At 47.2% G+C, this 71761-nt stretch overlaps 1 protein-coding gene and 2 long non-coding RNA genes across 5 annotated transcripts in view; all 3 read right to left on the bottom strand.

Annotated features, from left to right (window-relative positions):
* Positions 1-3563: 3563 nt before the first annotated feature.
* On the bottom strand, positions 3564-6557 carry LOC140845857 (uncharacterized). Its single transcript, XR_012124780.1, has 3 exons — positions 6425-6557; positions 5588-5622; positions 3564-4891 (listed from the first exon to the last, which is right to left on the bottom strand). It is a non-coding gene; the product is annotated as an uncharacterized lncRNA (long non-coding RNA).
* A 13157-nt stretch (positions 6558-19714) lies between these two features.
* LOC140845856 (uncharacterized) lies at positions 19715-55322 on the bottom strand. Of its 2 annotated transcripts, XR_012124778.1 has the most exons (5): positions 55038-55322; positions 48182-48274; positions 46967-47025; positions 43453-43551; positions 19715-21330 (listed from the first exon to the last, which is right to left on the bottom strand). It is a non-coding gene; the product is annotated as an uncharacterized lncRNA (long non-coding RNA). The 2 variants fall into 2 exon arrangements; XR_012124779.1 differs by lacking the exon at positions 46967-47025.
* Positions 55323-66921: 11599 nt separating this feature from the next.
* RHOU (ras homolog family member U) overlaps positions 66922-71761 on the bottom strand; it is a 9980-nt gene continuing 5140 nt past the window's right edge. For both annotated transcript variants that reach the window (XM_073219961.1, XM_073219960.1), the window contains exon 3: positions 66922-70399. In XM_073219961.1, coding sequence (XP_073076062.1) covers positions 69944-70399 — 456 coding nt within the window. In that variant the 3' untranslated portion in view covers positions 66922-69943. The remainder of the gene's footprint in view (positions 70400-71761) is intronic.

Here is a 71761-nt window from a genome sequence, read left to right as displayed (position 1 = left end):
GCTGCCAGACTGGGCAGGGCCTGCACCTCCACACACGCCCCAAGATACTGTGGGTTGGCACAACAGCTGCTGTGTGCAAAAGGGCACCAGGGATGAGTGAGCACATGACCCACGGACCCATCCCAGGGAGGCGGGAGGGGCAGAGCCCTGCAGGGCCTGAGGCTCCGAGCTCCGGTGTGCCCTCCATGTCCCATTGCGCTTGGCTTGCAAAGCATAAATTCAAAGATAAAATTATTATGAATTTCAAGGCAACTCCTATGGAGCATTACACTCAAGTGCAGAGCCCTCCTGGGCACAGAGCTCTCTTGCCCACCCAGGAGGCTGGCCCGCCTGACTCTCAAGCTCAGAAATGGAGATCCTCAGGCGAGAGGACAGACGCTCCATGGACTGCTCAGCAGAGAAGAAAGGCTCCCAGTGGGAACTGAACATGCCTGTCACTAGCTGCTCAAGGAAGTCATAACCGACGCTGTGGCCTTGGCCACCGAGTCCAGGGGCCTCTGGGGAGCGCTGTTTCCATAGAGGGTCTGGGCAGCAGTTTCCTATCACTGCTGTGACAAGTCACCACAAATTTAATGGCTTAAAACAACACCAGTGCATCATCTGACAGTCTAGAGAGAAGCCCAAACACAGGTCCCGCTGGGCCACAGTCCTATCAAGAGCAGAGCTGCGCTCCATCGGGGGAGCTTGTTTCCTCGCCTTTCCAACTCGTTGAGGCTGGCTGCCTCCTGGGACTGCGGCCCCTTCCTCCAGCCTTGAAGCCAGCAGCTCAGGCTCTGTCCTCCCCACAGCACATCACACTGCCACCCTCTCATCCTCTCTGACTCCCTCTTTGTCTCCAGCTTCCACGTTGAGGAACCCTGAGCCTCCGAGGAGCCCTGCAGGGCATCAGGAGGATCTCCCTGTCTGACAGCAGCTGAAGCGTCTTCATCACATCTGCCACCTCAGTCCCCATGCCCTCTACCCTACACAGGCACAGGTCCAGAGGGTCAGGCTGTGGACATCTTGGGGGCCCACAGCCTGAGAACTGCCAGGTCTGAACAAGAGAGGAAAAGCAGGCAAATGCCCTAAATAAGGAGCAGTGGCTGGGGACACGCAGACAGAAGCAGGGCCCCGGAGCAGCCTGGCAGAGAGGAGGCTTGGGCCACACTCAGGTGTCCATAAAGTAGCCCTGCGAAGGACTGAACAGCCTTGCCTGAGGAGGGCCCGTGTGAGTCTGGCAGAGCTGGTGTGGGGCAGAGAGAACCTGGGGTGGCCAGACAGCGAGCAAGCCCAAGGAAGCGCAGCCAGCCACAACCTGGAGGATGTCCCAGTGAGGTCCAAGGGCCAGAGCCGTCTGTGTCAAGGTGGCTTGTAGCTCTGCTCCAACTTCGTTACGGGGCTCACGGGTAAAAGATGCATGGAAACCTGGGGCCGTGACTTTATCTGCTGACAGAAGAGCTTGGGATCTTGAGATTTATTCTACACTCAGAAATAGTGGTCTCAAATGGAAGAGAGGAGGGCCCTTTTTTCCTGGAGCTGGAAGGAGAGGAGAGGAGCCCATCAGTGCTAAGAGGGCTGCAGCAGCCAGCGCTCTCCAGAGAAACAGGTCCAGTGGGATGTGTTTGGAGAGATGCATCAGGAGGGGTTGGTTCCCAAGGTATGCAAGCCGACAAATCCCAGGTCTTCGTGCGGCACGCTGGAGGTCCGGGAGGGCCACGGTGCAGCTCCAGTCTGCAGGCCAGTGGGCATGAGGCCCAGGAGGAGCCGGTGTTCCAGCTTGAGCCCAAAGGCAGGAGGAAACTCACATCCCAGCTCAGAGCGTCTGTGCAGGAGAAATCCTCCCTTACCTGCCCTACCCAGGGTGGGCCTCCCTGCTCTACCCAGGCCTTCAGTGGATTGGAGGGGGCTCCCCAGCCTCGGGGAGGGCCATCTGCTTTCCTTGATCCGCTGCTTCAAACATTAATCTCGTCTGAAAACACCCAGAGCAATGTGTGATTGATCACATGTCTACGCACCCACAGCCCAAACTGACGTGTAAAATTGACCATTACAGCGGCTTGTATCCCTGGGCCCTGGTCAGCGAGAACCACAGGGACATTGTCATGCATGATCCAGTGTCCTAAAAACCCCATTTCTTCTGCCTTCCCACCCCTGCCAGACACTCATCCACACACCCAGACAAGAGCATGGAAAGCAGCCCCCATCATGTTCCTAACACTGTGTGGCCTCTTTTGTCACAGATCTTAAACTGCACGATCACTGTTTCTTTTCTCTCTCTTCCTAAATTGTGGGCTCCTTGGGAAGGAGAAAGTGGGTGAGTTTAGGTGTCACCATGGCCTCCATATGCTTATAGACTGTTAAATCTACTACTAATACAATAGTAGTAGTAGAAGTATTAGTAATGTTATAGATAATTTTTTAAAGATAAAAGCGTGGCTTTCATGCAAATATAAAATAAACACAGGACAAAGATTCTATTGAACTCATTAAGAAATAAGTAAGATTTTAGACTAGTTCCAAGAGCAGAAATACAGGCCAATAAATGGATTTACGAATTGAATAGATACAAGAGCGTGAAAAGCAATCGTCTTCCACCAGACAGAGTTGAGTTGTACGTCTACACACAAGGACGGTGTGCTTTGGTATAATTTTACCTACAATTTCAGAATTGCAAAATAGCTCAGAGACAATGCAAGGAGCCAGCCCAGTGGGGTGAGATGACTCAAGAGGGTGTGCCTGACATGCTAGTTTTCCACTGAGGACACTTGGGAATCTTTTCGGTCATTTCAAATTCTTTCATTTTTTTCCTGACAGTGTCTCTCCTTTGCAATCCTAATACTCTCAGAGAAAGATTATTCTTAATCACAAAATAAGGCTTTTATCAGGTTTGGCTGTGTTGCTTCCCTGGGTGCAGCGAGGGTGCTGACCACCCCCACGGGCCTCCTTGGGAGCGTTGGAAACAGCTACAGCCAACATACATTTGCCTTCCATCTGGGGTTTGCATATGGGACCAGATTGTATTTTAAGAACTTTTATTACCTGCTATTCTGAGGCTGAGAAACCAAGCCCAAGAAAACCTCTCCATCAGATTTGCCCTGCAATTCAAAAAATGTGGGGGTATTCTTCTTTTCTTGAGGTCTTCCAGATATCCTGGAGCCCCTGACCTGCGAGGAAGTGACCTTCCATATCATCCAGAAGGCTGGTCCTTGCAAACCAGTCCCTGGTCAGTCGTCCTCAAAGGGTTTTGTGGTCAAAAGCATAGTCAAACTTTATTCCTTGACGTGGCCTGCCGTACCTGATCTGGTGAGCGTGGCTCTCCAACATGACCCTCCAGATAAGCCTTGGTTGTACCGCCAATGTGTGTGATTATATCCTGGTGCAAAGGAATGCCATTTCTTACTGAGCCTATGCAAATAACTGTATTTACAAGAGAAGTAATATGATTTTTAACTGTTTTGTTCCACTTTACAGAAATGCAATTTACTAAATTGTGGATTGTGGGTTATGCATATTTCAAGAAGGAAAAGAGAGAGAATCCTTGTATACCCAGAAAATAGAATATTAAAACAAAACCACACCATGGAAGTCCCAGCCCCCTCACCCATACCCTGCCCTACGCATCTCTTCCATCTGGCTGTTCCTGAGTTATATATTCTTTTGTAATAAACTGGTGGTCTAGTAAGGAAAAAGAAAAGCCACAATATACCAAATAGAAAACCACAATAAAATCTCACTCACTCACTTATTCAGTCCTATGAAATGACTACTTTCTGCTGGATTTTGAGCTATTAGTCTCATGAACCATGTGTGTATCAACCAAAACATTCTGAAAATCCTGACTCAGCCTACTGACATAGTCTAAAAGTTTTCTAAGTGATGTCAGTGCAGAAGCCTATACCCGACAGTCTATTCTTTCAAGTGTCCGTAGTTTGAATCACACGGCACACTTCTTTTCCATGAGTCACTGAGACGGTCTTTGTTGAAGACACAAACTCTGGTCTGCACTTTTTCACAAATCCTCAGGCAAGCCTCAGAATATAACAAAAACTGTACGTGACAAAAACTCAATGATTCTGGTTAATTTGTCATTGACAATTTGTAAAGACAGAAGGTCTGATAACGGTTCATAATAAGAATAATACATCTGACAAAAAAAGTGTTTATTTCTCTATGTACGAAATAAAGAAAATAAAGCCATTCCAAAAAAGTTTTGCTTAGACAAAGTGTTTTTAAGAAAAATGATTAAAATCATTTTCAAAGAAGTCGGTGAATACTAAGTCTGATTCATAATGAATGAACACAATTTTTATAAAGAAAAAATCTTAAGATATAACATTAAAGAACTCTGAAACATATAGAGTAAGTTAGGGGTAGTGAAGGAAATACAGTTTCCCTTCATAAGACAGAATTTATTTGCATATCTAGCAAAAAGAATAATTTGTTTTGCTGCAGTTATCTACAATTTAAAGAGTTGTAAAATAGTTCAAAGGCAACGAAAGGTACAAACTGCACAGAATGAGAAAACTCACAATATTGTGCCCCAGATAACATATAAGTTTCTCATTGAAAACAAACAGCAATATTTCTGTTCCATGGAAAGTGTTCTCTAGATCGGAGGCAGGAGGGAGGCGGAGTGTAGCATTAGGAATCCGTCTCCCCACCTAGACAACAACTGTCATGGCAGAAACTGCCTGGTGTACCTATTTGGAATTCTGGACATGTGTCAGTCAGCTTGGGCTGCCATAACAGATACCACAGATTTGGTGGCTTAAACAGCCCAGAAGTATTTTCTCACAATTATGGAGGCTAGAAGTCCAAGATCCAGGTGCCACTAAATTTACTTTCTGGTGAGACTTGTCTTCGTGGCTTACAGACATCTGTCTTCTTGCTGTTCTCACATGGCCTGTTCTCTCTACATGCAGAAATGGGAAGTGGGAGAGGGAGAGAGGCAGAGAAAAGGAGGGAGAGAAACAGAGAGAGACTGCTCTGTTATTGTCCCTCAGAGACATCAGTCCTCAGCTCAGAGCCACACCCTATGACCTCATTTAACTTTAATCACCTCCCTAAAGACTTTATGTCCAAATACGGTCACAAAGTGGGTTAGGACCTCCACATGTGAATTTGGGGAGAATATAATTCAGACCATAACAAGAGTTTCTGAAGGTCTGCAACTTCCAGGGGAAAGCTTGGATGGTAAATTGTTGTTAATTTTGGTAAATCTGAGCTCTTAGCCCAATAGCAGCTACCTGTTTTCCAGTTACCCAAGGGAAAGGGACTGAGGAGGGTGGGTGGGGAGGGAGGGAGAAGGGGAATGAGGGGCATCGGGATCAGCACACATAATGCAGGGGGTGTGTGGGGAGGGCAGTACAACACGGAGATGACAAGTAGTGACTCTACAGCATCTCACTATGCGGGAAGACAGTGACTGTAATGGGGTATGGGGGGGACTTGATAATGGGAGGAATCTAGTAACCACATTGTTGCTCATGTGATTGTGTATTAATGACACCAAAATAAATAAATCAATTAATTAATTAAATTTAAGGACAGCTTCTCTCAAGCTGTTTCTAATGACTCCTCCCTGCCATCATTTGAAAAAAAAAATTACCATATGATCCAGCAATTCCATTTCTGGATGTATACCTGAAAAAAACAAACAATTCAAGCAGGGTTTTGAACAGATATTTGTATGCCCATTTCATAGCAGCATTATTCACAATACTCAAAAGGTGAACAACTCAAATGTTTTCTGATGGATGAATGGATAAACCAAATCTGGTAGATATGTACAATGAAATGCTATTCCAGTGCTTAAAAGGACAGAAATTCTGATCCATTCTACAACATGGATATAATTTATAAGAAGTAAATAATGTTGTCTTTCAATTTTTTCCTAACAATTTTTCATATTTATTAAGTGCTTTCTATGTGCCAGCTAGATGCTCTTCCAAATACTATCTGTGCTATTTCATTTGATTTCCATAATTATCTTATAAAGCAGGTGCTACCATTATGTCTATTTTTCAAAACAAGAAAACTGAGGCATGGAAAAGTTGAGTCCTTCATCCAAGGTCACAGAGTGGTGGATCTGAGATTTGAACCCAAGTAATGTTTCCATATTCTTGGTTCTTAGCCACCTGTTGCTGTATTGTTTCCAAAATGAGTGAGCAATTAGTACTTTTTACGTTACTGTTGATTGATTGCCGTCATGTGACCTTAGATCAGTTGCTTCAGAGCTCTCTCTCTTTCCTTGGATAAAAAACTGAAACGCAGGGCTCTCTCAGGCCGGGGTGACCTTCCTCCTCGAGGCCGCAGTAGGAGATGGTGCGACCCGTTCAGGGTGGAATGATCCCCCAAATGGTGAGTCCTGGACTCACTATTCAGAGGCGCTTCGAAAACTGTTTTTCATGACATTAGCATCCCAGATGCCTGCTCTCCTACTTACCTGCTGTGTGATCTCAGGCCAACAACTGACTTCTGAGTTCCTACTATGGGAAAGATAGGAAAAGAAACGGAAATCATGGTATCTTTCTTGCAGGGCTGCTGTGTGACTCAAATATCCTCAGCCCTCACTGGCCTGTGGAGATAAATAAAATCACATCAGTATTAACATGCAAATTACACAGGCTCAGTGCCCCCACTGGTTCATAGATAACTCAGACTGAATTCATTCACACTCAACAAAAGGCTAAATACCTCGATATGAGATACACACACACAGTGAGAATCTGCAAAGCCATATATATGCTAAACAGATTGTACCAATTATTTTTATTGCTTTAAATAGCACACACGTTCAAGGTGCAATAATGTCTATATTAACAATCTTAGAGATATACATCTTTTTTGCTGTCTAATCCCCACCCGTTTTGAATGGGAACCCTATGGGAACAATCTTTGAACTGCAGTGGGTTTATTTCTGGAGGCAATGGAGACTTTCTAAGAACTACATGGGTGGGTAACCCCATTTTAAGAGACTCTATATTTTCAGATCCCCAGTTTCTGTAAGTACCGGACCCTAAAACTGATAAGCCTGCAAATGCACCTGTAAAGGAGGTGGGGTTCTCCTTTCCCACCCACCACCCCACACAAAGCTGCCCTTCCAAACTGTTGTTTTGGCTCACTGTTTCCAAAGCACGGGAACTGCCCAGGCACTGTACAGACTATTGTGGGGGAAGTGGTATTTTTTTCCCCAACACAATCGTAAAAGAATCTTATGCTGTATGCTCATAAATCATTAAAAGTAATTTTTGATGTGTTAAATTATTATTTAATCATTGGCATATAACTCAGAAAAAGTTCAAAGAATTGAGAGAAATATTTACAACTCCTTTCACTCCCGTCCATTCACATGACCAACGACTGTTACTCTTTACTTGCATAAAGAAGAAAAATAGGAATAGAATGAAGGATGAACTGGGTCTCTTTCCAACATAGGGATCATCCATGGATATCTGCACTGATCATTTTTTAGAAGATCTAATCTTTCATTCAGAAAAACATTTTGAGTTAAATTTTAATGCCTTTTCTATTTAAATTGTTCCAAATGTGTGTTGTATTATTGTTTGGATCAACTATAATAAGAATACAAGAAAAAAACATTTAATACATAGAGCTTCACAATCACCAGGATGTTAAAATATTTAAATCTCAATTTATGTCTACTTAGCAGAGAACTAAGGTGGGGTGATCAACAAAAGAGAATCATTTTGTGATTAGATTAGAATTTTAGGATTAAGAACTGGGAGAATGAGGTGGAAAGAGATATTCAAAAAGAAAAGGGAGCAACACAAAATTTCTAACAATTAAAGAAATTTTGGTCATGAAGGAGGATACTGGGGATTACCAAATTACTCTGAGTTCACCAGAGTTCTTTACAAGGTGATCGAACAGTTGCATTTCAAAATGTCAATATTTACCATATGTTGAAAATTCTTCTTTGCAACTGTTTAAACATGCATAAAACATTTCACAAAAACATGTGAGGGGTGCATGATTTTATGGGGAAAATATTAGGGTGTATGTAGACCAAACATTTGGAGACTGCTGACCTAGAACGTTCTTGAGCCAGCAAACGATCTGGTATGGGTGGCCTGCCCCCACCGGGACTGGGACTTGCATTGATACTGTTAAAACATTAACTGAAACATATTTAAATGTTTAATTTGATTATTTGATTTAATCTGGGCAAAAATTGATCCCAGTTGGGCAGCACCACCCCAGAAGGGGGTAGGAGCGCTGGGCCTGTAGGCAGCAAGGGCAGGAAGGGGTGGAAGAAAGGAAAGGATATTCTTTGACTGGCTAGGGCTTAAAGCCCAGTTAGCTGTCTGGGACTGACCTCAGATTTCCATGTCATAACCTCGAGGCATTTACAGGCTTAGGTTTTGGTTTGCTTATGAAGGCTGCCAGGACATCAGAGCCACCTTAGTCTAATGGGCCTTGTTTAATTACTGTAACAGTCCTCAGGGCCCCCAGCCAATGAAATGCCCCAGGTAGCCTGGCTAGGCTTTCTGACGGTACCTGAAATGTGTGTGTGTGTGTGTGTGTGTGTGTGTGTTTGGAGGTGTGCATGAGTAGGAATATGTGTTGGGGAGTGTGTGTTGGCCCATATGTCTGCTTGTGTAGTGTGTGTCCACAAGTGTATATGGAAAGGTACACATGAGTGTGCTGGGAGGCGTGTGTAAGTGTGAGCATGTGCAGGGGAATGTGTGTTGGTCTGTGTAGCTGTGTGCCAGCTGAAGGAAGTTGTGCGTGTGAGTATGCACGTGTGAGCACATGTTGTTGAGTGAGGACCCTCACTTGTCACACACACGTGTGACACGTCTGAAGTCTCCAGCGTCATCTGGCTGTCCACTCTGGACATGGCAAAAGGGAAGTGACATGAAAATAGAGCTTTAGGATTTGTTTCATTATCACTTAACTGTCAAGGATAACTGTGGCTTCCCTTACGATGAAGGCAGAAAAGTACAAAAATACCAAAATGAAGAGTTATGAAATATGGGGCTGTCTTTAATCCCTGTTGGTTTGATAGTATCTCTTGAAAACACATAATTGCCCTGTAAGCTGTATAGAATACCACCAAGCACTGGATCTCAAAGTTGTCTTCCCATGGCTGAAGCCCTAGTATGGAAACTGTTATCTTTAAATCATTCTCTGGATTAATTGAGTCAAGAGCAGCATTCCTTGTATAAGAGGATAAAAAGAACCCTCTAAAGGACTTAAAAGCCTAACAAGAAATCTTTTAAATTAGCAGGGGGCTGTCACAATTGTGTACATGATGTCATGGCAGATTTTATTCTTCTTATCCAAATCCTGCCACCCTGGTTGAGCAGAAACGTGTTTTACTACAGATGTCAAGAACGAAGGCAGCGGCAGACAGCCACACGACATCTAGAACTGTTACTGTAATTCTCCCCAGCACCCTGCAGGCCGCACACACCAGCTGTAAGAAAATCTGATACACCCACGCTACAAAACAGATCATTTCACATTTTCAGCATAATAAAAGGATTCTTTGCTTTACAAAGCGATCCCCAGAAGAATTTATTTAAATAGAAATTTCCTCTATTACATTTAAAAAGATGCCTTTTATAAAACATCCATAAACATTAAATCTCAGGAATGCATTTTCGCACGCATTATGAGGCATACCATTACTCAGTGTGCCTGCTCCTATCTTTAAAAGACTGTGGCTACTGGACTAGATGAAACAGTGAGCTTTTAAGATGATTACAGAGAAGGACAATAGATCCTCCATGGGAGGAATTGCGGTGGGTCAGCCTGGAAGGATGAGGCTGCAGGGAGGCTTCACCACGGAGCTCAGGCCTTTGAAGACTTTCTGTGAGAAGGATGTGAGCAGCTGCTCTGAGTCCTGCTTCGGCGCATTCCCATCTGGCCCCTCTCCCTCATTCCTGCAGTCCAAGTGAACGAGGCCACCCTGGGCCTGGTAGAAAAAGCCGACTGTCCTGGCTCTTCCAAGTGTGACCACAGCCTGAGCCAGAAAATATAAAAACCAGGAAGAGATGCTTCTTCCAGGGAAGTGCCATTTGGTTAGTGTGACTCCAGGGAGAGGAAATCCTGGGGCAAGATACCTCTAAAACCGAAATCAGTCAAAGAGAGAAATAAAGTTTAAAGCCCATTTATTGCTTGCAACTGCAGTCCAAGGCAGTCTCTCTCTCCTGCTCCGGCAGAAGCAAAACAGCCTTCTCCCTAACCTCTCTGGTTCAGATAAGCCCTCAGTTGCCCAGGTAATTAACCATTGATATGGAGATGAATTTGTCTCCACCCTTGAGGAATGCCTGTTGATATGCAGATGAACTAAAGCCAAGTGAGATATTCTGGAAATATTACAATTTTACCCACAGTTAGAATAGGAATGTACAACAGCAATGACTGAGGGCTTTCATATGTTTCACAGTAAAATGCACACCTCAGAAGTATAAATGTAATGGAAAAATGGAAACACCCTCCCCAATTGCCACTCTCAGATGTATTCAGAAGGAAGATGTTTCTTGTCTAAAGAATGTAATTGAGTCCCTGCAGCAGTGACCTGGTCATTTCAAAGCTTCGGTCACCCTGTCTTTGTATGGCAGAGGGACTACCCTTAAGAACTGTAGGCCTCAGAAAAGGCCAGTTTCTCATTCCCGGAAGACTCCAGGAGGCACAATTTGAAAATGGATGAGTAGGAGTGAAATGCATAGTGCTGTAGGGTCAAGTCCCAGCTCCTGTGTGAGCTAAGAGCAACCTTGTAAATTCTGGGGCAATTAGAAAAAAAATTCTCTTCTTCCACATAGGCATTATCTCAACAAGGACTGAGGTGCTGTTCTTCCAGCTTCGTGGAGAGGCAGCCTCACACCACGGGGAACACACAGGGGCTGAAGGGAAGGCCACAGCCCATGCCCAAGCAGAGGGCCAGGGCAAGCAACCTCATGCCCAGAACAACCTCCCTCTTGTAGACGGGAGCCGTGGCCGTCCCACCACTTGGCCTGCAGTGAAGATTAAATGAAATAACTCTTTTCATGCTTAGCAGAGGACCTGGTGATAATAAACTCCGTCAGTGGCCACCCGACTATAATAGGTGGTGTTAGTATCAGGAGCACCACCCGGATGACCTTCACCCACTGACCAAGGGCTGCTCCTTAGCAGGGGCGTGGTATCAGCTCACTTGTCTTTCACTCGCTCCGCCTGCCCTAGGAATCGCCTTCCTGGCTGTTCTGGTTGGCCTTTGTACCTGCCCTTTTCCAGCAGGAAAGGGAAGTCTTTGACTCTAGGCGCCTGGAGGCCCACACTGAGCAGCGTTTCTGGGTGCAAAGGTGACTTCCTCTCCCCAGGCGTCCAGCCCCTGAAGTTAGCCTCCTTAGTCCCCGCAGGCACTTACAGCAAAGGGTGTCTCCCTCGCCTTTGCACTTTCCCAGCAGGTTCATGAACTCCCTGCAGAAGGATGAGGCTTTTCCATTTTTGATCAGTTGAAAACACATTTGAACAAAGTAGTCTTACAAATAGAAAATAAATTTTTTCAAAAGTCCTTTTATAGACAACACCTGGAAGAGAGCTTTCTGCATTGTTGGAAGCAGCTCAAGGGGTATTTATAGGCAATTGGGAGCAATCAGCGAGTTTGGTCAAGGGAGCTCTGAGATCAGCCTCCCAGGAGGAGGTGTGGAAGGGTGGGGGGCAGGAGCTGGAGTCATCCGACACCCCAGCTGAAGGCAGGGCCACGGGGCAGAGAGATGCCATGGGGAGACCCAAAAGGGCCTGTGTCTGGCTGTGACAGAGAACAGGTCCCCCGTAGCTGTGCACGTGCAGGCCGAGTGACTAGCAGCCTGCTTGTACTAGGCTGGGGGATGACACCCCAAAAGCAGCAGAAGCGTGCGTGCGAAAGTATGGTTCACAAAGGGAGCTTGCAACACCCAGCAGGCAGCTTGGACGCCAGGCCTGAGCCACTTCAAATTCTGTTTGGTAGAAGGAGAGACACAAATAACTCACAAACTAACTGCTAGTAAAAAAAATTAAGAAATGGACTTATGTGAAAAGCCAGGGCCGCAAAGGTGAGAAGCTGGGTGTCCTCAGGGAAGGTGATCACTGCCTCTGGGTGGTCGCTGGAGATGCAGGCAGCTGCAGAGAGGGGACAGAAGGTGCAAAGGAGCCTGTGCAGAGACAGGGCTCAGGCCGGAGCCGGGAAGGGCCCCCTGGCTCAGCGTCCTACAGCCAAGCTGTGAGGAAGCCAGAGTTTTGGTCTTGAATTTTCCAGATAAAGAAACTGCAGCTCTCAGTAAAGAAATTAACCCACCTTGTCCCCAAATCAAGCTATCAGTAGACTCCAGAGCCGTCTGCAAAAGAGGCAGGTTCTCTTTGTTCATCAGACTGTAAAATGGCCCCAAAGCTACTGTAACTCAGCGAGGCTTGCTACCTGCACAGAGATAGTCGAAAGGCCTGGTGGGAGAGATCGGAGCCTAGAAATAGACTCAAGAGACATCAAAGGCTTAACATATAACCCGGGTGATATTTCAATTTAGGGAGAAAAGAATTGTTTAATAATAAACAGTGCTGGCCTAATTAGCTCTTCATCTGGAGGAAAACAAAAATAGTTAAACTGCAGCCTCATGCTGTACACAGAAATAGATTCCAAAGGGATTCAAGACTTAAGTATTAAAAATCAAAACCAAGTAATAAAAATATGTTTAACTGAGGAGAATATTTGTATAATCATACAGTTTGGATGCTCTGTCTAAGCCAGACAAGACCAAACCTATTTGATTAAATAAAAATGACAGGTTTTTTTAAAAAAATCAACTAAAATATTAGTAAAAAAAAAAAAAATCTACTGGGAGACGATATTTTCAATACATAGAGTGGAAAAACATTTAGTATGAATAACAGTCGAAGGACTTCTACAAATTCATAAGAACAAGACAAGGTCACTAAGAAAATGGCAGAAGGATGTGCATAGACATCCCACAGAAAATCCAAAAGACCAGCAAATGTAGGAAAAGATGCTAGATTTCACTGATCGCCAGGAAAATGTAAAATCAAGTAACAAGTGACAATATCCCCTTATCATGTGACTGAAAAACATTTCTAGAAAAAAGACTGAAAGACTAAAACACCTAATGCTTTCAAGCATGCAAGACATAGAAGGCAGTGGGGCACACAGTGAGGGGCTGGGGCTGCTCCAATTTGGGAAAATAGTGCAACAATATCTACTTTAAAATTACATGTATCCTTTGACAGAACTATCTCATTTTTACAAATCTATTCTACAGACATAAAAGCACTGATGTGTAAAAGTATACACAAGGTTGTTAAATACAGCATTGCTAATGGGAGCAAACGAGCAAGCAAACATGAACCTAACTAAAGGTTTTTTTTTTTTAAGTTCTGTCCATCTACACTGACAGATATCTAGGCTTCTAAAGGGAACGAGGCAGCGCTGGACCTGGACCTGGAGGGACGTCCGTGATGTGTCCGCACAGCATGATGCCACTTCCGTCAAAACCCACAGTGTAATTTTCTCTGTAGATGGGTACACATTTGTGTGAGGATTGAGGCAGATGTGGACAGACAAGAGGCTAGAGAGTGGTGGTGTAAAGATTCATGATTATTGACACAGCCTAATGTCTTACTGCAGCGTGTCTGTGTAATTTATAAATCATAAAGAAAATGTTTTTTAAAGAAGATAATCTTTCAAAATATTACCCATTCGGTTTGATCAGGTGGGAACAAGGCCTGGGCATCTGCCTTGATGAGAAGCGCAGGTGGTCCCCGCGCAGTGGCCGTCGCCCCCCTGGGAAGCGGTGCAGCACAGGGCCCTGCAGAGGGCGGCCGGGCCCACACAGGCTGGCAGAGGAATGCACTGAGGGATGGTTTGGAAGGAACAGGAAGGCAGGTGAGCTGGGGGCAGAGATCAAGAGAAGCAGAGGAACAGGGGCTGCCTGGGGATGGCTGCTGTTGGTGAGCCTCCCACCGTGAGCACCCCAAGGAAGGATGCAGGGGATTCAGACGCATTTCCAAGGGTGGAAAAGGAAATTCAGGGAGCTCAAGGGACAAGGAGGAAGGTGGATGAAGTTCAAGACGTGGCATGGGTCATGGGGAGCTGGAGGGGCTCAGAGGATGGGGTTCGCGGGGGACCCCGTCTGCAGGTTGTGATTCTCATGCCAGTGCCAGCAGGACCTGGCACACGGGCTATGTTTCCTCCCCTAGAGGGATAGTCTTGGGCCTCGTGGGCTCCTCATCTGTCCTCTACACGCACAGGGAGTGACAGGGTTAGGTTGCACTTTGTGACATGCAATCATCTTGGGCACGAAACTGGGAGGCCTAGGAAGTGACACCCCCTCTGTATTAACGCCGGCTGCTTACAGAGAACACTTCTAATCTTTCAATGACCTGTTGGGGTAGATATGACAGTAGGTCTATAATATGTCTATGTGCATCTATATAATATGCACTATTGTATGTATTATTTCCAGACCATAAAGTGAGGGTGTAGAGAATTGGAGAGACTCGCCAAGCGTCCAGGTCTGACCGCGTGTAGGGACGGCAGGACGTGCTCCAGCTCTCTCTCGCTGCAGCTCGGGCTGTCTCCTCCCCCTCTACAGAGGGCGGGTGCTGGTGGGTGGTCCTGTGCAGCCCCAGGCTGAGGGACAGGGAGCCTGGTGGGGCCAGGGCCCTCCATCTTCAGGCCATGAGTAGACTGGCCTCAGCCCTCAGACAGAGCCTGTGGGACTCTGGACCTCTCTGGCACCTTCTTCACAGCTGGCTTGTCAGCAACTCACCCACTCCATATCGCTGTCCTGCGAATAATGCAGCAGAGAACAGGGGCCAGGTGGCAAGCCACCCCCTGCCCCCTGCAAACTCCCAGGGCACAGCTGGGGGCTTCACACTCAGGCAAGAAAAGTGAGTCAGGCCTCTCTGCTTTTTACTCATCCCCTCCTCCTGCTAGGACTGCCCAGTCCCCTCCCCAGTCTGTCCTCTGCCCTGCTTAGGGCGGGCAGAGGTGTCCCGGCCCTGGGCCTGCAGACACAGACCTGTGCCCAGAAAGCAGTGCAGGGGGCCCTCGCTGATGGGAACGGGCCTAAGAGGACCCACATCTTTTTTAAAGCAGATACGGGGTGGGAAGTGTGTTCATCTCTTATCCAGGAAGTATTCATTAAGTGTCTGCTGTACACCAGGGACTCGCAGGTCCTAGAGACATGGAATCAATTGGAAAGGCTTGCCGAGGAATCCCCTGTGAGCAGGGCAGCATCTGGCCCACACCAGCTCTCAGTATACATCTGCCGAATGAGGGAATGGCGGGCTTGGTCCCAGCTTTCATGTAAGAGGAGTCTGTGGGAGGACCACACGTCAAACAGTCCTGACTAATTCACCCCGACTGTGATAAGATTATGTAACAGTGTGAAGTTCAGGATGACTTGCAATTATTTTGGAAAGCTTTAAAAGCTTTTTCCTTGACTGAAGTTCTCAGTCTTCTCAGTTTCAATACAAAAACAAAATACCTGAAACATTAGGGTAAGTCTGAGGGAGAATTGTCACTATAGACAGACAATTCAGCATGCTATAGTCATTTGCTAGAAGAATAAATTCCTGTTGGTAGCAAAAAAAAAAAAATGCAGCAAAGTAAAACCAAATGGGCGTGTGTGTGTCCGTCTGTCTGTCAGAGTGCCCAAGCCTCTATGTCTGCATGAAGTAAGAGCCCAGGGCACCTCTTCAATAGCGTCCCATGGAATTTGGCCACCAATCGGTGTTCACTCACCATGTGCGATCCGGCCCCTGCCCTTTCATTAGGGACACTTTACAAATTGCTTGGCTGGGAGGCTTCAGAGGCCGTTCCTCCCCTGTCCACGTTCCCTTAGTCCCACACCCCTCCTTGATGGCCAGAGGCCACCCTGCACAGCCCCTGCTGACCTGGGCACTGGGCCACTCCCCACTGAGGTAGTTCCTCCACATGGAGTGGGCTTCGTTGCCTTAGTCTTGCCCCGTGAGTCCTTGGTAAAGAGCAGGGTACCTTCCACAACGCCACTGCCCCAGCCTCTTTGCTAAATCCCTGATCACTTAAAAAAATTAACAGCAGATACGGTCGGTGGGCGGCATGCTTTGCAGCGAAAGGACCCTACGTCTGCGATTGGCTCTTTGGAAGAATCATCATCTTGATCAAGTGACTTAACCTGCCTGAGCCTCAGTTTCTTTGTCTGCAAACTGAGACGGACAACGTTGTAGGCCTGAGGTTGTGAATGGGCAAGGACGATTGAGAGCATGCAGGCCGAAGCCAGGGAGGGAGGAGAGGTTGGGGCGAGGACCGGGAGGCAGCATAGCCCCCACACACTCCCTGACTGCCTCCCCCTGCCTGGCCCGGGGCAGGGCATATAGAGCCCAGAAAAAAGTCAGATACGAGCTGAGATCCCCTCTTTTCCAAGGCCTTCTTTCTTACTTGTGCAGCCCCTGTGTGTGTCTCAGCATCCTGGGGCTGCTGTAATAGAACACCATGGCCTGGGGCACTTAAACACCTGACTTATTCCTGGCAGTTCAGGAGACTGGAGGCCTGAGAGCAGGGTGCCAGCAGGCTTGGATGGGGCCCCCTTCCCGGGTGGCAGATGGTGCCCCTCCCTGTCCTCAGGCGGTAGGAGTTGTGGTACGTGGCTCTGTGGATCTTCTTTTACAAGAGCTCTAATTCCACCGTGGGGGCTGCATCCTCATGACCCAGGCACCTCCCAAAGGCCCCATGTCCAAACACCCTCCTCTTTGGGGGCGAGGATTCTACCGTGTGAGTCTGGAGGGGCCACAAACATGTAGACTAAAGCAGTGAGAACTCAATAAAACAAGTAAGACAATGAGAATAACTGCAAAGCTCGGCCCAGGGTGCAGAGCCTGGGTTGGGGACCCTCGGGGGTGGGCATGCAGGGCCGTATCAGCCCTTTTGTCTAGTGGGAGCTTAGCTACTGCCCAGAGAATCCTTTAAACTCTTGAATGGAAGCAGCTGGTTTTCTTCCTACCTAGAACACTGAGCCCATGGGACACACGGATCTTTGTCACCAAACATCCGCAGAGAGTGTTCACAAATGGGCAAGAGTTGCTGCGACTGCCCCCCCGCTCGGAGGGTGGAAATGCCTCGAGTAAGGGCGCTCGGTGCAGCTCACAGGGGCCAGCAGCGTGCGCCACGGACAGCAGAGGCAATTTCGGCTCCAACACAAAACGAACAGAGGCCTGATTCATAAATACAGGTGTGAGACGTGAAGGGAAAAAGAAACACCAGAAACGTCATGGCTGGAGCGCCGAGTGAGCAGCCCCATCCCCCAGCTGCTGCTGGGCTCTCCCTGCACAGGGCTCAGAGTCCCCAGCGGCCGCCCTGGCCCCACGCGAAAACGGCCAGAGGCCTTTGCACTGGGTGATGTCATCGCTACAGCTCAAAGTCACCGTTAGATAAGCCGAGGGGACAACTGAACAAAAAAAGTCGAATTTGGCTCTGCTCTAGGGAGCAGCCTAAAAAGTGGCTTTATGTTCTGTGAGAAGTTGTGTTGTTTTGTAATTTTGTAATTTTTTGTAACAGAAGGTTTTATGGGAATTCCTACATTTTCACATACATCTTTGACACCAGAATAAGGCATCATGAAAAACACACGTTAACTCAGAAACACAAGCTTCCATCTCATATCCAGAGGGCTCTCGGAAGATCCGATGTTCACAGCCTCCAAATCTGTTTTAATTCAGGAAAACAAATGAAGACACAGAACCAAGAGATGTAGACAGCTGTCTACTGAGGGTTAGATTTGCGGGGAGTGTGTACCAGTCTTCACGGCTTTTTCCTGTCTCCGACAGCCCTGCTCACGTCACACAGAAGATAAAAGCCGGCCTGGAAATGCAGCCCTGCTATTTTGTTCCTGACACACACACACATACCCCAGTTAAGAACAAATAAAAACAGAAGCAGCCCCTCCACCACCTAACACAACACCCTGTGTCTCCACCGGTCCCATCAGCCCATCTGACAAGGCCAGCTGAGCAACGGCTGTCAGCACCTGCAACAGCACTTCCCGCGCTGCCACCATCTCCTGGTCTGCAGAATACTGAAGCCTAAGGAGCGAATGGCAGTCTCCTAGGGGCACTATCACCCTTTGCTGGTGCATAGCCTTGCTCTGTACTCTAGTTCACTAACACATGTAAGTCATCCTGTTTATCAGGGACCTTTGAGCCGCAGAACACTCTTACAGGCTGTGAAGAGATACAGAAGAAATAAAGGACTGCATTCCTGTCCCCTGGGAGTCTTCCTTCTAAGAAAAAGAAGGCAAAATGCACAGAAAAAGATAATATGTAGTGACATACATAAAGAAATGCAGACTCAGGAAGGCAAACGATATGCCCAGGCCTGGATTTACAGGATCGATAAACATCTTAGGCCAGATGACTCAGGGAAAGCTGTGGGACGACTCCATCCCAGATGGTAAGATCACAGATGGTCAGGTTGCAGACATTCTGCTCAGTAAAGCTATGACCTCCGGCGTGACGCCAAGCACAGTCATCCTGGCTGGGCAACTGTGAGCAGCCAACAGAGCGGGAAATTGGGGAGGAGCACGTGGAAGGACCTGTCTGTGTAGACCGCCGGCACCCATTCACATGCCTGTCCGTCCACTGCACTCACTGATGCTGCTGTGGCACCTGCCTGCACGCCCTACTCCGCTGACAGGCACTCAGGACCCGAGCAGACACACCATCAGAGCAGCATTTGAAGATGAGAACTTGAAGACAATGGGAAGGAGTGTTTATAGGATAATAGAGACTGGAAGTGGAAAAACCTAAAATTACAAGACTGAAGAGATTACTCAGAAAAAAAAAATGACACCAACTTTTAGAATTTGGGCCTCATTATTTTGTGATCTTTTAAATCTAGCCAAAAATGTTAAAGGGAAGCATGTGGCATGCTGTAATTAAAACTAAGGCAATGAGGATATTCATCAACATTAATTGACTAGAGCTAATATTTTTCCATTAAATTAAATAAAACCTGTACACCAGCAACCTGGACACTGTGAGTTCAAAACACATGATATTCCCCCAAATGGTCAGGGATCCTCCAAGCTGCCCAGCCACCTACCAGCTCCTCCTCTCCATTCTTATAAGAGGCTAAAAACCAGAGGAAGCGGAGACAATGCCTACTGGCTGTTGGAAGAGTCAGCTCTCGAGTTCAGAGCCTGGCGTCCAGCACTCAGAGTAGCCACGTGCTCGCTGTGTGATGGACCTGTGGTAAAGCACAGCACTGTCCTCCCCAGGGCTCCTATCAGCTGGCCTCTCTGAGCCTTCCCGAGCCACATAGTACCTTCTCTTCTGGGTTGCCCGCTGTTCCTCATGTGCACAAATACCTTAAGGCCAAGCTGTAACACCAGCTCCTGCCATGACACATGCCCTGGGGCTGCCCGCATCATGAGGCAGCCACCTGTCTGCCTTTGCAAAGGTGGTTCATCAAACACTCCAGTCTCCTGGCCGAGGCAGCCACCTCTCACCCTGTCTGGGCTGCTGTGCTCGGAAACAGGCTTGCCGAGAAGCCGTAGGCCTACGTATGTCTCTCAGTGCTCCAGGAGCTTGCAAACTGCAAGAAAATTAACGAGTATTTTAACAAGCTGCCCAGCCAGCAGGGACCCTGGGATTTTTATGTGAGGACTCCATGGCTAATCCTGTCAAAGTGAACATTGGGTAGACCAATATTTGGCCAGGGAAAACTGCAGAAAGCTGCTGCTATGAGATCTTCCCTTTTGGAGAAGGACTGAGCGGCTGGCTAACAAGTCCTCAGGTCGCTGTGCTGGGCTTGGGGTGGGAAGAACAAAGCACTTCAGAGGACATTGATCTTACAGGGAACAAATTCTGATGCATCCCAGGAAGCCCCCGTTCCTGCAGTCACACCCCCAGAAGCTGGGGTGCACATTTGCAGAGTCTCAGACACCCACTTTGGAAAAGGCAAACCAGGGTTCTCCCATATAACACGTTATTTTTATTCTTACAGCCGGGGGTAGGTGACTTCTTCTCCATCACCTGCCAGATTCTGAACCTTCTCCCTAAAGCCTGAGAAGGGAGGCAGGCCAGGCAGGGCTGTTCTCTGCCACCAGCCCTGGCAATCATTCTTGCGGATGAAGGAGGAGGTGAAGCCCTCTCTGAGCTCCCAGGGTTGGTGCCAGCTCTCACTGTGAGCTCTCACGATCTGGACACAGCACCCACAGCCCTCCTTTGGGCATTGTCTGTTCTCTGTATCTCATCTTCTTGTACTCTGAATGCACACACATGCTCAGGCAAGCACATATATCCCTGTGCACACATGCTCATGCAAGTGCATGCTTACCCTCCTGGGGAGGATAACAGAGACACACATGGGTGCCCTGAGCTGAGAAGGGGAGCAGAGGGCTGGGATGCACTTAGGATCGGCTCGGAGAACATCAGAATTCCAGGTCCCCACCGGCCAGCTCCATATTGTCGGGTTAGGAACCTAATCTGTGGCCTAGTTTCTTTTTCCTTAAAATGAGGAGGATACCACCATCTACACAGGATTTCTTTCTATGAAGCATTACATGAAATGATAAATGCTAAGGCTCTTGATAAATTGCTGTATCATGCAAAGTCAAAGCAAAGTGGACATCCCGTGGGCATCTATAGAAGTATCCTCACATATTTTTATCCAAAGGTAAAAATTAAAGCTCCACAGTCAAAAACCATGAGTCCATGTAAAGTGGGATTGCCATTATCAACCCTTGTATGTCACCTCGGGGTAGGGGAAGTTAGTTGGGAGTATGCACAAGCCTGGAGCCCTGGACTGATTGAAAACCAGTTTCACTGCACAATCACACGGGGTCAGAAGACCAGTGACAACATTCTGCCTTTATGTAAGTTTTTGATATTTTGTTCACCATGAATCTTTCATATCAATTTTTAAATATCGCATGAAGATATTATTCACTTTGGTTACTCAGTTCTTCAGTGCTGCCTTGACCTTCCCATGGGAGGTGAGTGACTTCCGTGACTCCTCAGCTCCAGGCCTGCTAAGCTGGAAATGCGTGCCGCTCACGTTCGCCGCGCCTGTTTCCGTGGATCTCTCGTGCAGCCTTAGCCAAGCCTCTTTACCTCTGCTCCCCATTTGCCCAATCTATAAAATAACCAAGCTATTGTAAGGAGTATAAAGGAAGGCAGAACTCTAGTCCCCGAGGTCAAGGACCTTTCAGTCTGTTTGGGAGGCCAAACCGACATCACCTGAGGACAGTTTGAGCTGTTAAGTGGTACAGGACGCTGTGGTACCAACTGTTGTTATAAATTTTGCAGGAATTCAGAGCAGGAGGGAGACTTCTGGGAGCATGACCTCCCTCCAGTGGGTTCCTCAAGGCGAACCTGAGGTGAAAAACAAAATGTGGATGGGAAGGGAAAAGGCGCAGACATTTCAAGAGCATTGCTGCACAGGCTGAGTTGCCCGCTCCCTGCCATCTGGCTCACGGGCCTGATTCAGTTCTAAGCAGCCTTGATACACAAAACTATGGTCGCCAGTGCCCTCCGTCCCAAGGACGTCGTATTCCCCAAGCTGCTCGGAAATATGTCAGCCGGCCTTTTGGGTCATTCCAGCCATTTCAGCACCAAACCTTAAAGTGGTCTTAATGATTGCTTTTTATCACCATAAAAAAGAGTCAAGGTCATCAAATACAAGAGAAGTCTGAGAAACCACCTCAGTCAAAAAGGGCCTCAGGCCACGACTCCTAAATGAACCGGGTGCTCCGGATGGCAAGCTGGAACCCCAGGAGGACTTCCAGTAAAAACCGAGGAAGTCTGAATAGAGTACAGACATTAGTTAATAACAGGAAGTTAATTAGTATTCTACTAATGTAAGAGGTTGATAACAAGAGAGTGAACTGTCAGGGGTACATGGGGTTCTGTACTATCTATGTCGCTTCTCCATAAATCTAAAACTACTCTAAAATTAAAAGTTTACCGAAACAAAGAAACTTAATGGCGAGCATGATTACAATCAGCAAGAGGGATAAAGATTAAAAATGTGTCTTGAAGATATCAAAGATTAGTCACTTGGGCTAAAGGCCGTTTTCTGACTGTCCCCAAAGGGGCACCCCTTGGAGTGTGGGGGGAGTCAGCTGAATTGTAATGAAAAGGCTGGAGACACGGTCCAGGGGCCCAGTTACTCCTTCACCCAGCGGACTCTCCAGTCCTTAACCACAGCCCGGGTGTTCTGAGCAGAAAATGACTCACACAAATATCCCCCAGACAGAAGCTCAAGCTGTCAGCAGGGAGGTAGGATTCGTGTCTCCCCCGATCAAGAACCTTTGGGTTCCCAAGGTGGCTCAGGCTTCCTTTTTCAACTCCAGGGATCCGCTTGCCCCCTTTGTGTGTACGTGGACATGTGCCTTTTGCTTGCACACACACACACTTGCGTACATGCACACACACACATGCCACCAGGCCCAGCCCTCTCGCTCAACAGCTCCTGAGAAGCCTAGCAGCTTATGGTCCTCCCCAGGGGTTGTGCCACACACTTGCACCCCAGAAAGAGCGGCGCACCTGCATGCTCCCCTCCCTGGCGTCCAACCCCAGGCCGGACAATCACTTATCACATGCATTTGCCTTCCTGTTTCTCAAAATCATGAATAAACTGCAAAGTTCTTTGGCTTCAGTCTTTGTTCATTCTGCCGTCTGACTGGGACATTTCCTGTACCCCACACCAAGCAGTGCTCCAGGAGACAGAGATGGGGAGGTGGCATCTGGTGTTGGTGCAGAGCCCGCCATCCCGGCCAACAAGTCCATGAGATCTCATGACTGCAGAATGGAGCTCACCCACCCGACTCAGTAGAGCCTGGCCAGCAGCCCCACACACTCCACTGCTCAGGCACAGACAGCCCACGGAAGCATCCCAAGACTACGCATTTTGGGAGCCATCAGACCCACGGCAGTGCAGCCCCGTGGGCTCCGGCCTGGAGCTGTAGGGCCTCACCTCCTTGTCTCGGGGCCCCGTCCCAGGGATTTGGTGCTGGTGACTCACTGTCCTTGCTTTCACCCAGCGCGTGCCTCCCCCACCTCCAGTCTCTCTTCTCCAACACTGACAAAGCTTTCCTTCCCAGAACAGCCTTCATCTGGCCATTATGCTGCCTTCTGAAGCCCCCCAGCAGCAGACTTACTCTATGCTGCTTGAGGGGACCTTGTAGGGTTGACGGTGTTCCCTCCAGAGCCTCCTTTCTGCAAACCAGCTCCACCTTCAGTGACCATGTCACATACAGAGTTGTCACCACTTTGCTCCTTTGCCATGAACACCTTGATTTCCCACCATCCCTTAAAACTGACGATTCAGTTCTTCTAGCACAGTTTGGAGATTAGAAGGAAATTAATGAAATATTACTGATCTGCCCTTCCAACCTTTCCCTTTTTAGCAGTATTGGATAATAACTCCATTAGAAATGTCAAATCAGTGATTTTTTAATGCTATCATCCCTTCTACATTTAATGCCTGGATTTCTTCTCTAACGTAGAGCTTTCCTTTATCAGTGGAAGATTTTTGGCTAGCATGAATGGCAGATGAACAGTAATTATGCCTTACTGACCTTCAGATAAAAAGTTGATTCTTTGCTGCAACAAATAATGAAAATAAAGAACCCATCTCTCTGCCTTTTCCTTTTTGTATGTGTCTCTCTGTCTCTCTCTGTCTCTTTCCTCTCTCTTGATGATTATTATAAATTCGTAGATTTTCTCCATTGTAGAGATAAAGAAATAAAGCCAAGAGAAAGTGTCTTTTTCCAGTGTTAGGCAGCTGATGGTGACAGACCTTGGGCTTCCAGGCCAGCCTAACATCAAAACCCAGCCCCTGACCATCATACTCTCCAGCTTCCCTATGGTCTTTAAGGTTTCCAAACATGACTTTGAAAGTACACACGCTGGTATTCTGCTTGGTTAACACTAGATTCAGACATGTGTGTTAATGTCACTTTACTAGATCTCTGTCTATCCTCGGATGTTTTTTGTAATCATTTCTGTACTCCTTCCTGTTTTCCAGATCATTTTCTATGATAAAGAAGATAGAACCAAAACGGAAATTGAGAGACTCTGCTTTTTGCTGACCTTAGAGTTCCTACCTCTGTCATTCACCTTTTTTCTATGAACAATACCATAAATGTCACAAAGACAACTGAGAGAATAAGAACTTCCAGATGACGTGCCGTCCCCACTCCTGTTGCTTTATCTAAATATTGTCCACTGTGATCAACCAGCAGCGGTGTGGATCTCCTAACCCAGGGAATTCCTTCTCTTTTCTCAGTTTGTGTTTGGTTTTCTTTTGAAGTAGCTATACCTTCAACATCATATTGTGCTTGGTTCATATAATAATAAGTGATACTTGGCCTACTTTGTCCTCTCTACAAGATGGACTCCTCGTCTATTCTGTATTTGTTCATGATGGCTCTAAGATGGACTGCTTCCCAGCTCTAGGAAAAGGAGAGAGGAGGCCTGATATCTGGACTATTTTCTTTTTAAATAAAAATAAAAAATATGAGTCACAAGTAAGTAAATAGCTAATCGACATTTGTGGGATAAATAAAATATTACTGGCTGCATAAATCTGTCATTTAGAACATCGGTTTTAAATAATAGCTAACAATTTTGTCTTCACTTATATGTGCAGCAAGCACACTAAGCCCTTTACTTGCATTCTTTCTCTCACTTTATCTTTACAACAACCATCTAAGATGGATATTTTAGCATCATTTTACAGATGAGAAAACAGAGGCTCAAGAACTCTAAAATATTACCCAAGGTTTGTAAGTTGCAGGGCCAGCGTACAAAGCCAGGCCCTCTGATGCAGGAATCCACACTTTTAACCATTCTCTGTGACACTGTCACTTTGGAGTTTAGAATATGTAAGCCAATGGGAAAAGAACTTTTGACATAAAGCCACTCACGTGCAATGACTTCTGTCGCGTGAATTCTGAGAAACAGATTTCTGCTTTCAGTTATGATTGAGTGCCTTGGACCAGATTCATGTTCCTGCTAAAAATAATTTAAGAAGATGGATAAAAATGTTTTTTAAAACCATTTTCCATGCCTCAGAGAGCCATTGAAGCAGAGAGGAGGAGAGAGTCCAGGACGCCAAAGAGGGAAGAACCATGGAGTGAGCTGCTTTCTGCAGCTAGTCACCTCGGGGTGGTTACTGCTCCCAAGGACAGGTCGAGGGCTGAGAGGGCTCTGCCCAGGTGCAGGCTGCTGCTGGGGACAGAGGATCAGCAGAGTTTTGGGGGTTCTTTGCACACACTTGAGGGGTCAGTTAGTTCATTTGAAAAGTGGACTTGTTACACCGCCAGGTTTTCCCTCAAGAAATGTCTCAAAATCTGAAGCCAGGCAGAGAAGAAGGTTAAAAGTAAACAGGCATCCCAGGAAGATGGAGCAGGCCTCCAATGTGCTTTTATTCCCGGGAAATGCACCTCAAGTCCAGCACAGTACATATAAAGCAAACCTCAGAAGACTCCTAAGAATAGAGAGAAGGAGGCAGACTGCCAGGGACCGCAGGACCTAATGAATGACCTGGGCTGAGTTATCTAGATTGGTTCATTGATTCTGATTTGTACATGCTTTATGACCCATAAGTGGAGCTAAAGAAGCCAGCAACTCAGAAACAACAGTGGGCAAGGGCCAAACATTCCCAGCAGAAGCTGGCTGTCTTTAGCAAAAGGACCAGAAAAGAGCAACGTAGCAACTCGGAAAACCCTTAGACAATAAGCACTCTATACCAGCCAACAGTACAGGAAAAACTGGTCTTACTCCAGCCCCTCCATCAGAGCTGGAGCCGGGAGCCTAGATTCCACCCTCACCATATTATGACAAGGTGCCCGTCACCCCTTCACAGTGTCAGAAAAGACCAAGGCAGGAATGGAGTCTCCTTCCCCAGTCAGTGGAAAACATGTGGGGGACTCAACTTCCATCCCACCTGGCAGTACAGATGGTCCTGACCTGATGGCACAAAAATGACATGCATTCAGTGAAAACCATGCTTTAGATTTTGAACTCTGACCTTTTCTCAGGCTAGCCATACACTGCGTGATCCTCTCTTGTGGTGGCAGGCAGGGCCGCAAGCCGCAGCTCCCTCTGCCGCGTGGTCATGAGGGTAAGCAGCCTGTGCCCTTACAGCCATTCGGTACCTGCACAAGCATTCCATTTTCCACTGTCAGTGCAGCAGTCAATGAATTACAGGAGACATCCAACACTTTCTCATAAAATTGGCTTTGTGTTAGATGATTTTCCCCAGCTGCAGGCTAAATGTTCCCAGCACATTGAAGCTAGGCTAGGCTACGCTATAATGTTCAGTAGGTTAGATGTATTAAAGGCATTTTCTACTTACACTGGCTTTATAGGGGTGGGACCCCACTGTAATTCAAGGACTGTACTGAGGCAGACCCCATTCCCTTGCCAGAGGAGTGTCAGAGAAAGTCAGTTAAGACAGAAGGTTTAATAAGATCCACGTAATAAGCCGTACTAAGAAAATGTGTAGGGTTCCCTTGGAAATCACTCAGCATACCAAGAACCAGGAAGATCTAAAATGGAATGAAAAAAAGACAATCAACAGAGGCCAACACTGAGAGAAGAGAAATATTAGGAGGTTCTGACAAAGATTTTAAAGCAGCCAGGACAAAGTGCTTCAGTATTGCACTATAATATAAATGTTCTCAAAGCCACAGAACTATACACTTTCAAACAACTAAGATGGTAAATGTTATGTTATGTGTATTTTGTCACAATTGAGAATTTTTTAAATGCTTCAACAAGCAATTATGATGTGCTTGAAACAATTGTTAAAGCCTCAGCAATAGAAGATATAAAGAAAGACCAAATGGACATTTTAAAACTGAAAATACAATAACCCAAAGAAAAAGCTCAGTGGATAGCCTTAAAGCAGAATGGGACAGAGAAAAGAATTGGTCAACTGGAAGATAAAATGATTACAAAGTACTCAATATCTACAAGGGAGAAAATAAACTGGAAAAAAATGAAGTGGCCAGGGAGTTGTGGGATTATAACAAAATATCTAATATTCATATCATTGGAGTCCTGGAAGAAAAGGAAAAAAAGGACAGGGCCAAAATGGTACTCAAAAACAGGCTAAAAGCTGAGTGAATTCTACGCTAGATAATGCTAAAGAAATCCATACCAAAACACATCCTAATTTGGAAATGAAAGAATACACACACACACACACATATATATATAAAACAAATAACAAACTTCTAATTAGAAACCAAGGAGGCCAGAAGGAGACAACACAATATTTTTCAAATGCTGGAAGAAAATAACTATGAAACTAGAATCTTATACGCAGCAAAAATAGCCTTCAGGATTGAAGGGGAAATCAAGACATTCTCAGATAAAAGAAACTAAGAGGATTTGTCACCAACAACCTGCCTTAAAAGTAAGACTAAAAGAAGTTCTCTAGACAGAAAGGAAATAATAAAAGAAGAGAACTTGGCACATTAGGAAGGGAGAAGGAACATGGTGAGCAAAAATATGCATAAATACAATAAGCTTTCCTCTCCTCTCTTGGGTTTTCTAAATAATGTTCAACAGTTGAAACAAAAAATAAAATGGCAAACTGAAGCTCCACCATATCAACAATTACATCAAATGCAAATAGTCTAAATACATTCATTAAAAGACAGAGATGACAGAATGGATTTTAAAATACAGCCCAGTATGGGATGCCTATGTGAAATTCACCTATAATACAACTATACAGGCAGTTTGAAAGTTAAAGGATGAAAAAAGATAATCATGCAAACATTCATCAAAGGAAAATAGGAGTGACCCTATTAATATGAGATGAGGTAGACCACAGAGCAAATAAAATCACCCAAGACAGAAACAATATGTAATAACTAAAAGTTGAATCCACCAAGAGGACATGATAATCCTGAACGTAAGTGCGCCTAAGCAACAGAGCTGCAAGTTATGTGAAGCAAAAATCTGATAGAACCTAAAGAAGAACTAGACAAATCCACAATTACAGGTAAAGACGTCAGCACCCCTCTCTCAGCAACTGATAGAACAACAATCTGACAGAAAGTCAGCAAGGAGACGAAGACGAATCTTCCCATTTGCAACAGCATAGATGGAGCTAAGAGGGTATTATGCTCAGTGAAATAAGCCAGGTGGAGAAAGCAAATACCAAATGATTTCACTTTTTTGTGGAGTATAAAAACAAGGCAAAACAGAAGGAACAAAATAGCAGTGGACTCATAGACACTGAGAAGGGACTAGTGGTTACCAAGGGGACGGGAGTGAGTTGTGGGGGAGAGAAGGGGACTGTAGAACCACAGTGATGTACAATTGATAAAAAAATTTTTTTTTTAATCTCTTAAAAACTCTACAGCAAAAACCAGTCCAGTCAGAAAGTGGGCAAAACATGTAAGAGGCAGTTAGGTTGAAGCGATGTGACTAGTTCTTCCCAAAGGCTCTGGGCAGAAGTGGTGTGTCTTTCCAGTCCCAGCAGTTAAGAGGGTAGGTATGAGTTTTCTCTTCCCTTTCCTGGAATCCATGTGTTGTAATGGTAGCATCACAACATGCAGTGGCCTGGGTGGGTCCCTGATTCATCTCGTGGAGGGGAGATTCTCCTGTGAGTCACTCAACTTACATCGGGCATTACATAAGCAAGAGACAGACCTCTGGTGTGTTAGGTGACTGCAATTTCTGAATTACTTGTTATTGTGACCATAACCTGTTCTATCTGACAAATGCTATGGATGAACTACAGTGTAATAATTTAACATACATTTCAATATCATGGGGCAATTACGTAACTTCAAGTTTTTCCATTTTTTATAAGTAAGGATGCTGCAGTGACAATCAGTGTTTGCATATACCCATAGCACAGATTTCTTTGGTAATGTAGGGATGAAGATTATTTCCTAGGATTTTCCTGAAAGCAGTATTATTGGAGGAAAGGAAATAAAGACTTCTATTATTCTGTGTCTTCCTGCCTTTCTTAGTGTCTGATATATAGAACTTGACCATCATAATTTTGTTGAGAGAATACTTTCTAATATTTACCACCACCAATCTTGCCAACTTCTATGATTACCATGCTTCTGGCAAAATTAATGGACATAAAGCACTTCTTTGCTGATATTTCCACTTGCATGACTTTGATCACAAGTGAGGTGGAGCATCTTTTCATATAGTTGTTTACTAACTGTAATTCTTTTATGAGTTTCCAGAACAGAGATTTTGTAATCGAGAAACAAAGCAGTAGCTTTGTGTGGTGAAGTTCCTCCCCTTTGCTAGCTTCCCCAAATCAGCAAACGATCATACAGAAAAGCAAAAAGTATACTATCGCGTTCTCTAACTGTAACTCCTTGTATGGAACAAAGCCGACTCCTTCAGCTGAGGTTAGTTCTAACTGATCGTTTCCACTGAGATCCTCGAATGTTCTTTCATTATGCTCACCCGAATATTTAATTAACTATGGCAATGATTGATTAACACACACCATTTCTGCCATCTGGAATGAGCTCCCTCTGCTTCCTGGCCCCGTCATTTCTCCAGCTCAGTTAAGATCTTGGTGAACACATTTGTCTTCCTTTTCATTTATGTTTCTTCCTCTTTTCTTTCTGAATCCTTTTTTTCTTGCTTAATGTTTAAGAGGATTCAAGGTAGGAAAATTGCTACGTTGGAGATGCTTAGGAGAATTCACTTGGCTTTTCTGCATCAACGCGACAAAGTTTTGTTACAAGAATTTCCTTGCTTCTAATGTCCATAAAACCATAGTAAATCGTTCATTAGCAAGTATGAAAAAAACTCTGAATACCAAGAGGGCTCTTCTTACGCTGGCCACTGTCTGCTTTCCCAGTCCCCTTCTGAACACAGCAACATACATTCTTATCATGCCAAGCTGCTCACGCCTCTTGGTGTGGCCTCTCACCCTGAGCCCTACAGGTCTTTGTAGATGCTGCTCCTCTGGCCTAGAGCCTTTTCCCACCTTTTCCACCTGAGAATTCTTTTTATTCATTAGGACCCACACTAATGTCAATGTGTCTGGGAAGGTTCCCCTGCCACCCGGTGCCAGCTCACCACTCTGTCCTCACATTTCTGCCAGATGTGTCACCGCTGTCACACCTTCCTCGCAGCATGGCTTTCTCCTCCTTCTGCAGATTCTGAGTTGTCAAGAACACATGTTCTCTTTTTGTTCCCAGCATCTATTACAGTGGAAGGTAAGACGTGATGGGTTTTTGTTCAATGGATGAACGACAGCAGGTCAAACCACTTAGCGAAGCTTTTTACTTCCAGCTTCTGACTGGGCCAGACATCACCCTGAGAAGTCATCAAAAATAAAACCGGGGTGATTCTTTTTGAGCAAAAGCATGCAGAAATGCATCATAAAGTCAAGGGGCAAATTACAGGTGTGGCCATTCAGGGCTTGGCACCAGCATCCAGACCCACTGGGGTCTCTGTCCCACCCACCGCCCTCACAATGGCCTAGGGTTTTGACATGTTCTCAGTACACGCAGGTAGGGGTTTCTGCTGAAGTCCAGGCACACAGTTTAGAGGTACTCCTTCCAAGACCAGAAATAAACCACAGTCAACTAATGTTTAACGAGGGAGCAAAGAAGACTCAAAGGAGAAGAGACAGTCTCTTCAATAAATAGTGATGGGAAAATTGGATATTCTTTTAAAAGAATGAAACTAGACCCCTAATTTATACCATTCACAAAAATTAACTCAAAATGGATTAAAGACTTAAATGTAAAACTGAAAATCATAAACCTCCTACAAGAAAGCATAAGAAAAATCTCCTTGACAAGGGTCTTGGCAATGATTTTTTTTGGATATAACACCTAAAAGTACAGCAAAAAGAAACAAAAATTAACAAGTGGGATTATGTGAGACTGAAAGTTCTGCACAGCAAAAGAAACCATCAACAAAATGAAAAGATAACCTATGGAGTGGGCAAAATATATTTTCAACCATGTGTCTGATCAGACATTAATATCCAAAATATATAAAGAACTCATACAAGTCAATAGCAAAATAATAATAACAATAATACAAAAAAAAAAAGAAGCAAAGGATCTGAATAGACATTTTTCCAAAGAAGACATACAGATGGCCAACAGGTACATGAAAAGGTGCTAGACATCACTAATCATCAGGAAATCCAAATCAAAACCACAGTGAGATCTCACCTCACACCTGGTCAAATGGCTATTGTTAAAAAGACAAGATGTAGAAAAAAGGGAACCATTCGTATTAATGGTGGGATTGTAAATTGGGGCAGCCACTATGAAAAACAGTAGGGAGGTTCCTCAGAACATGACAACTAGAACTACCATCTGATCCAGCCATTCTGCTTCTGACAACATATCCAAAGGAAATGAAAACACTTTGTCAAAGAAATACATTTATTGCAGCGTTATTTACAATAGCCAAGACATGGCAACAGCCTAGTTCTCCACCAATAGATGCATGGATAAAGAAGATATGGTATATGTATACACAATGGGATATTATTCAGCTATAAAAAAGAAGAAAATCCTGCCATTTGTAACAAGATGGATGGACCCTGACAGCATTGTGCTGAAATAAGTGATTCAGAGAAAGACAAATATTATATGATACGATCTCATATATATGTGGAATCTTAAAAAAAAAAACTGAACTCATAGAAAAAAGAGATCAGAAGCAGGGGCTAGAGTGGGGAGAAATTGGAGGAAGGGGGTCAAAGGTGCAAACTCCCCATTATAATATAAATGGGTACTAGGGGTGCTGCAGCCAGCACTGCTATGTGGCTTAGAGGAACGTTGGTAGGAGTAGATCTCGAGAGTTCTCACCACAAAGAGAAAGTCAATTTTTTCTTTCTTTCCTTTGAATCTGTATGAGATGGTGGATATTAACTAAATTTATTAGTAGACCCCCTCCTTCCCTTCTCCCTAATCCTGCCCTTTTGGGCTGAGTGGGCAAAGGACCCTCCAGTTCAAGCGGGCGGTGGGGTCTGCTGCTCATCCCATCCCCTGGGACACCCACCGCTCCTGGAAAGAGCCAGGAACAGACAAGCAGGCAAGCTCTCATTTCACAGTATATGTAAATCAGTATGCTATACACCTTAAACTTATATCTCAATAAAACTGAGTAAAAAAGTGCTCATTCCAGAACAGGACTGGCTCCTACTGTGGGTGATAATTCTTACAAAACATGAAGAGCTTTCTAAACACTAATGATGATTGTTATACATATGTGATGTGGAATATGTAATTGGTCTTTTCGGTTAAAATCACATGTGTTTTAAAAGCATAAATTTAAAAATCCGGAGGGTTTCTCCCAGATTAGTTTGGTGGGGATCATGGTTCCAGCACTTCACACCCCAAAATGTCTCCATGTGACCTGTGTCTAGGGGCAGGACTCACTTCTGAGGGTCTCTAGGCTACCTGCTCAGCCCCAGTGTTTGAAAAGGACAGGTACAGAATACCACTCTGCTGAGTCACTGAACTGCTCACACTCCCAGAAAAGCTGTAGGAACGGTCAAGAAGGAACTGGAGGGAAGAAGCAGAAAGAAGGGTGAAATGTAACCCCTTTTCAGGGCAAAGCTGTGCCTAGAAATAAATGTTAAGGTCGCATTAAATCACCATTGGAAACCCAGGTCTTATCCAGAAGACCAGTGATTTAACCTACTTGCCCAGTGTCATCAAAAATCTCCTTCACACAAATAGAAAGCTTCTGGTGCTGATGAGGACAATGCTCTGAAGTGACCCCAGCCTCCAGCAGGGGCCTGCAGGGGAGGGAGGGATGTCCTGGACTAAGGGAGGAGCCTGGGGGGGTGGGGGTGGTTCTGCATTTCATCCAATGGTTAGGTTCTAAGAGCTTCTATCATAGGAGTGACCCTTCCCAGGAGCCTTTTGCCTAAAAATGGGGTGTGCTACTTTCCAGACAGTTCAGTTCAATATTACGGACCATTAACTCAATGTTTTTGTTTAAAGATGAACGGGAATGAGTAAGTAATGTCCTTCATCCTGGAAGTCCCAGACACAGGGTGCAGTGTGGCCCTCAGAGCTGTTCCCCTGGGGCACAAGTAGCTCAACTCTGTTAGGGCTTGTCTGTAGGGTGCTCCGGGCTCTGAGGCACTCAGGGCTGTCCTGTTAGCGGGACACACATTTAAAGAACTATGGAACCTAAGATGAGGAAACTTTACAAAAGTAACAGAAATTTAAGACTCACTGGCAACGGAGTGCAAAAATAATTTTGAGTGGCACTGCCCAAGAATATAATAAAGCACAGACCCTTACTGAGGGCAGGTGAAAAATGTGAGAATATTCTTGAACGTTCAGGAAACCTTACCTCCGATGTTTGGACACCAAAGAAAAATGCTCGAAAAAATATATTTCTCTGTGTTAAATAAATCATCAACCAGGTTGTAAGAAGGTGGAAGGTTGTGGATGATGTTTCTCTTTATTTCCCAAACTTCCTAATATGTTGTTTTAATGTTTTCCTAAAATAATAAAGAGGTAAGTTAACCTAGCAATTGGTTAATATAAACACTGAATGAAGGCTTTTAAACAACAGTACATGCAAATGAAGAGAAGAAAATATTCACCGTCCAGGAAGCTATTGGCCGGAAACCGCTCCCACAGTGAGCGAGCGCTGTCCTGGCCACTGCGCCGTCCAGGGAACTGAACCTTCTGCTGTGAAAGCAGGGGAGTCCCTTCACCCCCGCGTCATCCTCATCCCCCATCCCCGGGACTGTCTGTGCCACACTGTCCCCTAAGGCTGCATCTCAGGCTGCAACTGGGCCAACTGAGACCCACACCTTCCTGTCTCACTCTGGACTCCTCAGGGCCACCCCCGCAGGACGGCCTTTGTCTCCTTCCATCCACCCGGAGACCCCCTCCTTCCCTTCTCCCTAATCCTGCCCTTTCGGGCTGAGTGGGCAAAGGACCCTCCAGTTCAAGCGGGCAGTGGGGTCTGCTGCTCATCCCATCCCCTGGGATCCCCACGGCTCCTGGAAGGAGCCAGGAACAGACAAGCAGGCAAGCTTTCATCCAGTGAGCCAACAACAACAGCGTTCATCTGCAACACACTTTTCGGAGGCAAGAGGTACGGTTGGCTTTGATTACGGAGAATCTAGAGGGAGGGGTGAAGTTTTTGGCCAAGAGTCCCTCAGCCAAGCAGGAAAACCAAAAGCGGTCTCGTCTTTACATGCAGTGTGCTGCTCAGAGGACAGCTGCCTGTGTCCAGCAGGCCAGCACGGCGGGGCGAGTGCAGGCCAGCAAGAAGTCTGCAGTGCGGCCCTCCAGGGTGCCTCCACGTGGGCACAGCGTCTGAGGGTGAGTGGCAGGGAAACGGGACTGCCTGTCGCCAGGAAAGGAAGCCCCTGACATTCAGAATTCCTAAGTTTGTCATTGTAAGATGACACCCAGCCTGGACCATAGACTCACCCCCATTCCGAGAGACCTGAGCCTGTCCCCCAGACCCTGCACCCACCCCTCACCCCCCACCGCCAGCTCCGCGCTGGTTGGGTGGCCACCATGAGCCATCTCGTCCGGCTCCTGTGTCTGCTGTTCCTTTACGGTGGATGCTGTTGGACGCTACTGCCTTCCAAGCCCCTCGCGCTCTCACCGTGAATCATCTGGTGCCCCGGCAACTTCCCGAGAACCTGGGCACTTGGCTCACAGTCATCCTCTCCCACAACCCCGTTCCCAGCCCTCACTGCTGCCATTACCCTAAGTGACTTTGCTTTGTGGGTAAACGGCCCACCCACACTCTTGACCTCTTCATCCTCAAAATGCTTTTCCTCACCTTCAGCACAGATGCCCGTGTAATGTGGGCCTCATGGCCCTGTGGAGCGGCTCCAGCTCCCGAGTTCACATGCCCCTGAGCCAGCCACTGTGGCTGCATGCTGCTGAGCCCTCTGTCCTGGCCCTCCCTGCATGCTGTCCTGCTGCCCATTCCTCATCTGCCAAGGTTCCGAGGCGTTCCTTCAGCCATTCCCTGGGACCCTCTGCCCCTTGCCCGTGAGTAACAAATACACTGGCTTCTCAGCTCCCACCGGGAACTACTGGAGAAATCACACACACAGCCCACCAGCAAGAGCTGACTGGTTGCTCACCCCTTGCCTGCCTCTACCCCTTCCTGCCTGGAGATCAGACGCAAGGCAGCAAAAATGAGGCAGCCACGTCTGACCACAGGAGAAAGGCTGAGAGGAGATCCAGAGTCCAGCCCTGACATCGCAGAGCCTCCAGAGCAGATGTGGACCCTGCCTCGGTAGGATTCTTGGTCGCATGTCCCATTTTCTTAAGTCAGACTTGATCCTAACTGATGCAAGGTCTCTGTATATTCATTACAGTTGGTCTCAGCTGAGTCCTCATTCAACAATTCCTGTTTATAATGCCTCCAAAACATCTCTTAATTTTCTCTTCATGCACTGAGCCACTTCTGGGTCTCCTTTAGCTAGCACAGACAACCACGGATAATTGTGCTGCTCACTTGAAAGCAGCCCTTAAGGTTTATTTGGGCTTTAAAATTACTCAGTCCAATCTGCAGATACAATGCATTTGTATGCACGGTGAAGCTGAGAACCACCATGCAGGACCCAGAGGCTTTGCTTATTGAGTTACAGACACTGAAATGATGCTGAAAGTCAACCGTCAAAGCAGAAGGGCAGGGCGAGTGAGAGAGAGGCAGTCAGCCAAGAAAATAACACTGAAGGCAGAAAAATGGGCTCTCAATTCTGAGAATGGACAGCATCGTGACAAAGCGCCGAGAATCGCAGCAGAGAGAGAAGAGGCAGGCTGGGCAAATGATCTTTTTATTGTTTCAGGGAATGCTTCATGCTTGAGTGTTCCAGTAAAATGCATGAATGAGACTGAAGGATATTGATGTCTGCCTCATCATTTAGCATTTTTACAGCCCACACTGTGCCATCCAAGAAGGGCGGTGTCAATCAACAGGACCACTAATTTGGGGCACTGATTTCATGACCATGACCTCCTTAGAGCCTCGTGCAGACACCAGCTCACTGTGAGAAAGTCTCAAATGGGTTCATTCTTCTCACTTTACAAGTAGGAAAACTGAGGCATGGAATTCCTGAGGCCTAGGTGATGGACCCCCAGTGGGGAGAGGTGAGGGCACCCGCAGCGGGTATTGGGGTGAAGAGTGGGAGAGGGAAAGGGGACTAGGGTGTCAGCAGGGCATGTTCTGCAGCTGGCCCACAGGGCAGAGGAGCAGGACAGAGGCAACTTCGGCAGCCCCAGGTGTGGGAGAAGCACCTGTGCCTCCACAATGCTCCTCTCCCCACTTCCCTAACCCTAAACCCAGTGGCAATTCCTTTAGACATCAAAGAAGGGTAATTTCAGTTTACTGTTAATATCTATTTCCATGCATTTTAATACTAAATGTTGGAGGAAACCCTGGGGTCTATCCTCCCGGCACGGAGAGGGCGCGGGCTGGGCAGGGGCTGCCTTCAGAGCTGGGGGAGGAGGAGGTGGGATAGAGCCACCTGCTTCTTGGTTACGAGCACTTCGTTTTCCTGTGTCACAAGACACTATTCTGCATTGGGATGAACCCAAGTTCCGAAAACCATTCACAATCTGCGAAAGACGGGTGAGCTCAGTTTTCGCCACACCAGAGCCAGTGGCTTTGACCAAACCGTAGGAGCCCGGGCTGTTCACTGGGCCCCAGGAAGGCGGAGACAGCCAGGGCCACCGGAGAGGGTGCACCTCCTCACCCTGGCATGTGCTGCGCCAGTGCTGAGGCCTGAAAAAAGATCCCTGAGGAAGGAGGAGGCAGGTGGCAGGGCGGGAAAGGCACAGCGTGAACCTGGGGGCCCTTCCCCTGGCTGGAGAGCCGTCACTCCCTCTCTGACTCAGCAGCAGAAAGCTGTGCCTGGTGGGAACAGCCTGCCGGGAGGGAGTCATCCTGGGCGCTTATCAGAGAGTGGCCCAGGCCCCCAATCAGGGCATCTCTGGGGATCCAATCTGAGGGGACGTGCAACAGGCATGGTTCAAAATGTTCTCTGCTGAGAGGGCGTGAGGAGGCTGCCTGGCCGCGTGATGATGACCTCGTGCATCCGCACCGCCCATCCCAGATAGGGGGAAAGCTTCAAAGCCGTTTCTTGAAGGGATTCCCTCAGCGAGGAGCAGAGCCACGTTTCTCAATCCACTTTAATTCCTCAGAGCAGGCAAGGTCTGGCTTTGGTTTGCTGATTCCGTGCCTCATGGGAGAAGGCGATTCATTCATTCCAAAGCCAGAGTCACAAAGCTGCTCCCTGGGGGGTAAGCTGTTGAGTGGCTCTCTGCAGCGCCCGTGGCAGCCACCCAGCCCCAGCCAGAGGCCCAGGGGCGGGAGGGTGTCTGAGAATGTGCACTAGCTGTTTCCCCTCCAAAAATTAAGGTTCATGCTTCATCAGTAGGTGTGAGTGATATTTAGTCTTATAAGTAAACACAAATGTGTTGAGAATGACTCCCAAAAGTTGGGTATCAGGAAGCTGATGTCATTTGTCCCATCATCCCTGAAGTTTTTTTTATGGCACGTGAGACACCTGAGCCCACATCCAAGGCCCTCACGTCCAAGGCCATCAGCCCAACATGTTATGCTGAGTTCCAGCTGCATGATTTCTATGGATTTGACACAATTTCAAAGGGAGCTCTAAAACTGAGGGTGACTAGAGAGGGGTCCTTTATAGCCCTAAAGAACACAGAGAACTCTGGTCTCTGGAATGTTCTATTTTCATGAGGTTCCGTTACTCTGAAGTTTAGCAGAAGATGGTGGAGGGAAATGAGAAACGCGGCCCTTGGTCCCCTGTGACCTTCGAGATCACTCTCCTTCACCCCCTACATCACGCTGACATTGCTCAGAGGTCAATCTTCAGTCTTCTTTCCTTTTTCTCCCCTCCTTGCACCCTTTCTGAGCCATTTTGGCCATTCTCCTATGTTGTTGGCTTCCATAGTTCCCTGCTTCCTCGGTACCCTTTGCCACCTGCCCACTGGAAATCTCACAGATATCCCACAGGCACCTCGAGCCTAATATGCCAAAAACTATTTTCTTCTCATCTCCCTCTGCCTATTAATCTGGACAAGCAGGGCCGCTGGGCTAGCATTCTGGAGCCAAAGCAGGACAGAGGGAAGAGCAGGGCGGGGCCAGGCGGGAGCTCGAGGCCTTATAGTCAAAGATGTACAATGTCTGTGTCCATGGGGAAGCTCAGACGAAGCTTCTTCTCCAAAGGGCTTAGCAGAGATCCGGAAACCAGGCATGAGACCACAAGCAGGACAGCAAAACAGGCCAGCAGGGAGGCAGCACGTGGAAATTAGTGCAGAAACAAAGACTCTGGAATCTTCTTTAAGGTGTCACTTTGGATAACATCCAGGCTTCCTACTTCTCCTTTTCCCTTTCACTCAGCTGTCCAAACTGGAAACCTCAGAGTCCTTCTTGATCCCTACCTTGCTGTTGTTAGCAAGTTCTGTTGAAGGGGGCTCCTGAGTACCTCCTCTGCAGGCTCTTGCCCCCTGCCCATCGCCTCTCCCTGCTTCTGGTCTGGAGAACTTTGGAAACCTCCAAGGGAAACTCCCGGCTCATAGTCTCTTTCCACAGGGGTCACTCCCAACATGCCACCAAAAATCAGGTCTGCATTAAAACCACAGCAGCCTCCTGTCACCTCGAGGATGCAAGCCAAACTCCTAAGTAGGCACCCAAAGTCCTTCACGTGCCAGCCCTCACCTCCCTCAGCCTGGTCTGCTGCCAGCCCCCCTCACTTTTAACCTGCCCTGCCCAGCGCTGGCAGCCCACTGCACACCACTGCTTTCTACCTCGGAGCACACAGGCTCCCCTGCCTTTTCTACCTGCAAATTCTGGCTCCTCTTTCAGAAATCTACTCCAGAGCCCCTTTTTTTCTCATACCTTCCTGAGTGCTTGGGCTCAGTCCCCATTTTCTGAGCTCCTGTGGTGCTCTGTGCTCCCTCACCACACTATTCTGGGACCCTTGTTTCCATCCCATACACCTACTAAACAGTGAACTTCTCATATACAGTGATAGCTTCTTATAAACTGTCATATCCCTAGGACTTAGCTTGCAGCTGGCACTTGTAGACATGTCAGTATTTGTTAAATGAATGAACAGGGTGTGAGCAAACGTACTAAGAACAGAAAAGAAGGAGACATGCCATTGCCTACCTGGCCCCAGCGGCTGCATACCTCCCAGTCTCAGTGCACTCCAGACACTGTAACAAAATGCCATCAACTGGGGGGCTTATAAAAACAGAAACTTATTTCCCGCAGCTCTGGAGGCTGAAGTCCAGAACCAAGGTGCCAGCAGACCCAGCAGCTCCCTCACAGGCATCCTTCTCCCAATAACCACACAGTGGGGGGAGGGCAGAGGGACCTCCCTGCTGTCTCCCTCATAAGGGCACTGATCTCCACCCTCATGCCTTAATCACCCCCAGAACCTTGGGGGGGGCAGGATTTCAACATATTAATCTGTGGAGGGCACCACTTTAGTCCAAAGTCTTCCTAGCTTGTGCTGGGAGCAGGAAAGAGGTCAGGGAGTGAGTAATCCCTGTGCGTGCGAAGGGTGAGCCCAGAGCAACGGACAAAACGTCAATGGAAAACGCGAGTGTGGCTTTCAGCACATCAGAAATTCCTGGTCTTACCTTGTCCACATCCTTAGGCGGGGGGACTGAGGTCCAGGGAGGAGATGTGACTTACCCAGAGGAGGGGCAGCTATGCTCATTGTAAGGTAAATGGGCAGAATATGAGAATGCAGCTGTGGGAGGAGGGACTGGATGCAGCCAGAGGGAGAGCAAAGCACATGTAATGCAAAGCACTGGAGATATCTTTCCTCTCCTCAGCAGACATTTATTCCTCGTGTCCATTTGTGCACATTTAATTTGCATTTATGTTTAATTGTGTGTGTGTTGCTTTACAAAGAGTCTTTGTATATGTATATTGAATAAACTAGCATTTATCTTCATCCCCACCCAGACTGAGAGCTCCAGCAGAAGGGAGCACATTCTCCATTTTCTGCTTCCCACCGCGCTGTTCCATGTACCCTCAGGACACACACGTCCCACCCCGGCTGAGAACACGCTCTTGACTTAGAGGTAACTTTTGTTGCCAGTTTGGAGCAACACGTCCAATCCTGGCTGTCCATGGGATTTTTCTCCTGTCCCTATTCCAGTTCTGGCTGTACTGACCATACTTAGCTAATCGCCATCCCCTATGTCCCTCCTGCCATTTCCTAGCTTTCATTTGGAAGCATATTTTCCCCTGTCCTCACAAAGCCCTCTCTCAATATCCCGACATTGCCTTAGAACAACGACACTTCCTGCAATAGATAGCAGCCACCATGGCCGGCCTAGATAAGGATCCCTGGCTTCTCCTGCTTCCTTATCCACATGGTGGAAGCTGGGCTGGCAGGGCGGGGCTTCCATGAGACAGACAGGGTCGGCAGCCAATGGGCTGCCCAGTGCTCGCCCCGGGGGCTGCTCGCTTGCCTTCTACTATCAGGTCTTGGGTTGGTGCTGTGTGGCACCGACAGCACGGGAGCAGAGGCCAGGGTGGGCAGGAAAGGGCTCCAGAAGCCCCTGCACCAGCCATCCGCGAGCAGGCGTGATCGGGTCACACCTGTGTGCAAGCCCCGCAGGGACCTCTCTGATACGTTGCCCAGGGTACCCCCAGGTCATCCTATTGGGCAGCTGAGGGGGGAAGTTCGGAGGATTTGGGGACATTTGGAATCCTTCACTCTAAGCCCCCAAGTCACCTGCACCCTCGCAGCTGACTGTCGACAGTAACCTGACTGCTCCTTCAGGAAATTCCTGCCCAGGAAAAGAAAAGCTCCAAAGAAACTGAACTTCCCAGAAAAGTCCATTGGAAGGGACATTAAACTGTTGCCCTTTCCAGTAGATAGCATCAGCAACTATTTATACTCTAGATTCTTTGAATCCCTTGCCTCAAAACCCTCACGTTGCTGTCTGTGTTCACCAGTCTGTGAACTTTATCCAGTCCGAACTAAACTCCCCACTCCCTGTACATCAAAAGACCCTTTTAAACCTACCCCAAAGCTTCATGAATGCCCCAGACTTTGACTCCCCATCCGAGACACTATGAAAACTGTCAAGGCCATGCTGTTCCTGAGCCCAGTAAGCCATGGATACAGCAAATCAGCAGGTTATGGGGTGGCATTTTCAGGGAGCCAGAATGTGCTCAGAGTTGATGTGCCAGGTGCTGGGGCCACAAAGACGGCCAAGCAAACAGTCCTGTCTTTGTGGTGTTTCTATTATTACACCATGATGCGCAGACACATTAAACAGCTGGTCACCAGTAAGCTGTCAATAATTGATCATAACTATCTAAACACAACAGTGAAAAGTGCTGCAAAGAAGGAAGTGCAGAGGCGCAGCACTGACCTTCTCTGGGAGGCAGGGCAGGCAGGGTGCTGATGGGTCTGCAAATGACTCTGGGAGCTGGACCTCTGTCCTGCACTGTACAATACTTTTGTGGTGGGGCAGAGTGGATCTCAGGAAGGCCTGGGGTTTATTAAAAGGCACCTGCTTTTACAAAGCAGGCTGGGCAGTGAGGGGATTTCAGAGTCTGGGCTGCTGGCGCAGTGCCTCGGAAGGGAGGCAGTATCATTCCCATGCAGCGAGGGAAGGCCTGGGGGCACTGCTGGGGGGTCAGGCTGGCCATGCGGGGAGAGGACTGGGTGGCCACTGAGAAGTGTGCCTCAGTGGAATCCAGGGACCTGGTCTGGGAGATGGGCAGCTGAAGGGGGTACTTCTCAAGGCCAAGTTAGAAGCCTCTTCAGTCCCTCAAGGCATTCAGGGGGACCTGGACTGATGCTGCATGAAGATGCCTCGAAGCACCCCACCATGAGGTGTGGGAAGGAGAGAGAAAGAGTTTTAAGAGGCCCTAAATTATATGTAGATTCTAGACTCTATAAGATTATAAAGGCAGGGCCTTGTGCCATGGAAAGTAAAAGAATACGGCAATTCCTGCAACAAAGTATGAGCTGGTCTTAGACCTGCCGGCATGGCCCATGAACGGAACTGGGCCCCCGGGGCTGGGCTGACTTGGATATAGCAACAGCGGCCTGATTCCCAGCTGCGCCTGGACATCGGGATTGAATTCCCGATGAATTCCTCTCTGATGAAAAGGAGCAGGCTCAAGTCTGCAGGTGCAGGAGTTGGGGCTCAGGGAAGAAAATCAAGTCAGAGACAAAAACTCAGGAAGAACAAGGACAAGCTCAGGGTGAGAGAGAAAAGCCTGAGCTGAGCGGGGCCGTGTGTGGCATAGGGGGCGGGGCGGCCCCGAGGGCGGGCCAGAGGAGCCTTGGGCAGTTCTGGAGGAGCGAAGGGATGTTTAACGGCAGTGTTTTAGCAAGGATCCCTTGGCGTGCAAGGACCTACGGGACAACCCCGGGCGGCTCTGGCTCCTCGGCTAAGAAGGCTCAGCTCTGCAGCCAGCTGGCGGCTGCTGGAGGGCATGGAGGGACACTCCGTCAGAGGCAGAATCCCGGGGTCTCCGGATTGTGCAGGTGGTGCGAAGGACAGGAGGAGTTACTGCGGTGGAGTGTGGGGCCGAAGTGGCCAGGAAAAGAGGTAAAGGTGGCAAACAGAAAGCGTAGGAGGTCACACCAGCCTCAACCTGGAATGCATGGGCTGTGCAGTGGAGGGTGCAAAGCCCAAGCGGAGACGGATCGTGACAAGGCCCGGACACTGTCCATCCCTCCACCAGCCTGGAAGCACGGAGCTCTGAGGCCTGGCTGACTAACTTCTGGGTCCCCGCAGTGCCTGGCACCTGGCCTGCATGTGACGGCCTCCATCAGCATCTGGCGTGTTGCATGAGACCCTCCAGCATACGAAGGGCTTGTATGTATTGCCTTCATGGCCACACTGGAATGAAAGTTGAGTCACAAGCGAGTCCACTAGAAAAACAAGGAGTTTAGCATCTTCTCCAACTGCAGAGTGGCAGAGGGGCCTTGAGTCCACTTGCCCCGATGCCAGAGACTCATGCCTGACCCTGGTGACCCCGGCTTGGAGTGGGCACAGGACAATGAGCGCAGATGGGCGAATCACCAGAACTGTGCAGGGAGAGGGGACAGGAGGAGAGAGCTGCCACCAGGTGGGCAGGAGAACAGACGCATACGTGAGTTGACCTTTACATGCTTCGCCTCCGCCTTAGAGGTAAAAGAAGAGGGAGAAAATGTAACTCCCTCCTCCCCTCCTCCACCCTCACCCTTCATGTGCAGGATGGGACGGGGAAAGCCACCTCCCCTCTTAAGAACATCCCTCTCTGTCTGTCTCTATGCATGCACGCATGCACACACACACACCCCTAAATAATCCTGCGAGTAGGTATAAGCGGGATGGGGAGCCTCCACATCACCAAGAGTTGCTGGCTTCCATCTCTGAAACTTGAGCGAGTTCAGGATTCCTAACCAGCCCTTGTTTCTCTCATCCTGGAAACGTTAGGTCTTGGGGCAGTTGTGAGCAGAGCGGCACCTACCTATAAATCAGAAGTCCCCCGGCAGCACCGAAACACAGAACATTCAGATGTACTGGATTCCCCCGAAGGAAGGGGAGTGGGCAGCAGGTGGTGTGTGTCCTGTGAGGACAAAAGTGGACAATAAAGCAACTTACTTTACCTAAGTCTCCCGCCCTTCCCGGCTGCACTGCTGAAGTCACAGCCTGGAAGCACCCTGAGGACTAGACGGTGGTTCTCACCGAGGTCCCCCTTCTGTTTCACCACTTTCTTGTCATGTCGCTGCAGGATTTGGGGGAGCATCTCAGGCTTACCCAGCCCAGCCTGGTGCCTTCCTGGTGAGCTGACATTCTTAAAGCTCATCTGATTAGGTTGTTTTAAGCAGAAGCCTGGGGAGACTTCTAAGATGCAGTAGAATTTCCATTGAGACAAAGAGGCCTTTTATTCTTTGAGATTTGACTCTAATTTGGTTATTATTTTTGCTCAAGTCTGCACAGCACCTCTGCAAGGAGCTGACTTTTCCATGGGACCACCTTGTCAGTGCTAACGGCTCCCTTATTTATTTGCCTCAAAGAAGCCTCCTTCCAGATCCAAACACAGCCTCAGATTCATGCCTTGCATCTGTCCAGCTTCTGCCTACAGCCTTTCCCAACTAAGGAAACGCTGTCATGAGCCCCCACGGAGGGCAGGACCCTAGAGACCTGGGAACAGAGGGTCAGGGTCCAGCAACATGCAGGCACAGGCCGTGTGGGTGTCCACTGCCATCCAGGATATCTGGGACGTCCTGAGCTGGGGCATCAAATGCTCTTGGTTGGGAGCCTGTGTCACTTTGTGAGCGTCTGCTGTCTTGCCCGTCCATGTGTCCTTAGGTGCCAGGGCAAATCCATACACAGAGCTGCTCCCTTTCTGGTCAGTTCTTTCTGGTCAGCATTCGACTTGCCTAGCCCCGTGCCCTTTTCATCCTACTGTTCATCTTGCTCCTTGAAGTGAAGCCACCCAACAACCCGAGCCCTGGGGACTCAGCACTTCCAGCACACCAGCCCCTCCTGGCCCAGACCCCACCCACAGGGGGTGTGAGGACACTTAAATCTGCTGAAGCTTGCAGACTTGCAGAGCACAACATACAAAATGAGGAAACAAGTCTCAAGAAGTCTGCACTCCTGCAGAGGTGAGGAGTAGACATCACTGCATACGAAGTGGTTCCTGGCACTTTCTCAGCAGCTCACACAAGAGAAAGTCTGGGCCCAGTGGTGCCCTAGGACTCCAGTAACCATGGTTTCTGGCTTCCACACAGGAGCTGGTGACCTGCTTAGACAGGTGATTTTCTGCTGCTGAGACAGAGTTATTTCCTCATACATCATTCACGCACTCAGCCCCACACTTACTAAGCACCTACTGTGTGCAAGTTTCTGCCACACATGGGGCGTATATCCTAGAAAAAGACTCAGAGTTTTTCTTGTCAAAACTTTTCATTATATAAAGAGAAGTCCCCAGAAGTCCAGAAAAGGAAATGACTTGAGTAGGTAGGGTAGTTGGCTTGGACCAGCATCTAGAGTCCACATACACAGAATTCTGACTGCTGACCCAACCCAGACAGCATTTAGCACTGAACTTAGAGCAGGAAATCCACAGGCAAGCAAAAGACAGCCTCAAAACAGACGTTCATTTGGACTCAAAGCCACTGAGCAGAGATAGTGTGAGTTTTGAGATCGACAAAAGGGACTCAAGTCCGTCTCCTTGGGGGTATATTCAGGCTGGGCATAGGGGTGAACTCCAACAAGGGGCTCTTAAATTGGGCTACCAAGCAGGCAGAAGTATATGTCCGGCAGATGTCCTGAAAATGTGATCAGTGTGAATACCCAAATCGGGACATTCAATTCGAATTAACCACCCTCCACCCATTCAAATAGTGCATGTTTTTTACCTGAATTATTCATCATTAACCAGACAACTTCTCTATGTGATTTAATGACTTGAGCATGTACCACTTTTGGCTATCAGTATTTCTAAGCAACTCTTTCCCAATAACTCAGTGATTCTTGTGGAAGAAAGAAATCGCCTCAAGGAAGTCCATGGGAAACCTGTGAGTATAAAAGGATGGCCCAGCCTGTTGTGTGGCCCCCGAGACTCACATCTGCTGGGTGATGCTGTCAGCAGCCGGCCTCACACCATTCTCACCCGTCTAGTGCTGGCCGCAGCTGCTATGGAAGCTGACAAATTCCAACGTTATTCACATTTTTAATTTGTCTTTTTGTTGCAGCAATACATGAATGCAATTTTTGCATCCTGGTACCACAAGTCCTGCAGTGAGGAAGAGGAATCCCCTGACACCTTCTCCTCGGCTCCAAGCCCCACCCCAAGAGGCAGATCTTCCAGCTTCTTTTCTGGAATTTTCCTCTGTATTTTGAATGCACTTACATGGCTTCTCAACAAATTCTACAGTTTTAAACATCATGTACTAACTTCCTATTTCACGGGATTGGACTCTAGCTCTGTTCTGCAAACACCTCCCCTCCATGCCCATTCATACTTCCTCACCCCTCCCTGTAATGTAGTTACATCCCAGTTTGGGGCCCAATTAATAGTTAATGGTTTCCATTATTGACGAGCATGTGAATATGGCTCAAGGTACAACATTTTGTTTTTCTGGAGGTTACAAGCACAGCCTTCTTGTTTACATAGTTGTCTATCTACCTATCACTCCTAACCAAATACTCTGAACAAAGCTACAAAATTCCTCTCAATACAAAGACATCAGGTAATACATTGGTTTATTGTTTTCCTTTCTGCTTGGTGATAACCCTCCTGAAGCCTTGCACTGCTGTGGCCTACCTGGACGGGCTGTTCTCCAGGCCTGCTCCCCGCACCTTGGCGACTTCCACCGTATGCCCGGTATTCCTCCTGGGTCCCCTGTGTGGGGCTCTTTGTTTCTTGAATTACAAATCCTTTTTCTTGGTTTACTTCTTCTGATTGTTTCTTAAGAAAGAGGCAACATGTCTGAATTTATGTTTCCAACAACATCCAACTATACCAAGTGGACTGTACATAGAATTCTAGGATAGAAATCGTGTTCCCTCAGAATTTTGAAGACTTACTCCTATATTCAAACTTCCACTGGGTCAGTTGAAAAATCCAACGGTGTTTGAACTCTGATCCTCTGTAGGGGAGCTTTCCTTTGCCCCTGTGGACAGTTTCAGCATCTTCTCTTACCCTCACCCCGGAAGCATGTGCCAGCCTGCCTTGGCAAAGGTGTTTTCATCCAGGGAGTGGCACACATGGCGGACTTAGTGCCTTACGCCTTTTCGCTCTGAGATTTCTACGGACACAACGTCTGTGATGAATTGTCCCGTCCACAGAACTCATGCAGAATTCTCAGTAGGATGCTGGGCTTGCTGGTGGGTCATTTATCTTTTTTCGCTTATTTTATTTCTTTGCATTTATATTCTAGATACAGACAAATACCAAGTGGTTTTGCTTATATGTGGAATCTAAAAAAATAAAGCAAACAAACAAACAAGCAAAACAAACATAGACTCACAGCAGCAGAGGAAACACTGGTAATTGTCATGGAGGGAAGCAGGGGAATGGGGGAAATACCTGAAGGAGGAGAAAAAATTACTGTGAGCATTCAATATCTTCATCTGGGTGATGGTTACACGAATGTACACACATGTCAAAAGTGCCAAGCTGTGCACTAAGATTTGTTCTTGTTTGTATGTACCTCAGTTTTTTAAAACAACAAGATATATCAGTGGGCATTAAAGTCAAAAAATAAAATAAAATATGAAATACATAAAAACAAAAAAAAGATGCTGGACTAGAGCCAGCATCCGGTGGATTCCACCGCAAGGGGCGCTGAGCGTCTCCCCCATTGCCTCCCTGGGAGACGCCCCTGTGTTCACGCCTCTGCACCTCTCTCTCAGGCTGAACCCACTTGGGATTTAGGATTTCACATATGCTCCCTCTTTTCAGTAGGGTGCCTCACCCCTATCTCTGCTCACATGGCTAAGACCAGCACCGCCCTAGTTGCTCTCCCTGCAGAACGGATTCTCCTTCCTCAGCAGAGTGGGTTAAAGGAAGAGGCAGAGGCGGAGGTGGGAAGGGGTGCCTCTACTTGTCCCTCGTGCAGGTTTCGTGCAGTCCTTACCCCACAGTCGGTCATCTCCCTTTGCACGAGGTACCAGGGCCTCCACCCTCAGGGCCTATTTCCTGTTTGCTTCCCCCTTCTGCAGACGCGCAGGTTCCTGCCTGCTCTGCCCCACTCACCCGTTACTAACCATTCATCTGCTTCCATATGCCCAACCTTTGCTGATGTCTTGTGTCTTCTCTGCTCTTCCACTACATTTTAGTGGGGTTTTGGAATGGAACATGGGTTCAACCCTCTAAGTTTAACTGGAAGCCTGTCGAAATTTAAGAGTCAAAAACATATAACATGCACGTGGAAGAAATGCCGCTCAATCCTTCATGTGATGGAACTTCAAATAAAGAAGGAAAATCTTCTTGACTTAATTTGTCCCTGTACTTCAGAGGTCCCTGGGCATCCTCAGTCCTCAGAGCAGGTATATCTAGAAACTTCTGTGGCTGGCTGGTTCTGAGCAAGTTCAGGATAAATGGTGACAGGCCTGAAATGCATGTTCCTAGTGAGGAGGAGTAGGGTCATCTCCAAGGGGACAGTCAGGAGAGACCCTCCTTGGGGCAGAGTGATCAGAGATGCAACGGGATCCACTCAAAGAAGAAAATGTCCATCGCTCACCTTCAGAGCCGAGACAATCCCCTGGAAATGGTCTGTCTCCCCAGCACTTCTGCCCACGCTTGTGACCACCTTTGGCTGGGACAGTTTCCAAGTCTGGGGTGACAAAGAGAGAAAAAGCCACAGACACTTGCAGAGCAGATCAACAACACGTTCCCCTGGCTTTGAGACTGTGTATTCAATATCTCTGTTTTATTCTTATGAAAGTATAAGAGTGTTCGTGGTATGGGACTCATTTCCTTCTCATCTATACATACTCAGTGTTAGGAGAGCTTCCCAGACCCAGCCCTGGGCCTGATTCTGCCGGCACATTCCAGGTGGTGGGCCTCACCAGTAGGTAGGGTCCAGGGGAGGCCGCGGATGGACCCCCCTCGGAAGAGAAGTGGGCTGGGTGCTTCTCAGCTCAGGGGCAAAGGGCAACTCTCCACGATCCACAGCACCTTGGCAAGGTGGGCCTAAGAGCCGGTATGCCTCCTTCGCAGGCTGTTGTGAGGAAAGTAAATGAAATCCTTTATGTGAATATGCTTTATCTCTCTCTCTCTCTTTTTCTTTTTTGGTGGGAAGATTTTTCATCTTACAAACTTTTTGTATTGTGACTTATTTACAAAAGGGTACACCGCTGGTGATGACCTAATTCAAAGTGAAAAGGGTTGTATGACCACCACCCAGGGTCAAAAACAGAAACATTACCAGAACCCACCTTGCCATCACACTCCCTGGTGATAACCACTTGCTTGCTGGTCCTCTAACACCACAGATTACTTTTGCTTATTTTTATATAAGTAATAATTGTGTAAATAAATCATACAGTATATAATCTTCTGGGTCTGGATTCTTTTGCTTGAGGTATTATTTGTATAGCTATCATCATGAATGTTTATAGACTGTAAAGCAATAGATAAAATTAGGTGTCAGCTATACAATTCAAATGCTGTTTAGAGCAATAATATCTTCTCCTTGTCTGAAAAGCTACCAGCAGGAGCAAAGAATTATCTGTGTTTTAAACATATTCATATAATGGATTTTAAATCCTTTCTTTTATGAAAAGAAACAGCCAGAGATCCATGATTTGTCTGCTGCATCACAGCCTGTCAAACTGTCTGAGCACTTAATGGGTTTTATCTGAATGCCTTTCCCACGCCATCCCCACGAATCCCAGGGAGGACCCCGCTTCTGGAGGCAGACCGTCCCCACGAAGATGCATTCTCTGGTCACCCTAAGGACAGAGAAGAGAACAATGACTGCATCCCATCTTAGAGGCTGTTTTTATCTGATTTATGAAGCTGTATGTATTAACAGAGCCGTGTCATCCATCTCCAGGGCAAATACAAAAGATTGAATTGAGTGAGAAATGTGTCTCTGCCTACTCACACCAGATTCCACCATGGGCTGTAATTATGAGATCCCTAACATTAATGAAACTTTTATTTAGCTAAAGAAATCGCCTGCGGTCAGACCAAATACCGATGAAAGTCATGAACCTCTGATAGAGGAAGGAGGAAAGCCAAATCGAATTCTATATGCTCGTGTTTTGTGAAACAACACAAAATCAAGCCATGGCAAAAAAGAAGCAAGAGACATTTGGAAACTTCACAGTAAACTGTTTATTCTCTTTACCCTCGCATTATGCACTGTACCTGACTGTTGTCACAAACACCATAAAAACCTCTGTAAAGAAAGAAAGTGCTTAGAACAGTGATACGGCTATTACCTAAACAGCAGCACATAAAAATGGCAGCCAGGTTCTCGGCAGAGAGAGGCAGTTGGCTGAGCACAACCCCCAGATGCTGTGTGGATGCATCTGGGAGGGAGACACAGAGCCACCTCCCCAACCCCCCAAGCCCTTGTTACTTTATTACCCAATTTCTACTTGCCTTTGACAATATTTGCTACAGAAGTGAATGCACCTTTATGGCAAAGAAACCAACTTTCTTCCATGAAATGACTTTTTCATGAAACAGAAATCAGTGGCAGGTTGAGGACCTGAACACATAATGACATGGATTAGAGGCCCGACACCTGCAAACACAAGACCCTCCCAAGGGCACAGCAAGCACACAGGGGCAGTGCAGCCCACACACAGCGATTTAGCCCAGCAGATGCAACAGGGCCATTTGTAAACATGGAATTACATGATTTTGGCTCCTAGCCCAGCTGGCTACCCGTTCATGGGAGGCTGAAGCGACCTAGTGAGCTGCTCGAAGGTGCAGTTACTTTGGGGTGCGTGGACATGGAAATAAGTAGTATAAAGAGCTTCCGGAAAAAAACGGATGAGAAGGAGAGAGAACAGTTATCTTGCAGCCGCTCATTATAAACAAAACATCTGTACACATGCCCCTGGGACATGGTCTTCTCACAGATCTCAAGAACAGATCGTGTTCAATAGATTAACATGTGTGGAGTTAAAACTGACACCTTCTGTCTCACAACTTTGAACATCTTTTGATTGTTTTTTAGTCCAGAATGCTCATGGTAATTTTTTTCCTTTGTATCTTTTTTTTAATAGTTTAATTTTTCTATATTAATAAATTTTTATAGGTTTTTTGTTTTGTTTTATTTTGGTACATTAACATACAATCATATGAGCAACGTTGTGGTTACTAGATTCCCCCATTATCAAGTCCCCACCACATAGCCCATTACAGTCACTGTCCATCAGTGTAATATGATGCAATAGAGTCAGTACTTGTCCTCTCCGTGCTGTACAGCCCTCCCCATGCTGCCCCCCCACATATTACACATGCTAATCGTAGTGCCCCCTTTCTTACCCCACCCCCCTTATCCCTCCCTTCCCATCCATCCTTCCCAGTCCCTTTTCCTTTGGTAACCATTAGTCCATTCTTGGGTTTTGTGATTCTGCTGCTGTTTTGTTCCTTCAGTTTTTTCTTGTTCTTATACTCCACATATGAGTGAAATTATTTGGTACTTGTCTTTCTCCGCCTGGCTTATTTCACTGAGCATAATACCCTCTAGCTCCACCCATGTTGTTGCAAATGGTAGGATTTGTTTTCTTCTTATGGCTGAATAATATTCCATTGTGTATAGGTACCACATCTTCTTTATCCATTCATCTACTGATGGACAGTTTGCTTCCATTTCTTGGCCATTATAAGTAGTGCTGCGATAAACATAGGGGTGCATCTGTCTTTTTCAAACTGGACTGCTGCATTCTTAGGGTAAATTCCTAGGAGTGGAATTCCTGGGTCATGCTCATGGTAATTTAAGTGACCATGGGGAGTAGCTCTCAGATGATGAATTCCAACCAGTCTGCCATGACCTTTCCTGGGTACCATCTTCAGATCCATCTTCCTAAAGCAAGATGCGCCCCCCTCAACCTTCCTAACTCTCTGCTCAGCAAGTGCCAGCTCATGTGCTGAGCACCCAGCCCTGCCCAGTCCACACCACATGCCTCCACCTCACCCCCAGTGATTCCCAACCAAGCCATCCAGCCCCGCTGGCCCTGCTCCCTCCCTGCGTCCCGTTTGGGCTGGGCTCCATCCGGGGCTTCCTCAGCTCTGCTGCCACCCACCTTCGCAGCTCAATGCTGGTGAATTCCAGTGAACTTTCGTGTCACAGTCTCCGACCAGTGCCCTCCTGGGGCCAGGCCAACTTGGCAGGAGCGCTGCACACTAGAAGGGACTTTGTGTTGGGGACCAACCAGGCCAGACCAGAGGAGACTAATCCAGGCTGGGCAGAGGAAAAACTGAGATCCCAGCTACTGCAGAGCTTAGGGTTCCGAGCCCAGGAGCCTGGGAAGAGGCTCAGCTTCAGATGCAACGGACGGAAGTGAATACCCCGGACGCACTGTGGGACCACAGCCCCCGCCTCCATTGCGGGTAGGTGTGGCCACGCGACTCGGCATTGCCCACTTTGCTTTGAAGAACATGATGACTTGATTTCCCTTCTCCTTCTCTTTGCAGTTGATCTATTTATTTGATCTTGGGTCGCTTCTGGCCGCAAGATGGAGTACAGAGTTTACATATTTTGTCAATCTCATAATGATCCTGAGAGACGGTATTTGAGAGGCAGAGTCCAGTGTGAGCACATAGCTCAGTTCTTGGGTCAGTGTTCTGATTGGAAACTGCGTGTGCCTCCTTTGGTTCCATCTAAATAAACGTTGACTTGAGTCCCCTTTCCCCTCCCAGGCCCACCTGCGGCTCGGACCCTCGGAACTTCCAGTGTGGCCGCTGCGAGGCGCCCTGGTCAACCTCCTGGCCTCCCTCTCTCTCTCTCTCTCTCTCTCTCTCTCTCTCTCTCTCTCTCTGCCCCTCCCTTCCTCCCGTCCAGCATCCAGATCCAAGCCCAGGCCAGCTACCTGTCCCGCAGGAACAGCCTTCTGGTCTACCAGCCGCAGCCTGGCCAGGCCCCGGTCCTCCGCCCAGACTCCCTCCCCTTCACTCCCCGCATGTAGCCCACACTGCAGACGGGCCTGATGGTCCCATTTCCCCAGGACCTCTGCTGCTTTATAAAAGTGTCCCTCTGTCCGTTCTGCCTTCTCTGTTCTCCTCTGCAAGGGAGCAGGTTCTGGCACCCTTCAAGGCTTGGCTCAAGTGCTGACTCTTCTGTGAAATCCCTGCTAACTCTTTCCCATTACGGACAGAATTAATCATTGCCTCTTCCTTTCCAATTCAAAAATATCATACTCCCCCCTTAGATGTTTGACTCCAGAATCACCTCCTTTATTAACAATTCTTCTTTTTTACTTCCCTTCCTTAGCTCCTCCTGCCCTCCCTCCCCCTCTCATTTCTTTCTTCCTGTTTTTCCCATTTTAAAAAAGCTGTGCCCTGTTGGTAGGGACACAACAATCGAGAAGATGTGGTCCTTGTCCTCAAGGAGTATCTAGTCTATCAGAGGAGACAGACAGGTAACCAAGTAAGAGCAAGGCCCCTTCTGAAGGGATTGCCGGCACCCTCGGGCACTCAGTCAGGGCTGCATCTACGGGACCCTCACCCTGTATTAGAACGCTTCACCATGTCTCCTGTCTCAGGAAGAAAGTGCAAGCTTCCTGGGCTCACAAGCTACTCGAGTCCTCTCCGGATTCACAAAGCCTGGAATCCCGCCTGGGTACCTAAGGCATAACCAGCAAACATCTGTGGAACTGGGTCCAAACAAACTGATATTATACCTTCTCTCTTGCAGGGTTTCTTTCAGCCTGGCAATTGTTTTCAGCAGACTTAAATAAAAAGCAAGTTTCCTTTTTAAGGCCAGCTCATTAGGGATCAATTACATTTTAATTTGGTTTTACTTTAATAAAGAACAGGGATCCATACCTAAAAAGAGGAAAGGTTTATATGCTGTGGGAAAAAAACAGTTGGCTACTTCTGAGTTTTCATCTATTTAGAAATCACACAGGTTATTTTCCATTGTAATGAGTTGAATATCTAAAAAGTGTAACTACAGTGATGAATTAATATTAATTGCATTTTACATTAACCAAAAAACAATAATAAGTCTTATACTCTGTGAAAATGGCAAGCAAGCTAATGAGAATGTTACAAAGACTTGAATATTTTGAGGAAATAAAAATGTGAAAGAGAAGTGTTTGACTTAATTATTGCGTCATTAAATGTAGACAGCTAATTCACAGCATTCGCGTTCCAGCTCAGTCTCAGGTCGTCAGGGACCATTTCTAACTGGCTGTCGGAGCTCAAGAATAGACTATCCTTGCCGGACCACAAGTCCTACTTCCTTTTTACTTAGAAACTGATGCTAATTTCCCCTCAGCCTCATTTCCGTCTTCTGCCTAAGTCTGTGGAAGAACAGCGTAAGACTATTTTGGCACCCTGTGTGTCCTGCTGTGGCCCAGGTGGTGGAGCTGCCCGAAACCCACCACCTTGGGCCGAGGCCCAGAAATCTGGGAGCTGGGCAGGCCAGGCCCCTGGAACTCCCCTTCTTGCAGCCATTCAAGCAAAATCCTGCTTTTTCTTTCACATCTCTTCAGGGGCTCTGCAAAAGTGGCGACCAGGTATAACTCCACATGGGTGTATGTGTGGTGACAGCCAGATAAGCTGCAGAAGGCCTGGGGCAGGGGTCATGTCGCTGGGAGGTGGAGCAGAGCCCACTGTTGGAAGAGTAGTGGCCGGGCCCAGTGGACTGAGACCCGTAGAGCAAAAAGATGCTGTCAAAGTAAAATAATAGTGCTGGCAGGCACAAATATAACACTTACGATGAGCCAGGCAGTGTTTGAACAGCTTTACGTATATTAACACCTTGTGAGCTTTTCGTTTTCTAATTCTACATCCCCCTGAAATGCAAAAGACTACTAACTCCTAGATATTTCTGGCAAGAATCCATTTTCTATTAAGGCTTTTTAAAATCCAGCTCTTAGCATACAAGGGGGAAAAAAAAATAAAATCACAAGCCTTACATTATGAGAGGCTATCAGAGACTGCCTAGTAAACTATCTTTTTAAATCTGCTTATGCCATGTTATTAAACTCAGAAAACTTTCTTTCAAGGGCCAAAGTAGGTCACATGACCAAAAGTCAAAATCAAGAGATTCTCATAAACAGGGTGTAGCTAAATGGTAAATTCTTTTTCTATCTCACACTGTTGAAGTTTTCCCTCACACAACAATAAAATCTTCTTCCCTGAAATATCCTTCTTTGTTCTTTATGAAATCTCCTAAAGCAGCTCAAAATATGTTTGGTAAACATAGCTGTCACTCATCCAGGGTGATTTGTTTTCTGCTAAGCCTAATCAAGTATTCAAGGTCTTGCAGATTGAGACATATATGTGTACATGGGTATAAAATATGTATTCACAGAAATGTGTGCACCGTATAGTTAAGCAATTTCCCCACCTGGTCTGTAGCACAACCCGAGAGGACAGGTTCTCACACGGGCACGGTGCCCACTGACCTTTCTGTCTGGCGGCATCGGTCACACTGCACAGGCGGTGGGTGGGCAGACACTGCTATGTCAGCAGCTCCCATTGCTTATTTCCATTCTCAAGCAGCATTATAAGAAAAGTCTGGTCAAGGCTGCTCCTGCACAGCCATCAGCAAGCCCATGCAGCACTTCAGGAGGTGGCCGACCCGAGGCTCCTGTGGGAGGATGAGCGTTCATTCCGCGCCTGTCGCAGAAGCGCCGGGTGAGGGAGAGAGTGGAAGGAGCACATTTGGGAACAGCTGTTGTGTGACAGCTCCTCCCCCACCCGAAGCGTTTGTGACTATTAGGATGGGGTTGTGCTGAGAACAGAACACAGCTTCAATTCCATGTGGAGATGGCAAAATATTCAGGAAACACAAGTTTTCCAAGAGCCAAGAAAATTATGCAACCACCACGTGGCTTGGCTGCCCAGGGGGCTGGCAGTTAGGGCTCCAGTGAAAGTTGGGCTGTGGGAAGCAAACATTTGAAATGGGGGTTGGCCGCCGAGTGGACAGGAGGAGAGTCTCCTTCTCTCTCCTCAGTCGCCTGAGCAGCAGCGGGCAAGTGAGCATCAAGAAAGGCTGTCTCCACTGCCTGTCAACTGTGGGATGGTCTGGCCAAACTTGTCTCTGCAGGTACTTTCACAAGAGATGCGGCAGTCGGGAGGTCTGTGACTCCATACGTCTGCGAGATCCAAAGGCGACCTGCCTGTATGATGCAAACACAGTCTCTGTGTGGCTACGCCGACGGGCCCGGCTCACGAAGACAGCCCAAGAGCAGTCTCCGAAATGACAGGCCAACGTCTGTCAGTTGTCAGCACCAAGACAAACTGCAACAGTTTTGCACTGAAATTCCTCACTTCCAAATTGGTTTAGGCTTAGCTGTAAAGGGGAAAGCACAGCTCCGGCTTTTTTGTGTATTGGAGACTTAACTCCGTATCTAGAATGCCTTTAGTAGCAAAGCCTCTCAAGGGCAATAGTGTTAAGAGTGGGTAGGGTCTCAAATCCGGTTCTCACATCCACGGCTCTGCCACTTCAGTCCTGTAAACCTAGGATAAGTCATGGACTTCTCTTCATCTTAGCTTCCTCAGTTAAAAAAATCCTCCCTCAAAAGAAGCTTTGAAAATGAAACGAAGGGGAGAACCAGGAAGGAGTTCCAGATAAGAAAGCCTCTCATGCTTGTTGTTATTACAAGTAACACTGGGAATTCAGAAGCCCGGAGCTGGCTAGGGATGAGGGTAAGCTCCACTCAGCTTGGGGCTCCGGCCAGGCCTGGGGTACAGTCACTGGAGTCCAGCTGCCTCAGTGCAGACCCTCTCTGCTCTTCAGGAAGCCAGACCATATGTCGGGGTGGGGTGGGGGCAGGTCCGGTGGGGAAGGGATGTCTTTGGGGACAGATGAAATAAAGAGAAGAAAAAAGGTGGGTGGCCCCACGAAATGGGGCAGATGGGACAGTCCCAGCTGACCCAGGGCATCGCTCCGGAGCAGAGGTGCCTTTCAGAGGAGCCCTGTGTCGGGCAGGAGTAGCCAGGCTGTCTCTGCCCTGCCCTGTCAGCTGGGGCGGGTGCCGGGAAGAGTGTGGCCTCAGGTCGAATGGCTGCCTGGTGGCTAGAGGCTGTCTGCTCCCTGTTTCTCCCAGCTGGGCCACAGCTCTGCCTTGGGGCAGAGGGAGAGGCGCCCCATTGAGTGTCAGATCTAAGAGGTCCATGTGCTCACAGCTCTGTCGTGGTCTGTGTTGGCCTCTCATACATGCTTACAGTGTTTTAAATAATCGTATGTAAGTATCAAAATAACCCTGAGTTCATTTTCATTTTCTGCCTTTGGAAAGGTAAGAAAACGTAAGCTCAAACAGTGACCTGTCCAAGTTTGACAGCTAGAAAATGGCAGAGCCAGGGGATCTGAATGCAGGAAATAAAGCCATCATAAATGCAGGGTAGAAGCTTTCAAAAATAGAAGATACACCTTCAGTTTATCCAGACCACGTGGGGTGTTTGCACTGGTCATGGTGTGTGGTGGGACAGAGACTGTCTTTATCAAACTACAAGCTGGAGTCCTGGCCATTCTTTCATGAAGTCACAAAGCCAAAGGGCTCACTTAAGTTTATCCAAAGCCCATTGGCAAACAGTGGGAGAGGAAACCTCTTTCTCATGACTTCAGAGGTGGGATTTTGGCAGATCCTGAGAGAGCAGAGGTGATTATTAAACATGGAATCCTTCACTCTGTTTTGCACAGCTCATCCTACTGATATCTAGAATAGACATCAGAATACCTGTGCCATGGGTTCAAGTGAGGGCAAAACCATCACCTTATTTCCAGCCCGGGTATCTGTTCAAACGTCCGTCTGGGGCTGCAGGGGTGCTGCAGGGGTGCTGCACAAGTGCTCAGGCCCTAGAGCGGCTCTGGGAAGTGGGAGACAGAGGCACGGGAATGGGCTAACCTGAACTTGAGGGTGGTTTGAGAGGTGGCCTCTGATGTTACCATGCAATATTTGGGCTGCACTTACACTCAAAAGTTATCTGTTGTCTGTCTGAAACTCAAAGTTTTTTTGACTTGGTATTTTATCTAGATCTGATTCATATTTACTTGTATTTTGAAATCCCGTGTTTCATCTGGCAGCCATACTCTAATCACAGTCTCCAAAACCAAAGAACGGAGCACAGTGTCAGTGCAAAGGGGCTACACAGGAAAAGCTAGATTGTTGTAACCTGGTGACACGTCAATCAGAGATTACAGATCAGAGGGCTCTGCAGCTGTTGGAACATGAAAGCTACTGAGTGACTGAGATGCGCGGGATGCTGTGAGGCAGCGATGGATGGAGGCGGAGCAGTCACTGCACAGGGGTGTGTAAGAGGCAGGTAGGCTTACTACCCCTGTGTCACAGCTGAGAAAACAGAGTGGATGACCTGCCCCAGGAGACAAGAGATGTGCTGGGGACTTGAATGCCAAGAGTCTGCCTCCCTAGGCCAGGCCTTGCAGATCTTGGTACTCTGTTTAGGAGGGCTTTCGTTTGCTTATAAAAATAGGTGCTTAAGAGAAACTCTGTTCTGAAGACAATTCCTTTTGTGCATGAGTTGGGATGGGTTAATGGAGAAGAAAATCAAACTTCAGATTCACCCTTCATATTTAATGATTCATAAAAGAAAAACATTGTTCTTGGAAGAGGGGCTTTTCAGGAAGAGTTACATGCAATGTGTAGCTTTTTTAAAAAAAAAACAGAGATCGTGAGTGTTCTACTAGTTATAACCCCTTATACTCCTGGTTCTCTGTTCAAAGATTCAGGGAGATCCTTGTGGAGAACATGGTGTGTGTCAAGTTCTGCACTAGGCATGCATGTCCCTGCTCCTGGGAGCCAGCGTTTCTCTCATTGTGTTTAATGCTGGGCTCAGGTTAGATCTGCGGCTGTCTTCGGAGCCCCAAGTTCCCATCGGGGTTTCCCGCTTGACCTCCCAGGCTGGGGGCAGCCTTCTGCTTGTTGCTGATCTCCAGGGACTGTACCATGGCTCGTTGTTTTCCTTAACCCTCTTCTGACCTCTCAAGATATCCTGGCATTCCGTCTCTTCATTTACCCCTTTGACTGTACAAGGACTGAAACAAAGTTCATTATCTCCCCAGTGATACTGCCTTTCAGATTGTCCGTAAAATTGGATGAACTAAAAGCTAACCGAAGTCACAAACACTAAAGCGATGACGTACACTTGGGAGAAAGTGAAACTAAAATGACGTGTAGGCCGCCGGTGCCCCAGAGAGAGGCTGTCGCTGTTAGCACGGCGTCCTGGCGTTGCACCGGCCGGGCCCACTCTAGAACTTCTCATGTGCACATTGTCAGGGTAGGGATCATGCAGGGGTCTGACCCTCAGCAGGACGTTCACATACAGAAGAAGCCAAAGAGAGGCGGACCACCACCCTCCTTTGGATCAAACTAGGGTGAAAGATGAAAGAACATTCACAAGGCAAAAAATCAAAACTGACATTTCAGCGCAAGTGAGAAGCCTGAGTCAGAAATCCCGAGGAAGTCCCTGACTTCCCATAGACGTAGGAAGGGAGTTTAAGCGGATCCTGTCAAAGCCATAAAGAACGGCCTTGTCTGGGTTAATTGTACAGAAAGTGCCCTGAGATTATGGGGAGGGGCACGGTGAGGAGAAACCCTAAATGCATGACAGGAAGTACTGGCATAAAATGACCAGGTAGGGAGCTATGATTGTCTTCTTTTCTAGTTTTCCCGACATTCTTACAATGAGAATATATTAATGTTATGATTTAAAAAGTATTAACATACACTATTTTCATTTAAGCTCCAAGAGTAGCTTCTTCCTAACCACAACTCATTCTGTTGTCCCTCCGCAGCAGCCACAGGCGGTGCAGTAACTTTTCCCGTTTTTGTTATGCGTTAAGTCATTGAACTCTGTGAGGCCTGGCAGACCTGCATTTAACACAGGACTTTGGGGATAAAGGTCCCCAGTTAATAAGTACTTAGCGGCTACACATCTGTGCCAATAGATGATATTAGTATATCGTTTAAACTGTGGCATATTTGTGGTTGAAGGCTATGGTTAATTGTTAAAAGGTTAACAGTTACTCAGTCAGTAAGAGAGAATGCCGTCTCCCACAGAGAGACTAATTAACTTGGGAAATCTCAATAAGAACATATCAGAGAGGGAGTGTATATATCTCTGTATGACTTTCCAGCAGAGTAACTTCTTGAGAGAAAAGGATTCCAGGCATTCAGCATCACCCTGGCGCATACATGAAGGTGCCTAGTAAATTCCTTTCTTGGTAGAGATAATCAACAGACTCCCATGGCATAAACTTCAGTCAACTTCATTAATTTCTCTGTTTTGTAGTATTTGAATCTTCCTTGACAGTTTTTTTCCTTTAACTTTTAACATGTTTGAATTGAACTGGATACGCATCAGAAAGTGAGAGATTTTCTACCGACAGTCCTCTCGGGACAGTGTGTCCCGTGAGACACCCACGGCATGCTGCCCTAAAGCAGTCCCTCTCCCGTAAGTCCCAAATGGGGGTATATTCCAAACTGCAGGCACGAGAAAAGCAAGCTGATGTCTCAGAAGTGCGGACAGGGCGTGGCAGAAGAATGATGACAGCCTGTCAAAATCAGACATCTCATGGAATATCCTGGGGCACAGCCACCTATGAAAATGCCCTCAGGGAGGGAGCAGAGTGGGGACTCACCAGCTGTCCTCTAAGCCAAGTCCCTTGGTTTGGAGAGGGGCACTTAACAGGCGGTTGGCAGTAGTTCAGTTCTGTGCTGAATACTGGCACTGATATTCATTGCCAGTCAGGGTGATAGTTCTAATATAATATAAGGTTCAAAAAGGGGCTTCATATACCCTGTGCTCTATATTATTCTATTTGCCCAAATGCAGCTGAAATCTGTCCTTTTTTCTGGAAAAGGGGGATGATGGAAGCAATGGAAACATCCAAACTCTATCTCCGCCAGCTGTCTGCATGCTCTGCAGCGTGCCGGCTTTCACTTGCCCTGCTATGTCTTCCCCCAGTCAATCGAGAGTTCAGACAACGTATCGTGTCTCCTGTGTGACTAGTCAGACCCCAACTAAAATAACAGAGGGGACAAATGCACCTGTCATTACTGGAAGGTCTGGGCTGCTAGGCCAGTTGCCGCTCCATGTGCACTGAAATGTGTGTGATCCAGCCCCTTCATCGGGGAGGCAGGAGCCATGGGCTGCGCCGGCCCTGCAGCTTCAGAGCCTCCCTGTCCTACATGAGCCCCCCCACAGGCCCCAGGCAAACATGCCTCGGAGCATTCCTGCACTGGTGCAATCCTGCCCCCTCCCACCCACACTGTGTCTGGCTTGGCCTTTGCAGAGGACACTGGTGCCTGCTCTCTCGGCACACTCCCTCGTGCAAATCCACCTCCATGCCGTAAAAACCCAAGCTGGGCTAAGGAAGATGTGGGGACACAGGTAGAGAGACCCTTAGACAGTCCAGCCAGGCCAAGTTACCAGCTGCGTGTGACTCAGTCAGCCCACAGGATCCCAAGAAGCATCAAGCAGCTACTGCTTTAACCCACTAAGAGATGGGATGGTTTGTTATCCAGAAATAGATCATTGAATTAGCACATACCTAGGGGGGTTTAAAGGTCTTTTATGTCAGAGCAGAAGGGAAAAAGGAAATTTAGGCTTACCCTCTGAGTGACAGTTCTACTCCTAATTTATGCAAAGCCCCTTAACAAATTAATCTTTCTGTTTCTCTTTCTAATAAATAAGAATAATAGCAATCAATCACATACTTGCAGGCCACTGGTAGGCCAAAGGTTTGAAGAGGCTTTGTATTTGTTTATTCATTTATATTACAACATGATCAAGAGAAGATTTAGACAGGTTACACCAAACAGTGAAATATTTTTCATGCTCAATAAATGAATGTGGTTCTTCCATTTCAGATACTATGCTATTTACCAAAACACTTACTCCTCTTATAAACCATTTCTGTTCCTGGGCAGGAATCACATGTAAAACAGCCCACCCGCATGCTTACCCCTTAGATCCTGAAAAAAAGTGACAAAGGAGGTAAATTGTGTAGATCAAATAAATGCAGTCACTTCTCAGTGACTGTGTCTGGTTTAGATCAGTAACAAGCTGTAAAAGCCTGCGTGCAGCTCCCCACTACCTTTACGGCCGAAGCCTGAGGTTTCATTCCAAAATGAATAGTAAGAACACAGGAAGATCAGGGAGAAAAAATGCACATGGGGGAAGAGAATCACAGTGGAGGGAGAAATTTGGGAATTCAGGTGAGTCACGCCAGATTCTTTCTGCTGTTATTGCTATAGTCGATGACATATTTGATATTAGAGTTTAAATTCCGTAGACACTTGAGCAGACCCAAAATGGGATCAGGGCCCCGCCAGCTGGGTCTGATGTAGTCTAGATCCAAGTCGAAGTGCAAGTGGCAGTCAGGCTTTCTGATTGCCGCTGTAAAACGTCAGTTTTCATATTTGCTACTGAAAAACACGACTCTGTCTTCCACAAGCCACGTACAATACAGTACTTGTCTGAAAGTTAAACCCCGAACAGCGTTTATCCAGCATCGGTCAGTGTGACCGATGCAGGTGCTGCTCCAGAAAGCTTGGGCACCAAGGGACACACTAGCACGTCTTGAGTTCCATCTGTGCTTCGGTGTGGACACTCCAGAGCAGGATGCTTGCACTACAGGAGCATGCACCCTTTTGGAAATGCTTTCCATAGTGAAAATCACCATATGCTACATTAATGTTATACCTCTAGCTTTGGGAGGAAATGATAGAAACAGCCCTTATGGAAAATGTTCTCCATCTTCTGCGAAACCAGGCAAAGATGTAAAATATTCACCGGCATTTGGGGTACATTTCCTCCCCAACTCAGGCCAAACCCTCATCAGAAGCCACTCTACTAATGTAATGAGAAAGCACTGTCTTGCAAAGGGCAATTCAGGTAGTTGGTATAATTGCTGCATCCTCATCTTTTCAGGACCTCCCTGAGATGCTAAATCATAATAAAGTGGTTTGTGGAGTCTTGGGAATAAGGAGGGATGGGACATTTAGCTATTTAATGATATCAAGGTAAAAGAAGACTTCATCTATCTCACAGGAGAGATACATTTGCCAATGGGACCAGAAATAATGCAAAGTCAGTGATGACTACCCACTCCAGGAGGAGTGACCTACCTGTGACATCTATCCCTGCCCAGCCAGCTAAGCCCGGGGGACCCTGCTGACATTTTCTCTATTCCTACATCTGACCAGGACTCCTGATGATGCTGTGTGGTACCCACTCACCATGGCTGTGAACCCAGGCAGATGATCAGTAAGCTCCCTTGGACTTGATGCCAGTCTGTCTTGTTAAGATGGTTTTCCCAGCTCCTCTTTGGGTTCCTACAGTTTGCCTTGGGTGTGAAGGGGATACCCTGAACCCCCAGACTTTCACCTTCTTAGGGACAATCTTCACCTTAGCCCTCAACTACTGATCACAGATCATAGCATCCCTACCACACACACACACACACACAGCAGACTGTCTGTTGGTTTTCAGTTCTGTTGTGCTCTTGGTCCCTATAACTGGCAGAAAGAAAGCAGTGGTTCTCCACGTACAAATGAACAGGGAGAAGCGGCCGCAGAGAAGGAAGAACCAGCCCACATCTGGGTCTTGAGTGGCTTCACTGAGTAACAAAGGGCAGAGGGGGACTCTCTCTGGAGTTAGGGAGGCAGAGAAGGTTGAAGCAAGCTGCAAGTGATTGCTGTTAAAACAAATAAGCACCAAGTTTGTGCTCGCTTCGCAGAGAATAGAAGCAACACCCAAGTTTGATGGGTGCATCAGAAGACTTCTCAAAGGAGGTGACATTAACCCGGAGACTCAAGAGCCTATTGTGCAGACATGTGGGAGGAAAGCCTTCAAGCTCAGGGAAAAAGCACACAAAAGCCCAGGGACATGGCGAGCAGGGTGCATTGGGTAACCAGGTAGAGCAGGGGTAGGACATTTAAGGCAGACAGGAGGTGAACTCCAGACCAAGAAATCCTTGCAGGCTTTCCAGAAAGGAAAACGGATTTTCTTCTCCAGACCCTCAGCTGTGGGCCGCAAAGCCCTGAGCAGTTACAGAGTTAAGGACAGAAGACAGACCCTACAGGAGCATCAAGCACTGCTCCAGAATAACGTATTCCCGCTCTCCAGTTACATGTAGATGCTTCTGTGATTATCTTAATATCAACTGAAGACACTACAGAACATAAAACAAAAATCATTTTTTGAACAAACAAGCACAAAGGTATGCTCGCTTTGCAGAGAATAGAAAGGCTTGTATTATTAAGTGTATCTCAATCAATGTGACAGTCCAGTTACATGTGGGTTTTGTTTTATCACTGTATTTTGGTAAAAATGTAAAAGTATAATTACTATCATGTGTGGTCTGCAAAATTCGACGGCATTATAAAATGTTTGGGAACCAGTACCACAGGTAATGGGGAACCACTGAACATTTCTTAGAAGTGAAGTAACATACAACACCTGGATTGTTTAAAAAAAAATCCTCTGGCTGGGCTGGAGGACGAGGCATGAGGAATCCTGAGAGGAAGAGAGAGAGAATTCCTGCCATGGTGGGAAAGAAAGGGGGAGGAACACATGAGGACAGCACCCACCTGGCGGCCAGTCAGATGTAAACGCGCAGGAAAGGGCATCTGGGCGGGTGGCAGATTCTGGTTTGGACAAGTGCATGGCTGTGTGGTGCTTCTGAGCAATCCGAGAAAAAGCAAAAAGGAGCCCAGAGGGGGTGGTGTCGGGAAGCAATGACCTCAACTCCAGGAGATGAGTGCGGCCAACAAAGAGAGGCCCCCAAAGATGTCCAAGCCCCATGCCTCGGACACTGTGATGATGCAGTTCGCACGGCAAAGGGCAAAATTGCTAATGCACTGACCTTGAGATCAGGGAGAGGATCCTGGACTCTCCAGGTGCAGGAGGATGCAGAAGAGTCCGTGGTGGAGGGCTCCCTGTGAAAGAGGCCTGTGGCCCATGGCTGACTTTGAAGGTGGAGAAGGGTCATGAGCTGAGGGACGGGGTGGCTGTTGAACTGGAAGGAGCAAGACAGAGCCCCTGAGTCCCCAAAATCACAGCCCTCACCTTGATTCAGCCCCCTGAGACCCATTCCAAATGTCTCAGGGCCAGATCTAATGTAAGAACTTTGCATCGTATTAAGCCACTGAGTTTGTAGTAATTTGTTATAGCGGTGATAGGAAACTCATTGCGTGAGCTCTGTTTGAAATACCAGTGGGACGTTCAGGAGAAGCATGAACACAAGTGTGATATTCTGCTCCGGGGCGTGTCCTGTTTTCAGAGATGAAGGCTGAGCTCCCAGCCACACGCTTCTTTTGCATGCAGACTGCGTCTCTTCAAGACTTGGTTTTATTGGTAGGACTGCCCGTTATGCAGGATTGCAGGGGAAACTGGTCGGTGACTCCAAGGGATGGATAAACAACGGCTCTCATCTGGAGCAAGAACTTCCTGTGTGAGGACAGCCGAGGGAGGCCCCAGGAAGGTGTACTTGACTTTCACACGATACTCACCTTGCTGCCTTACCAGACCCACCAAACCACCTGTAACACCAGGCCCCAAGCTCCCCACTGCAGGTCCCACCCCTCTCCCAGCAGGAGGCGGCCCCATGGGCTCCACAAGCTGCCTCTATATTCCAGAGTCAGCCTGGGCAATGACTGGAGTCATTTATATTACTTTATTATTTTATAAAAATGCATGGAAATGAAAACACGATTTCTATTATCTATAAAAGCCACAGCCTCATAAAATTTAATAGATATGAAGAGGAAAGCCATCAGGGGTCCATGTAAGTTGATCCACTGGAGGTCCTGCTGTGAAGGAAATTAACAGACTGTCAACAAGGCCAGTCAGAGTGGACATTTGCTGCGCCTTGCAAGGTGCATGCACTTCACATGCATAAGCCCATCAGCCCACTGGGTTGGGGCCCACCTTACAGATTCGAAAGTCTAGACACAGAATGGTTGGGGTTGAGTTGCTTAAGGAGTCATGACCAGTAACCGGTAGAGCTGGGATTCAAGCCTGAATGAACAGCTTGACTCCTGAGCCAGCCCTCACCTCCCTGATGCCTCCACTGGCACCCCCCTGAAGTCACGGCCTCCCTGACACCACCCTCTCCCTGAGGTCATCTCCTGCTCCCTGCTGTGCCCCCTTCTCCTGTTCTATCCACACTGGCCTCCAGGACATGCAGACACATTCCTCTGCCCCAGGGTCTTTGCCCTGTTATTCCCATTAGAAAATATTTCTCCCAGATATTTCTTATTTCCTCACTTCCTTCAGGTCATATAAACATCTCCACAAAGCACTCCCTGATGCCCTCTAAAGAGATTGGGCACTCTGTCAGCATATCCTGGGAAGGCCTGTCTCAGATAGGGGAGCAAGACTGGGACAAGCTGGGGCCAGGTGAGGCAAGACTCCCCAGGTCTCTCTGGGGTAGCATCAGGCACCTGTAGAGGTCAGGCAGGGGGAGCCACCTTTCAGTGCAGTAGGATGCGTGCCAGCAGGCAGCAACCTTAGCTGCTCTCTATAGTATGCCAGTGTGTTGTGGCTGATATTCAGTAGATATGAAAAATCCCATTTTTCCTCCAGTACCCTGGCCTGAGACATCATGGGGAGCAAAGTGAACAGGCCTATCGTTCACTAGATGACCAGGAGTGCTGTCCACCCTGGAGGCTGGACACAGGATGACGTCGGGTCCCTCAGTTTGGTCCTGTCCCCCAAGGACATATTCCCTGGAGCCCCTGGCATAAGGGCTGCATTCTGTGGAATGACAAGAAAGCTGCACACAGGAACCTGAAGAATTCACACACAACACATGAACACTGGCCAGTGTCCTTAGAGAGGGACCCTGACTGCTGGCCTTCACTGTCAAAGTCCCGGCATCCTTGACTTCTAATCCTTCCATGCCTGTCACAGATCCCGGATGTTCATTCCACATGTGCCCACGCTTTCTCCATCGGGACTGGGTAGCCTGATGAGAGAGGTAGTGCTGTCGACACAAGGAAACTGAGGCTGGGTCTAGTGACCTGCGGCATCACCCCTGAAGAGCTCTGGGTCTGGACTTCTGTATCCACAGAAGTGCTCCTTCCAACACATGGGGACCCCTGACGTGATCCATTACAGATGCAGAGTCAGAGGGCGCTTCCATCAGCCTCGACGCCGGAATTCTCATACTGAATAAGCTTTTGACGTTGGTTGGGGACATTCCTAACACACCTCGAGGGGCACGTGTGATCCGCCTCACCAGCCCGCATTTTTGACGCGGCTGAACCTTTACTCATTTACAGTAACATTCTTTGGTAGAAAGGCAAATGCAGTCATATCCATAGGTCAGAATTTATTTCATACCACCTCATTTACAGCATTTTCAAAGACCTGCCCAATATCATTTACACTTGAAAACGAAAGCACAACTCGGTAAGGCACCAGGTCACAGCCACCTGGGGAGAAGACCTTGTCTAGTTTTGGTTTGTAGAATACCTGGGTAGCTCTCTTGAGTCTGTCAAGCACAAAGAACATTCCAAAAGGTTCATTTCCACAGACGCAGTAAAAAGAGAAAAGAGTTTTGGAGTATATTGTATTTTTAAATTGTGACCAGCCCACACTGTAGAAGTTAAGCTAAAATAGCACTTTCTTTTCTTTCTTTTTCCTTCCCTCGCCCCCCACTACCATAAATCATGCAGTCTAATTTCCCACATTTGGCGAAATCACAGGGCTCGGCACATCTGGAGTGCAGAGGATAACCTTCATCCTGGGGAAAGCACCTCTGTTATCCTAGTGTCTCCCCTGCCAGGGAAGTATAAAAGTGGCATTTTCTAATGCACAACTCTTCTGAAATACCCTCTGCAATACCAAGCTCTAAGTGTGACAATGTTTGAGGTTTGAAGTGAATCGACTTCATATTTAGCCCAAACACACACATTTAAAAATTGTTCCACCCATATCTCTATTTTCACAAAGAAATAAAAATGGAGGAAAACCTCAAGTACAATTTTACCTTTACTATTCTATAAAATGCAGCAACACGTTAAAAGCTGTTGCCTTTAAATGTCAACCCTCTAGATTTTTAGCACTAATGGTACAGGTTGTAGCAAGCTGGGTTAAAAATAAACCACTTGAGGAAAGCTCTCAGAACTCGGCCACACCGGCATTCTTCATGAACAGCTTCCCAGCAGCACCCCTGAAGGCAAAGGGGTTGGACAGCCCCTCCCAGGGGAACCAAGAGTGACCACATAACACTGTCACATGCATAAACCTTCCAACTTTTGTGTTCTGTCTTAAAAATGAATTTGCATTGTCACTCCATGACATTTGCTTAAACATAGAAATACTGTTTAAAATTACTTACTAGTCAAATAACTATCCCCCACCCCCACCTCTGCAGTCTGGAAGCAGACTTCCCACAGATAGGTAGGCCAGGCATGCAAACTTGGAATGCATTTCATTGGGTCTGTCCGGGGCATTTCCACAAATGAAGTAATTTTATTCACCTCAGGTTGTAGCTAAACATTTCAGGTAACTATGACTGGTAATTTCAATGGTATGGAAAAAACAAACAGACTATGTATTTTAATTTTTGAACAAGAATATTAGTTAATTTTATTTACTAACAGAAATACAAGAAGCCCTTAATCTAAAGTATAACCTGATCTTTTACTTTTCCTATAGAAAAACACAAATTGGTCTTTCTTAAATAAAAAAAAGACAAAGCAAGACCCACAGAAAGGTGAAAGTCTTCTATCTGCTGGCTCTACAGAGATTTTCCTAGTTATTGAATTGATTTTGGTAAATCTGCTTCACCCACTGCAAGCCTGACATTACGATTTAATGCATTAGGCTACCTTCTGGCACTTCAGAAGTAAACCGTCACAGAGTAAAACTATTCTTCTGATATGGCACTTTTTCCTCTAGAAGATTAAGCCCTAAAAACTGCCACCTGGGAGAACACGAATGTCTCACAAATGCGCAGTTTTCTGACTGGGTCCCTGCATACACCGGGCTCCTGGCCGGCCACAGCAGGCCCCATGACCCCCTCTGACATTCAGCTGGTTTCTGCTGCCAGCTCTCTGAAAGGCATCTGTGGATTTGACTGGTTGTTTTAACTGGTTTCAAGAGACATTCCTTTTAAAACAGGCTTTAAGAGATGTTCATGTTTCATTTTAAGATGCTCTCAAAAATGTGCTAAGATATACTTAAAATCATATCTAGGGTGCAATAAAAAAGAGAGCTATTCAAAAGAGTGTTAACAGAAAGAGGAAGCCAAACTTCCCTCACTTCTGTTTTGGTGGTTATGCTTTTTCCCATAAACTGTTTAAAAGTCTAAGTCAGCAACAAATACAGCTGTATCTACGTATGTATGTGTGTGTGTACGAAGCAGCAGATTTCGGCCGACTTCAGGAAAAAAGTACATTTTAAGTTCACAAACATTTTGCTGCAGGCCTTTCAAGAGTGTTCCACTTCTCTGCAGATGGGACAATTTAAGTGTGGAAGTTTAAAGACAATTCAGATCGGTGAGCCCTGGTGCTCTACCTACCAGGGATTTAGGCAGATCGGTACATGCGGGCTGACAGCAAATGTAACATTCTGATCTCAACACGAATCCGCAGGGAAAACTGAAGAGCTAATGATTAGCAGTGGTTTTATTCCCTATGGATAGTGCTGGAGCTACGCTTACACAGTGTCAACTACAGCTGGTATAAGAATGAAAAACCCCATAAACAATTTTTTCTTTTTGGTCCACACAATGCCATAGACTTAATGGGATTTTTCTTTGCTGTTGGTTGTTTTTAAATCTTAAGCAACTGCATATCCGTATATGACAAGAGTGATTGATTTGAGGTTCTGTAAGCAGACGCCTCTCGTTTTCTCTCAGGTATTTCCTTCTTAAAAAAATGTTTTTAAGTGTGGGGTATCAAAGCTAAGAGTTGTTCTTACCATAGCTGGCCTGAGTACATAATGCACTTGCATTAAAGAGCCCTTAATGCAAGTGGGGGAGGGTTGACCACGCCATTTCTTCTGTTGCTCTTCTGTAGCAAAATTTCATTCCTGACACCCATATCTGAGGGGTCTCTTTCATATTAGATATAAATTAATACAGAAGTCTAGAGCCACACATTTTCAGGGATGAAAAATGCTTCATTTACTTCAAGAATATCTTGCAAAAAAGTATCTCATCCCTAAGCTCAAAGAACAAGAAAATCAAAGGCAAGAAAGACTGTAAATGGAGACCTCCGCCTGTCATAGGTTCTCTATACAGGTTCTGCATAGTCAAAGGAGTCACGTCAGCTAATATAGCTTCTAATATCAATTTCATCTGAAAATAGCCTTCCTGCATTTCCTGCCAGCATCATACGAAACAGCAGTACTTCTTCCACCAGGACTTGGAGAGGTTTTTCATTTTGTCTGGAGTCCTGCTTTTAGACTTCTTTGGCTGCTGCTGGGCATCCGAGTACTGAATGCCAGCAACGATAGCCGTGTCAAAGACCTCTTTGAGGTTTTTCTGAGTCAAGGCTGAACACTCGATGTAAGAGATGGCTTTGATCTCCTCAGCACACAGCTTAGCCGCCTCTTCAGGTACCGGCTTCTCTTTGCATTTGTCCAACTCGATAAGGACCTTGACATCCTCTCTGAGGTCCGACTGAGTCCCAACGAGGATGATGGGGGCTTTGGGACAGTGGCATCGGATCTCTGGCACCCATTTCTCACTGACGTTCTGGAACGACGAGGGGCTCATGACACTGAAGCACAAGAGGAAGATGTCCGTGTGGGTGTAGCAGAGAGGCCTGAGTTTGTCAAACTCGTCCTGCAACCCATCAAAACATCCCCAAGTTATTTTTTAAATCAATTCTCATTGGCAAAAAAGATGTCTTAACATTTTTCTGGGAATGGTCTGGCACGTAATAAAAAGTCCACTGGTTCTAGAAGAAAGAGCCTGTGACTCAGGAAGGGTCCTGCTTTTCCCTAAGCGGCACCCGTGCTCCCAGCCTGGCAAAATCTGCCAAACATGTCTGATGTTCTTATGGACCCTCATGACCTACCTGCAACTTAGCAGAGAGGGTACTGCAAGGAGGTGGATTTTAGGAATACAGCTTACTTTAGCTAGCCTTCAGCCCAGAGCAACCCAGGCTCACTCTTTCAACCCTGGTACTCTGGCCACTCTTGTAACGTTGAGACAGCGCATCCAAACTGGTCCCCAAGATTCCAGCCTGACCATGGTGAGCCCCCCGCCTGTCAACACAGCTCCTCTGAAGAACCCAGCCCTGCCTGCCCTCATGACAGGGCTGAGCAGTGCCCACCTCATCCCACCTACATACCCTGGCATAATCAGGCCACATACCTCACCGAGTCATGGAAACCAGACACAAAGACAGACCCAGAACTGGAGCTGAGGACCTCTGGCCGGACCATCTCTCAGCAGCTCAGAGAGCATGGGCCTCTCAGCATCCCTTACAACGCTGGCTGATGCATTCTCATGCTTGATCGCTACGCCTCTTTTTTCTTTTTACTTTATCTTCTTTTTCTCCCTCTTTTTTTTCTTTTCTCTTACTCTGCTTTCTCGCTGCCAATACCAGAGGTCCCCAGTCATGCTGCTTGGGGAAGATAAAGAACCCGGGCGAGCACATACCAACCCAACTCTTAGGACCCAGGGAACTGGGTGGGTAAGTTAGAGTTGATTACATAAGCCAAGCGCCATGCTGCTGAGGGCTCTGCAGCAGATGCACGCTAGACACCAGGCCTGTGCGGGGCCAGGGGATTCAGAGGGGGACAGACAGACACAGCATTGGCCCTCCTAGAGCCAGCTGTCTCCAAATCAGCACTCCTCCACACCACACACCCCGCAGTCCCTGCAGCGCCACATTCAGTTAATTAAAGGCCTTCACCCAACTCTCTCAAAGGGAAAGAGTTATATCATTTCATTCTCATTTAAGAGTTCTATCTGGGGGTGCCAGCCATCCTCGGGTGTAATGTGACAGCTCATTTTTCAGTGGCAAGAACAAGTTCAAGAAACTCAGGTTTCTGTTACTCATTTGGCATACTCTGATTATTTACAGATTACTATTCACATGCACATTATTCTGTATCTGTGGCCTTTTCTAGGTATAAAGGAAACCTGGACCTGTTTTACTGAATGCACTTTCTTCTCTTGAGACTCCATATTTCAGTT

Source organism: Manis javanica, chromosome 13 (assembly GCF_040802235.1).
Source record: "Manis javanica isolate MJ-LG chromosome 13, MJ_LKY, whole genome shotgun sequence".
NCBI lineage: Eukaryota > Metazoa > Chordata > Mammalia > Pholidota > Manidae > Manis > Manis javanica.
The sequence above is the reverse complement of the archived record's forward strand: the minus strand, read 5'-3'. Positions and strand labels throughout refer to the sequence as shown.